We start from the raw sequence: 72,089 nt of genomic DNA, 5'->3' as shown, positions 1-72,089 counted from the left end.
AGATTTAATGGTCTAGTTTATACTAAGGTAATTTACTACGAAGATTTTAATAGGAAAAAGGGATTAGGGGGATTTGATATTCACCTAGATAAATTCTTAATATGTTAGTGTAGATTATTGCAACCCTAACCAATGGAGATTAAGTATTTGATCCCTAACTATTCATGACATCTCTAACCAAATAATAATTAGCATGAAAGGAAGTTTAACTCATTCTCATGGTGAATAAACTAACCTCTAGATTGAAACTCTTGAATAAGCAATAATTCTAACTAACACATCAAGTCTTCATCAAAGCTTCATCAAACCCCTCTAATGGAGGTTTAGCTAAGATTCATTAGACTATCATTAATAGAAGAAGAATAAGACATAATGAAGACAATAACAATAACTTGGTTTTATTAATGGAGGCTATGTTTTAGAAACAATAATTAGGTTATACTAAAGAGAGAGAGAGAGAGAGAGAGAGAAAGCTAATTAAGAGAGTTCTAATTAATGGGAAGGAGTCTAAGAAATAAAAAACTAAGTATATTTAGAGTTATGCCTTAGTCCTCTTTATATAGGAGAGGGTTAGGTTTACAATTTTGTGCATGGACTTTGGAGCTATATTTTGGGCCATTAAATCAAGCCCAAAACCTAATTACTTAAGTCCAAAAAGGGTTTCTCTGTTGGAAATTACTACAACATCTTTTTCATTTATTTTTACTCCTCTGATTGGAACAAGGCCTAGACCATTAGAAATCTCTTTTCGAGACAGTCGTTTTGACATATAATAGGCTCAATTCCGAGGTCTGAATCCAAAGATACGGCCTGCGAAAGTTCTGTTAACTTTTCTGCTCTATTTTTGCCCACGTTGACTTTGACTTTTCAGCTTTTATTGGGCTTTAAAAAAACTTTTTCTCCTTGAAACTTGGGCTTTAACCATAGAACTTCTTAGCAACCAACATTTGTTCCTTTCTCTTGCAAAAGTGACATATTTATTCACATATTTGACTCCAATACCTGAAATACACAAACGTACATAAACAGTACTAACTCTTATTTATTATAAGCATAATTGGTCTAAATGTAATATTATTAAGGGGTTAAAACTACAGCTTTGGACTCTTATCACCGCTCAATCACACCTTTCTTAGAATCAGCAATCTGGGCGACCTCTTTTAGCTTCTGATAACCACTAATAAGCGAGGAGACACACAACAATAGTAGCAGTCAAGATTCAGAAGTCCAATAAGCAAAGAAACCAAGGGTTAATTAAGCTCTCTTACCAAACATTGTGCCAGGTTCATCAGCCTTCAAGTTCTCAGCTAAGTCCTTAGCATCAAGATCACTCCGATCCCCATCAAGTGCGATGCTTTCCAACAAGCGACTCGCCAACTTGGCTGACTTGCAACTACAGATAGCACGCAACATCCTCAAGAATCTCCCTCTTCTCAGATCGCATAAGCCTCGCAAACCTCTCCATTTCTCCCCGACAACTTCTGTTCGCAATCACCACGTCTGCAGATACAAATAAACAAATACATATCAAGATCAACAAGAAAAAGATAAACAAATCATCCCAAACACAGAGAACAGTACAAACGTACCATCAAAATTACAATTCCTACGCCTCGAACTACTTCCAGGCACACAGTACTTCCCCCTCAACAACAATGGTCTTTGCTCCCAAGACTCATTACTTACTCCATCCAAAACAGACGACTTACTAGTCATAGTTTGCAGACTAAAGTTGTTCGACCTAGATCGCTTCACAGCAAAGTGTTCTAACACATCATTCAACCTAATATCGTACTCCCCCAACTCGTTTAACATATCGAAAACCCTAAAAATTCTCCAGCTGTTCCCAACGAACTAGCATGGAGCCTTCCCACAAAAGTTTAAGACATCACAAGTCAACTTCGAGAATGGCAAGCACATTCCCGCTCTCAATTGCCCTACACAAACAACAACCCCTCTATTTATAGGAACAAAACTACTGTTAAACACATTATCTACATCCTCCAGATCGTGTATTTCCAGTTCGGGTATGTTTATGCTAAACCTCTCCCTCAAATCTCCAAAACTTCTCAGTGCACTCCTATTTATAGACCTACATGAAAAGCTATTAGAGGAAGAACTGTCATCCATGTCATCACTACTTGAAATAGCAACGAAGGACCTAGAAACCTCTACCCCTTCAGACCCTAGCGACCTCTCTAGATCGTCAGAGCAGGTATCCTCGGAATCAGACATCTTTTCTAAAAACACAAGCTTTACAAGACCAACAATGACCTATCTATCAACAAATGCTATCTAAATAACGATAGAGAAAGAAAATGACGGAGAACTAACATGTTACTCTTTTAAACCGTGCTAAAGAGGAATGGTGCGAATGGTAGGGAGATATGCTCAATGTGAACCCTTCAGTTCCCCAAAGCGTATTCAATATGACACCCTTTCGATTCCTAATACAAGTAATCATGACACCAAACCCTATAACGACACGGCTTCTACAACCCCGGGTTATTTGCACCCACCCAGGGAACTGAAGCGGTTACTATTCCTTTTTTCAAAAATCCTTTCGCATGTGCTCCTCACGTAGTGCTACCTTAAAACTCTCACCAGATTGCTCTAAATGCCCTACAATAACCTGCTAAGCGGGGGCTGTGTGAGGGACTAATACCCAAATCCTATTAATATTATACACGTGTCCACCACAAGCGAAACTACCAACCGACCTGTACCAAGTACTCTTTTAGGTCGCTTCATTATAACACGTCCAGTCCAGATCGCTTCTCAGCATATCGAACAAAGCGGTCGATCTCTTCAAAGAGACTGTCCTACCAGTTCGACCATTAGGTGACCTCCAGAAGGTCCACGCTTGTTCATGCAATAACGGCTAGTAACGGATGCCACAGCTGTCATCATTAAGACCGTAACTCTAGGTGCGCACTCCATTACTCACCACAACTAGCCATCATGACTCATTAAATGGCCTGAAGTCCTGAACTTGACCTGACGCGGGAGAAGAGGAAGCATGGGCATCTTGCCTATATAAAGAGAAGAGTAAGTACATCTGACCTGATTCAAATCCCCCCAGAAAGAGCTTGATACGTAAGCAGTTCGTCCACACGAACTCGGTCTAATCCAATCTTCCAACCCTTTCTCACCCAAAATTGTCTACGTTTGTAAGGTTAAACGAATCTTAACTTTTACAATATATATCTAAGAGCTTGGTTGTATATATATATATACAACCAAGCTCTTAGACGGACGTCCGTTTACGGACTTTACTTAAAAATCGAAATTTCAAAATATAATCTCGCGAAGGGTTTTGAAGCCGGATCCTCAAAACTCTCTCACTCGCTCCCTCTCTCCAATTCTCTCTCCAAACATATAAAGTGACCTGTCCCCCCCCCCCTCTCTGTACTCTCTCCCTCTCATGGGGTTCCTCTTTTCTCTATTTCTTATCTTAAAATTCCGATTAAAAACAAGGTTGCAAATTTGCGTGTGAAGAATGGTGGAGAGATTGAAGAGAAACAAAAAGAAAGTCATGTGGAGAAGGAGAAGAACTGAAGATTGTTTCAGAATTTATCTCATGTGTTTTGGTTGCTGCCAATGATTATTGCAAATTCATATAATTTATCCCCAAAGAATGCACCTTCTGCAAATGAAGTAACCTCAAAAACTGTTTCTTACAACCATTTTGTATTTAGGATTTAGGACCACTTCATGTTGTGAAGAACGAATATCAAGCTGCAGTTTTGGTGTTATTCAATAATATTACTTGTCCTAATCTTTCTGTGGTCACAGCTAAGGAGTGTGGTATCTTCATGTTAGAGACTTCGAATAACTGCTATTTGCAGATTTGCATGACTTGTATAAATACATCTAGTTATGTGTCCCTGTGTATCGATTAGGAGGAACGATATTTAGTGATTAATCAGCTGTCATTGTGTTAGATTAGTGATGTTATCTTTAGTCAACGTGTTAGCTACTTAGCTTGCAGAAACTTGATACGGACATCTTGTCTGGTTTGGTTATGTTACTCACCGAGTCCGGTTCCTCTATAACCGGATACAGACTGTGTTATTTAACCGTTGAATCATCTCGGAATACACATATTTATCTCGAAATACAGATTTTGACCTCAAAATTTATATGTTGTGTATCTTGGCACAGTTTTAATGGTGAAATAACACAGTTACATAGATTAATCTCTATACCCGGTTATAGAGGAACCGGACTCTTCTTCCTACCAGACATTTGGCTGAGCAAGTTATAGATTGTCACCAATTCGCCAAGGAGTCCATTCCAAAACATTTACAAGTGAAATTTTCGTCGAAGTAGTCAGTAGTCTTTCTTTTTATTAACCAAAGCATCTCTGCATGATCTGATTCCTAATCTCAGTTGAATTTGAGTGCATTTTTACGAAGAAAAAAGAGCCAAGGACAGATTCTATCCCCCTCTCCAGTAGGTGCATGCAACTTGTGTTTATCACAACGTGCTAAAATGAGGAGAACAAAATGGTCGACGTCTACCCCAACACAAATCGACACTATATTCAATATCATAAGGACCCAGTACACATTGGTCCATCACGTGTGCCACTTGAGGTGAGGTAATTAACATATTTGACAATGTGTTCACACTTCAAACCCAAGAAGAGTTGGAGCTGATTGTGTTGGATATGAACACCCTAAAATCCAACAATAGGTTTAGTGGGATCACCCCACTTGTTCTACAAGTAGCATTTGATGATTGATACCTTTGAGTCATCATTCATGAAATAAATTGTTTAACAAATTTGGTTTTTATTCACGAAACAAAATTGATATATAAATACTTTTCGTGGTTTGGATTAGTATGGTTATAAATAGTAGGAATTGGGATGTGACTTTATTGATGATGATAATGTTGTACTCAATTCTTTCGGTCTAAAAAAAAAAAAAAAAAAATCTTCCTGTCTTAATCTTGATGTTACGTAAACCAAGTAATTAATCATTTGAATAACCATAAGATTACATATATACTTCTCAAAACATGTCTGAAATCTTGTCGCGTCACATAAACTGTGAAATAACAATTACGATTGAAACAAAATTAGCCCACAATTGTTGATTATTTTTCTAAGTGATTGGACAAGACAATTAGAAGCTTCTAAATAGAGATATCAATATTCATCGAACTGAAAAAAGTACTAGAATCAGATGTCTTTGTAGGCTTGTAGGTAAAATTCGAAATCATTCAACGACCCAAAATGTCACGCATATAAAACATTAGCCACTAAATTCTGTTCTAGATTAAAATTACCCTGACATCGCAGAGAAGCAATATATCTTGCCTTGCAGGTTCTCGTTGCATTTTATCTCTAAGCTAAGGGGAAAAGGAAATATACTTGGAAGTGTCTAATAGTAAAGTTGGTAAAAATTTTTGGGTGATGATACCAAGTGTTTGGAGCTCGAACCCCAACATCAAAGAGTACGTTAAGCTTGCCAATCAAAAATAAAAATAAAAATGAAGTATACTTTCCCTATGACTACTACCCTTGCGGCCTTGCTGACAATAAGAGCATCTTTAGCAGTGATATCAACCTAGCATCAAACACCAAATTCTCTTTCAACTTCAGGAGAACTACATGTTGATGAAAACACCAAAAAAACACCAAACCAAACACCAAATCGACCAATATTTGGTTCCAGGTTTAGTCAGATCAATCAAATCACGCGGTTTCGCAAAGCGGTTTTGGCAACGCGTGGGCTTGGGCTGCTAAATGGGTTTTCTATGGGCGGTTTTGGCAAAATCGCTGCGTGGGCTTGATTTTTGATGGGCGGTTTTGCCAAAAACCGTGCATTTTTTCGAAAATTAGAAGCGTGGTGCATAGAACTTGAAAAATTATGAGTTGTGGCATAGAAGTTAAGAAATTAACATTTGTGCAATTGAAGAAATTAAGAATTGTAATTCAAAATCGAAAAATTAAAGAAATTAAAACCTATGATTATGATTATGCAATCCAAAATCTATGATTATGATATAATCATATAATATCCAAAATAATCCAAAATCTATCATATTACATCAAATTTATTTAGCTCTCTTCTTTAGCCCCTTACCACTCGATCTCTCTCTCTCTCTATTTGGACGTTCAAGTCGCTCCTCTAAGTTCCTAATCGAGATCGATGATCTTCTCTGCAATGCAGACGGAGGTTAACTACTTGACTGAAGTTCTCATATATCCCGATGTTTCTTGCGTGTACACTTTGCTGATATTCTTATATGCTTTCCGAAGTCTCGTCATGCGACGGCTGGGATTGCGATATGTCCGAGAATATGCCTCCTCTCTTTCTTGGCTATAATGATACAGGCAGATCCTCATCCCATCAAACATAAGAACACGGTTCTCATATCTTTCCGAACCTCGGCCCGAAAATCCAAGAAAATACGATTAGAGTACATATTATATATATAATGAAGAAGATAAATAAAACAATTAAACTCACCATGCTATCTTCGATCAATATCGCGGCTCTAACTCAAAGAAACGAGCATGAGGCACCTCAGGAATGGAAATATAAGTAGGCTCCCCATCAGGTCCACACACGGCAAACATCTGAAGATTACTGGCAGACACAGGAGCTGGCTGATATGCATTCAGAGGTTGTGGGTTGTAAACAGGCCGTGGCGGATGAGGAATACGTAGCTCACGTCTCATCCCTTCCAGGCCCACAAACTCGAAGTTGCTAGCCCGATCAACAGGAGGCAACAACGGACCCATGGAGACACGGTTCCACCATCTATAATACCGATCGTGAGCCCGCTTCAACAACAAAAAGAAGACGATCGTCGGCAAGGACCACCACTAGCATGAACTTCATGAACTTGAATTCTACCCCACGACTTTGCATCACTAACATCCGGCATGGGAGCACATGGAACTCCATAACGCCCGGTCATCGCCTCCAACACATCCGCCGCCCGCGGTACCAAAACGATACCATCCGCGTCGCAAAAAAACAACTCTGTGACATGACAACACACAAGCATGATGTATTTGGATCGTCAAAGCGCAGACAAAGCGCCAAGGTCTCCACTCAATAGATGACAATGATCTAATATCAATCGAGCACGAGCCATACAGATATTATTCCTAATATGCCCTCTGTTACGAGTCAAGTGAAGCCCTAACCAACTAGCAAATCTAGGGCTTAGTATCGCAATCATGTCTATGTTAGGACAAAGACATCGAAAGTACTCATAAAACCAAATCTCTAAAAGTCCCGTGAATCCTGCAATCTGAGGACTTCTACTTCCGAATGTCTTTGAAGCTTTATCCAACGCCGATATCAATGTGGCATATCTTGAACTACCTGTGTCATAATCTCTCATAGTATGCAAATCGGATACATAAGCATAATATCGATTAAATCAGTAGAATGACCATTGGGAAACAAAACATGCCCAATAAAAATATCAAAAGCCCTAACATCCGACGGCACCCTCACTACCCGGTAGAACAGTCAAAGCTAACTCCGCTCGTGTATCAGGATGCAAGAGGGGTTCCATATATGCAATCTTAATATGAGATAGCTTAATCCTAGAAGAATCATAAGCATCGGCACCCAAACGAGGAAAACTCACAAGCATACTATCCATATTCTCATAATTTGTATGAAAAGGTATCGGTTGGCCTATACCGATACTCAACCCAGAAATCATAGTGAAGTCTAGTGGTGTGAATCCTAACTCCGCACAAGGAAAATGAAATGTATGAGTTCTACTCCACCATCTTTCTACTAAAGCTATGACCACTGCCCAATCAGCCTTCTCATAATCCGTATCAATCAAAATATCCAAAGGTGTATACAAAATACTATCTCTAATATGTACAAACTCATCCAAACTCCTAATAACCTTCCACCACTCTCTAACACCAAGTAAAGCCGATCTAACTCGGTAGTCAACAACATGCTGATATTATAAAAAAAAAATAATGTGTATAAGATAAATAATTAATTGGTCCAACTCAACTAATTAATATTCAAAATATTTAATCAAAACTAATTAATTACCTGAGTAGTAGCCACTGCACTCGACACGTGTTTTGTATCACGTGTAGAAGACACAACTTCCATATCAAGTGCTTCTCTAGGTGCAAATTATCAATCAAAGTCGTTCATCTGATACTCCAATACATAGGGATGTCTATCAGCTGGCGCGACATCCTCGGGTTCTTCTTCCCCACTGTCTTCTCCCCCACCGTATTCTACTTCCTCATCGCCAATGTCGTCTGTGTACTGCCAATCATCACCGTCGAAAGGTTCAAAAGGATCCATATCAAATTTTAAGAGTTTAGGCCAACTCGGTGACATACAAATAAATTAAAGCCTAGTTTTTTGTGGAGATGATCTCCCTACCATGAAAATCATTATCACAAAAAATCATAATATTTGGATATGTCTAACCATGTTAAAATTAGTGTTCATTTGTGTTCATTTTTGAACTTTTCATCTAACGGTCTAAAAGTTTTGTGAGCATATTCTAATGCTAGACTTTTTTGAATAAGCTAAATTTTTATGAGCATGTTCTCCATAGTGGGGAGATCATATCTACAAAAAATCAGCCCTTAATTCAACTTTTAAGTCTATGATTTTGCTTGGATTAATTTACAATGTGGCTATAATGTGTATATATATATACACACACTAGAAAATAGGCCCGTGCATATGCACCGGCTCTTTTGAAAACATGTTCAACAATCATAACTATATGCATATAGAAATTTTCTAACAAATCGTGATTCCCGTTTTAGTCGCTAACTTATTGTAATTTCATAACAAATTATTTTAATTAAGTTTTAAAAACCCGTTTTAATTTTCTAATAAATTGTTTTAATTAAGTTTTATAAACCCATTTTTTAACCCTGTTTTAATAGTTGACTTAATTTAGAAATATGATTTCTGTTTTAATAGGAGAATGATTTTTGTTTTAATTAGATATGCTATATTTTTCATTTTCAATACAGAAGGAATTCTCGTTTTAATAGGAAAAAGATTCTCGTTTTAATTAGAAGTGTTAGAATTTCTTTTTTCTAATAGAAGAGAAATTTCTGTTTTAATAGGAAATTGATTCCCGTTTTAATTAGAAGTGTCTAATAAATAGGAAATGAATTTCCCGTTTTAATAGGAGATGATGATGTGGAATTTTAATAGAGCTCGAAAAATACCCTTTGTGGGAGCTTTAATATTAAGACTAGTTTGTAGGCCCGTGTATATGCACCGGCTCTTTTGAAAATATTTAGATTTTTTTTAGAAAATTGGGACTACCGTTTTAGTCGCTAACCCATTTTAATTTTCTAACAAATTGTTTTAATTAAGTTTTAAAACCCTGTTTTTTTCAATTGGGGACAGATATCATGTTTTAATAGGAGAATAATTCTCATTTTAATTAGATATGCTAGATTTTTCCTTTTCAATAGGAGAGGAATTCCCATTTTAATAAGAGAATGATTCCCGCTTTAATTAGAAGTGTTAGAATTTGTTTTATTATGAGAGGAATTCCCGTTGTAAAAAAGAATTCCGTTTTCAAATAAGAGAGAAATTTCCATTTTAATAGAAGAGAAATTCCGATTTTAATAGGAGATGACGTAGAATTTTAATAGAGCTCGAAAAATACCCCTTGTGGAAGCTTTAATATATATATATATATATATATAGATTTTCCAATATATCGATATGTGTCATGATATGTGTGATATATATCAATTGACTTCTTTTTATTGTTGACCGACCGATATATATATCGGTGATATTTCCAATATATATCGATTTTTTGAGTGTTTCACCAAAAAGCTTTATATCTCTGACATATATTGATATAGACCGATATATGTCAGTTTTTGGGGGGTCCGATATATCGATCAATATGGAAAAATTGGCCCTTGGTTTATTATGAATTTATGTTTACTAGCTATTGTGCACGCTTGATTAGCGTCATATTTACGTGGAAAAAAAATAAAGAGTAAAAAAAAAAATACTCTCAATGAGAGGTAGGGATAAATTTGGTTTTATTTTTTTTTTCCCAACCAATCAAAAATCATGTTAGTTTAGTTTGTTAATGGTAGATATATTTTTTATTTTGAGAAAAATGAGAGAGAAAGAAAAACGTGTATAATTTTACGAGAGTGACTCTCAAGGACAAAACGGCAAAAAAAGTAACTCTTAACACCATATTTTTTTTAATCACTCACAAGGACGGGGTAGATGAAAGATCAAGTATACCCTTTACGCGAAATAAAAAACGGCTCAGGCATATAGTTAAGTATACTCCTAACGCGAAATAATAAACGGCTTGGCCCAACCGAAATGACTTGGTGTATATAATATGAACAATCATTGTTCATACTTCAACATAATGTATGACGTATAGAGTATGAACAACAACCAAAACGACCTGGTGTATATAGTATAAACAATCATTGTTCATACCTCAACATAATGTATGATATCTATAGTATGAACAATGATTATTTATATTTTAATATAATATATGATCATAACACTTATTGGAGTATGAACAATGATGTATGATCAGTAAGAATATTTATTGGTGTTTCAACACTGTTCATACTTCAAACATGAGCTATGAACATTGATTATTCATACATATTTAAGGTATACCTCACCATGAGTTATGAACAATCAGTGCTCATATTTTAACATGAGTTATGCACAATCATTGTTCATACCTCAAGATAATATATGATTACTAAGAACACCTATTTGATGTATGGACAATAATTATTCATACAATAACATAATATATGAGGTATGTTCACCTATTTGGATACAAATAATTACCAAAATTTTCTGATTTTTAAACATAACGTCAGAGGGGTGAAACTAGTATTTAAAATATATATATTTTACATTTATAATAACATGGAGGGATAAAATTGCTATTTAAAAAAATAAAAATGTATGACCAATTTATTTTGTCACTGAGGATTATTAAAATTAAAATTGTGGGTTGGTGAGTTAATTAATGTTGGAATTTGTTACGGTGAGTTACTAAAAAAAACAAATGTGTTCTCTGGAGTTGTTTACTTGTTTTGACTCGAAATTGGTCCTCCGGGTTTATTACGTGCAGTAACAAATCAGCTACATTCAACAGATAATAAATACGCACGTCACCCTTTAGGAGAGCATCGTCAACGTGTGGTTGTTGTAGGTCTTGTAGGAGTTGTAGCATAGCTAAATGTGTAGGGAGTTTTTGTTGGCAACTTTTAAGTATCAAAAGTGGGATGTAATTACATTTCTGCCATGCCACGAGCAAAACAAAGTCACTATTATTAGCCTTGGGTTTGATTGTAAATTCGATTAAAATTAGGGGCATTACATTACTATTTGTGTTGACTCTTAGTCTCTGACTTATAGTTACCCAAGATTTACAGAAAAAAACCAATTACAGGTGGGCCAACAGAGAGAAAAGAAACATTTTCTAATTCTTTTTTCAACTTTTCGTGGGGAGGGGAAAAAGCAATAATTTTTTTTGTGCGAACGTATTTGTGACAGCGTCTCGGCTCGCTCGGTCACGCCGAATTACAAATAGAGCAAATAAGCCTCATAATAATTATGAATCAAATCAATCTTTTATCCATTTCTCATCACAGTTGAAATCAAAACAAATTTTTTAATGAAATTATTCAATTGCGCATTTGAATATACCTATTTATTCAATTTCATAAAAAATAATTGAAATTTTGAATTTTAACAACATTGAAAAGGCACATTGATTTAGTTGAACGTAAAATAAAACCAAACTAATCAAAATTAAACATTTTTTTATATAAAAAAAATAAAAAATATTAAGTAGTGTATATTCAATTTTTAAGTAGTGCCCATTTGATTTTATGGTCCATTTGGTTTTGTTTTGGATGTGGACTGCCCTTAATAAAACTAGCTTCCGAACCTGTCTTATGAACGAGTGCAGTTATAAAAGTATTAGCATGCAGCTATGCATAACTATGAGATATAAATATTATATTGACCACTCATCTAAATTTCTTGCAATGTGAAAATTCCACTTTCAAAAAAAAAAAAAACCCCCACTCTAATAAAACTCTTTGACTCTTTTTTTTGTTGTTTAATTAATAATATAAGTTTGATTGAAGTTTTGGGAGAATGCCCAATGAGGCACAGATCACACTGACGCTAATTGAATAGCAAAACATTACGATAAACATCATTTTAAATGCAAAATTATATTTGTCAAGACACTCCCAATATATATGATACAATTATGTTTTGAGGATTAGTTCGATGCATTTGCATCCAGTTTATGAATTCCCATTAATTATTCATTGAGGTAAGTTCGATGTATTTATATCATGTTAGGTTGCCAATTTCCGGTTAATTATTCTTTGGGGATAGTTCGATCAATTTGCATTTAGTTTATGATTTTCCGCTAAATATTGTTTAGGGTTAGTTCGTTGTATTTGCATCAACTTTTCGATTCCTCATTAGTTATATTCTTTGAGGTTAGAATAAACCTTTAATCATTAAGAACAATTCTTTTAGAATAAATATTCAATAACAACCATCTAAGGATGAACAATGAAGGCTTAGTTACAAAAAAAAAAAAAAAAAAAAAAAAAATAAATAAAATGAAGGCTTAGTTGACTTTATATAATAACTAATGTTTCTAATTCTATTTAGAAACCAAAATAGAAACCTTACTAATTAACCTAGATCTATAACAAATAAGAAACTCTACTAATTCAATATATAAGACTATTATTAATATGTATAATTAGATGTTTCTATGCCCATGCATCATACTCCCCCGCTTGAAAGAACTCGTCCTCGAGTTTGGTTGCATGTAGACTTGTCAATATTCAGCAAAATTCTTGTACTTTATCATCATAGTTCCATGCAGTTGTGTCTAGTTTCCAATTTTCTGTTAATTATACTTTGATGTTAGTTCAATGCACTTATTGCATCAAGTTTCTGATTTCCTGTTAATTATTCTTTGAGGTTAGTCTGATGCATTTGCATCCAGTTTCCGATTTTATGTTAATTATTTTTTGAGGTTAGCTAGTACGATGCATTAACACCCAGTTTCTGATATCCCGTTAATTATTCTTTGAGGTTAGTTCCATGCATTTGCGTCCAATTTTCAATTTCTCGTTAATTATGCTTTGAAGTTAGTTTGATGCATTTGCTACCAATTTCTGATTTCCCGTTAATTATTTTTTTACCTTAGATCGATACATTCACATCCAGTTTTCAATTTCCCGTTAGTTTTTTTTCTTTGAAGTTAGTTCAATGCATTTGCATCTAATTTTCCGATTTCTCATTAATTATCTTTTGAAGTTAGTTAAATGCAGTTACAACTAGTTTTCAATTTATCATTAATCATTCTTTTAGGTTACTTTCATGTATTTGCATTCAGTTTATGATTTTCAGTTAGTTATTCTTTGAGGTTAAATTGATGCATTCACATTCTGTTTACGATTTTCCGTTAGTTATTTTTTTATGTCAGTTTAATGCATTTGCATCCAATTTCTGATTTCCCATTAATTATCTTTTAAAGTTAGATAAATGCAATTTCATCCAGTTTTCAATTTGTCGTTAATCATATTTTTAGGTTAGTTCCATGCATTTGTATTCAGTTTTTGATTTCCCGTTAATTATTATTTGAGGTTAGTTCAATGCAGTTGTATCCATTTTCTGATTTCCCATTAATTACTTTTAGAGGTTAGTTGAATGCATTAGCAAGGTAGTATAACTGGGATGGAAGCATATATGGGTGGACTCGGATTCCATTGCTGCAATGAAGTCATTTAATAACAACCAAATGCATAGGTGAGTGCAAGCGTCATGGAAAAAAGTCAAGCATCTAGCCGATTGGATTCTAATCACCATCACATGGCGAGAGGTAAACTTTGGAACAGACATTTTCTCCAAAATTGTTGTCACCTTGGCAAAGGGGGAAACAAATGGTGAGTTGGTACTACTACTCCTAATTTTCTACACAGGATAGAAGAAAGTAATATGACATACATACTATAGATTTGTAAATTAGCTATCTGTCGAAATGAAGACATGATACCTATATTAACTTTTAACTCTTTTTTGAAACTTGTAACATTTTCTCAATCAATATAATTATTTTTACAAAAAAAAAAAATTTACCGTTAATTACTTTTTTAGGTTTGTTCAATGCATTTGGATATAGTTGCCGATTTTCCATTAGTTACTTTTAGAGGTTAGCTGGATGCAATCGCATCCGGTTTTGATTTCCCATTAGTAATTCAAGGTGGTGTGCAATACCAAATTATATTAATCCTTATGTTGTTTCCTTGCAAACATGGCTTAAAAAAAATATCATACAAGTACATGATTCACTATGTTGGATTTCCAATTTTCGATTTTCAGTTAATTATTCTTTAAGGTTAATTCATTACATTTCCATCCAGTCTGTTTCGGATTTCCAGTTAATTAGTCTTTGAGGTTAGTTCAATGTATTTGCAACATGTCGCCAATTCCCCGTTAGTTATTCTTTAAGATAGTTCGATTCATCTGCATCTAGTTTATAATTCCCCATTAAATATTCTTTGAGGTTAGTTCAATGCATTTGCATATAGTTTCATATTTCCTATTAATTATTCATTTAGGTTAGTTCCATGCAATTGTGTATAACTAGTTTATGATTTTTCGTTAATTATGCTTTGAAGTTAGTTTGATGTATTTGCATATAATTTTCGATTTTTCTTTAATTATTCTTTGAAATTTAATTGATGCATCCACATCCAGTTTCTAATTTTCCGTTAATTATTATTTGAAGTTAGTTCAATGCAGTTACACCTAGTTTTTTTTATTTCTCGTTAATTATTCTTTTAGGTTTGTTCAATACAGTTGCACCCATTTTTTAATTTCATGTTAATTATTTTTTCAGGTTAGTTAAATGCATTTGCATCCAATTTGTGATTTCCCATTAGTTATTCAAAATTTCAAGGTGGTGTGTAATACCAACTGATAAGTGCTTAAAAAGTGTAATTTAACCCTCGATTATGCCTCTTGTTTAGCCATCTTAGTGGACTAATAGTGTTTGTAAGTTATGTTTTATGATTCTATAGGTGAAAAAGAAAGTTTTGTGGAATATTAGAGAAAAAGGGGTAAAACGGAGCAATTCGGAGCATTAAAGATCACATGGGAAGCCTGTGGACAATCATGGAGAAGGCCAAGGAATTGAAGCTATTAAAGATGCGACTTGGACCTATTTTAAAGCCTATTTGGAAGCCCAATGCCAAAGGATTCATTGCTTGGACCAAAGCCCGCAAAAGAGGATAGAAGGATAGAGCAAAAAAGAGAAAATAGACTTCCGTGTCTGGGACGCATGGATTGTGCATTTAGACTCATTGCTCACATCTGAGACGCATGAAACGACACTGTAGCCACTTCCTTTCAGTTTTGGAGATGAAGTTGGACTATGAAAGAAATTGATTTGTATTAGGAAACAAATGGCGGTTTGGAATGCTTCTAGAACTTATTGTAACCCCTATAAATAGAGGACCTAAGTGCCCCATGTAATTTGCCAATTCACTTATACTCTTGTCTCCAGAACTTGAGGCAGAGAGAGATTAATAATAAAAGATTCGGTTTTAACTAGTCGAGTCTTAATAAATTAGTCTTTCTAGTTTTATGTTATTCGACTCTTCTTCTTCTCATTCTTCGTGTTCTTCCTTCTTTATGGAAGGCTAATCTTTTCCTTCAAGGGTGGAGATGAAGCCGGTGCTTAAGGTTTAATGATTCTTCTGGTTCATGGTGTTCTTTAATCAGGTTAGTTCTTTATGTTTTTAGTTATTAGTTCCATTGCCCACACCAGGGGATTGAAGTATAGAATAGGGTTTATGTTTTGCAATATTAATATCATGCTAGTGTTCTTTACTTTTCTTCTAGTAGTATAGTTCTTTAGAGTTAGGGAAATATGCTTTGTGTTGCCTTAGAAGGGGTACCTCAGGGAATGGCTGCCTAGGAGAAGTATTCTTTGTGTTTGCCTTAAATGGTGATTCATTGAATAGCCGCTTTATTAGGAAGTACTCCTTGATGTTGCTCTCGGTAATACATTGAATGGCTGCCCGAGCTTACATAAAAGGAAAGAAGATATTAATAGCATAAACATAGGAACAACCTTAAGAAGAGTTAATTGTTAACGATGTTTCATCCAAGAGGGCATCGACACTCGCTCGATTGCCTAATTGTAGTCTACTTGTAAGAACAACCATGAAGCAGAAGGTCATAGGTCAAAAGTATTGGTGGATTCTAATCTCTTGAATTCCCTCTCTTATAAATTCTCAATAGTTTAGTTTAGTTTAGCATAAGAATCTAAAATCTCTACAATCATAGTTTTAAATCCCTCAAACCCCCTTTCTAGTCATGTCTTTCACATAACATACACTTAAAAGTGGAACGATACCCTACTCATCCTTTACTTATTGAGGGATAATTAGGTTTTGATACGCTTCTATTTTGTTCAACGACCATCATCTATCTACATCATCCATATACCATCTACACACACAAAAGGAGCGCATATCAAATGGCGCCGCTGTCGGTTTAAGTTGTTTATGTTTAACATTTTCTTTCAAGATTAGAACTTTGGATCTTGAGGTAATTTTAGCCGCATCATCTATCCTTTTGAGAAAGAGAGAAGCTTGAAGGACATCTCGAAGACAATATCTATCATCCAGGTTAGTCGAATCGTCATTCTTTTTATTTCATTCTTAGTATAGTTGTATCGTAGTTTAGTATTATTGATTTCTAGTATAATTGCATTTAGGACCTTTTCAACAATTGAAGTTGTAAGCCAACACAGTGAAATATCAAACTCTAGTGTTTCTTGTCTGAATCTTGACAAACAGACTATCGTCTGTGGGCGTGGTACTTAAGCAATCCAAATAATTCACCATAACTCTAGAAGAGACAGCTTTAGACAACGGGCGAGATACTAGCTGCAAAGCCCAACCCAGTTGAAGGAAAATAGTTTTACATTTTAGTATAATTTAGAATAGTTGCATATTATTCAAGCATTGTAGAATAGTTTTTCGTCATTTTCGCATAGCATTTTCTATTGTATTCCCCGTCGTCTATATCATCGTCCAGTAAGAACACAACAGTGGACAAGGTTCAACAACCGACTCACAAGAATACTAGACGAAATTGATACAATGGTCGCACGCAATGATGGAGGTGTTTTGGACACCAATAATTCTGAAGCTATCACACCCATACAAGCACAACAGAGGAAGAAACTGAGTGATTTCTATTCGCCAATCATTGGAGACCCACCCAGCAGTATTATTTTTCCAGAGACAGAAGCTAACCAGTTTGAACTTAGAGCATCAGTAATTTCTATGCTTCCAAAGTTCAATGGTTCGATAATGTTCAAACTTTATGTTCACATGAACAAATTTCTATCGATCCTCGAGAACTTTCAAGAACTAGAATATCGGGGATGAGAGTATCAAGTTAATTCTTTTTCCACTCTCACCGAAGGTAAAGCATCCGAATGGTTAAGTTAACCGCGACAAACCGATCAATTCAATCAATAACGGGAGAAGTTGAGAACAAAGTTTATGAACAAGTTCTACCCACTGAGAAAAGAGCGGATGTCATGCAAAGAAGCCATCAACAATTTCAAAGGGAAGGTGGTGAAGAATATCATCAAAGCTGGGAGAAATTCAATAATCTGCTAGTCTCATGTCCACATCATGGTTATGATAAGAGCACATTGGCTCATTTTTTCTTTCGAGGACTTTCTACTATAAACAAGCAGATGATACAGTCAATGCATCAAGGTAAGTTTACATCATTGGATGGAGAGGAAGCCTACAAATTTCTTGAGAATTTAGCTGAAGACACTTAACAATAGAGTACTAGCAACGAGGATGTAGCTAGAGTGGAGGGGGTGTCGAAGTAATTTGGCAACCAAATTCAAGAAGAACCAAATCAACCGATGCTATCAATTATGGCAAGCCTATTAACAAGACTTGAAACTCTGAACAAGAAGTTTGATCAGTTCTCCATGAATCCTCCAAAAGCGAACAATTTTCAAGCTAAACCTCAGCCATCCAAGCCTTGTTATGCCATTTGTGAGCTATGTTCTAATAAAGGCCACACCACTGAAGAGTGTTCGTACTATATGGATACTAATACAGAGGCATGTAGTATCAACTCTTTAGGAAGAAATAACCAGTTCAATCAAGGACAGAATTATTGGAAGCCACAAAAAACAAATCAGAGGAATTTTCCTCTAGGATTCCAAAATCAGTCAAATCCGTTCTAGAATAACCAGTATTAGTTCCAAGACCGCCAACAACCGTACAGAAGTTAGCAGCCATATCAGAACTAGCAATACCAAGCCAACACAAACAGAGAGTTAGTACTAGATCTTATGAGTGGATACATTTCCCCTACGCCTCAGTCGAGCAAAGCAATTATACCACATCTGGAAGAAGCTATCACCACCATTGTCAATGAGCTGAAACAGACAAATCAAAGAACCCAGAAGTTGGAGAATAACTTTAGTGTCATTCAAGGCCAGATAGGGCAAATTGCAGCTGCATTGATGGAAAGATCGAAAGGAGCATTACCAAGACAACCGGAGCCAAATCCGAAAGGAAAAGGTGTCCTGCAGGTGGATAACCTGGAGATTACTCAGTCGAATGACCAAGTTAATGATGTCACCACTCTGAGGTCAGGCAAGAAAGTTGATAACAAGATTTTCTATGAACCAGGAAAAGATTCTGCGGAGCCTAAGGTAACTTATGTCCCCACCATCCTACCCAGTTCTAACATTCCAGATATATCTAGTGTTGTGCCACCTGCTGAAGAAACTGTTGCAAAAGAAGTTGAAGAAACTACCGTGGAAGTAAGTAAGAAGAAGCCATCACGAAAGTAACTCCACCACTATCCACTACCAAGCCAACCCGTTTAAAGAGAAAGAAGAAGCGATATTGAAGAATCCACCAAAGACCGTTTCCTTTGAAACTAGTGACTACCAGAAAAGATGACCAGTACAAGGAGATTTGTGATGTATTTGAATTTCTTGATTAATATCCCATTTCGACCGCCATCAAGCAAGTTCCCTCGTATGCCAAGTTCTTGAAAGATCTCGTGAAGAAGAAGACCAACATTCGAAAGAAGCTTTTTATCGCAAAAGATGTTCATATTATCTACGAATCTATCGGTTGTGAAACTGAAAGATCTTGGAAGTCCAACTGTTATATGCAGAATCGGAGATTCTTTGGAGGAGCAAGCCTTATTAGATTTGGGTGCCAGTGTGAATCTTCTACCATATTTCGTCTACAAGAAGTTAGCTAGGCTTGAAGGATCTTAAACCGACTGATGTTACTTTACAGTTGGCAGATAGATCAGTGAAGATACCTAGAGGAATCATTGAAGATGTCATAGTAAAGATCGAAGATTTCTATTATCCGGTTGATTTCATAGTACTCGACATAGAACCTACATCTGGTAGGCAGATACCAATCATTCTAGGCAGACCATTCTTGGCCACTGCAAATGCACTCATCAACTGTCGAAACGGTAATATGACGTTATCGTTTGGTAATATGAAAGTCGAGACCAATGCTTTCCATATGTTACAGCAACCACAGGAGGTATGCATGATTAAAGCATTAGCACAGGATTATCTGACTTATTCATATCCTACTGACGAGTTGTTGAAAGCTCTAACAGACTCAGATTGTGAGGAACTTAGTGTCGAGGCAATCAATGCGATTTTGGATTCATCACCTGTCATGGATGACAACAAGTTCAAAGAAAAGTTTGAATCGCCTTTGCCTGATGGATCATCTAAAAAGCTTAAGAAGGAGCCGCCTAAGCTAGAATTAAAACCTTTGTAGTCTACACTCAAGTATGTTTTCTTGGGAACCTACCCAGTAGTCATTGCATCAGATTTGACTGAGGAGCAGGAATCCAGGTTAGTAGCACTTTTAAAGGAATACAAGTCAACTATAGGTTGGACAATTGATGATATCAAGGGGATCAACCCTATAATAGTTCAACATAGGATTCATTTGGAAGAGGATTCCAAGACTTCTAAGCCACCACAGAGGAGGCTTAATCCGAAAATGAAGGAAGCAGTTAAAGAAGAAGTCGTCAAACTCCTTGATGCCGGCATTATCTACCCTATTTCTGATAGTCAATGGGTTAGTCCAGTTCAAGTTGTGCCGAAGAAGTCCGGAACCACAGTGATCGAGAACGAGAACAATGAGTTGATTCCAACCATGATTCAGACTGGGTGGAGAGTTTGCATCAATTACAGGAAGCTAAATAGCGCATCGAGGAAAGATCATTTTCCATTGCCATTCATCGATCAGATGTTAGAAAGATTAGCTGGACAAGCTTACTACTGCTTTCTTGATGGTTACTCAGGATATTTTCAAATCCATATTCACCTTGAGGACCAAGAGAAGCCCACATTCACATGTCCGTTCGGAACATTCGCCTACCGTCGTATGCCTTTTGGTCTATGCAATGCACCGACCACTTTTCAGCGATGCATGATGAGTATTTTTAATGACATGGTGGAGAAATACATGGAAGTTTTTATGGACAATTTTTCAGTTTTTGGATCATCTTTTGAGGATTGCCTACACCATCTCTCCGTAGTCCGTAAACGTTGTTGCGATACCAACTTAGTTCTGAATTGGGAAAAGTGTTACTTTATGGTAAAGGAAGGGATAGTGCTAGGTCACCAAGTTTCAAAGGAAGAAATTCTAGTAGATCGAGCAAAGATTGATATTATAAAGGATCTACCTAAACCGAGAACTGTCAAAGATATCCGTGCCTTCCTCGGTCACGCGGATTCTATCGTCGATTTATCAAGGATTTCAGTAGAATTGCAAGACCGCTGTCACATCTGTTAGGGAAAGATATTGTCTTTGATTTTGATACCTTATGTGTCGAAGCTTTTATGAAGTTAAAGGAAGCACTCACTTTAGCACCAATCATTCGTGCGCCCGATTGGAGCCAACCATTTGAGATCATGTGTGATGCATCTGATTATGCTATAGGAGCCGTTCTAGGACAAAGAAACAAGAAAGTGCCGTATGGAATCTATTATGCTAGCAAGACCCTAGATGGAGCTCAGATTAATTATTCTACCACTGAGAAGGAACTCTTAGCCATCATCTATTCTCTCGACAAATTCCGACAACATCTGATAGGTTCAAAGGTGATTGTCTATACTGACCATGCTGTCTTGCGTCATTTACTCGCTAAGCAGGATGCCAACCTTAAGTTGATCCGTTGGATACTACTTTTACAAGAATTTGATTTTGCGATACGTGATAAGAAAGGAACAGAGAATGTCGTTGTTAATCACCTTTCTAGATTGCTAGTGGAGAATGCGGAAGACAGCTTACAAATCTGTGAGACTTTTCCTGATGAACAATTATTCAGTATATCAGAAGTACCATGGTATGGCCACATCGCAAATTATCTTGTGACCGACAAGGTACCATTGCATTGGAGCAAGCAAGAAAAAGATTTATTCTACTCAAAGGCCAGATATTATTTTTGGGATGATCCATACTTATTCAAGAAGTGTTCGGATCAGATTATTCAAAGATGCATCCCAGAATCGGAACAGGAATCCATTCTATCATTCTGTCATAATCAGCCTTGTGGAGGACACTTTGGCCCGCAATGTACTGCAGACAAGGTATTACAAGCTAGATTCTATTGGCCTACTCTTTTTAAAGATGCAAATATTTATTGCAAAGCATGTTCGAGATGCCAATTTTTAGGTAAGACCTCGAAAAGGTTAGAGTGGCCTCAACAACCGATCCTTATCTCAGAAATCTTTAATATATGGGATATAGATTTCATGGGACCATTTCCGCCTTCTTTTGGTTACACCTACATTCTATTAGCTGTGGACTATGTTTCAAAGTGGATTGAAGCAGTTCCTACAAAGACCGTCGATCATAAAGTCGTCGTGGACTTTCTGAAGAAGAACATTCTACCAAGATTTGGAACACTAAGAGCCATCATCAGTGATAACGGTTCTCACTTCTATAATCGTGTATTTGGGAATCTTATGGCAAAGTATGGAGTAATTCACAAGCTAGCTTTACCATATCATCCTCAGACTAATGGTCAAGAAGAAATTTCAAATAGGGAAATCAAGAGTATTCTGGAGAAGACAGTTAATCCTTCTAGGAAAGAATGGTCTCTTAGACTCCAAGATGCACTATGGGCATACAGAACAGCGTTTAAAACACCCATAGGGATGTCAACGTATCGCTTGGTATATGGAAAGATGTGCCATCTACTTGTTGAGTTAGAACATAAAGCCTATTGGGCAGTGAAAGAGATGAATTTCAGCCTAGATCAAGCAGGAGAAAGGAGGAAACTTCAGATCAGTGAATTAAAGGAATTGAGAAGTGATGCTTATGATAAGTCAAGGATTTACAAGGATAAGACTAAAGCATTACATGACAGAAGAATTCTGAAGAGAGAATTTGAACCTGGACAGAAGGTTCTGGTCTACAACTCTCGTATAGAAATTTTCCCTAGAAAGTTGAGATCTAGATGGACGGGACCGTTTATAGTAAGACATGTCACACCTTTTTGAGCTATTGGAGTAAAGAGAAAGACTTGTTTCAAAGTCAACGCTCATCGACTGAAGCCTTTTCTGGAGTTACCTACTGGAGACGTGGAGGCCATTTTTCTCAAGGATCCGGTTTATCAGACCACTATTGAAGCGGAAAATTGGGGTAAGTTACCTACACACCTTAAAGATTACATTTTATGTCTTGCTGAACCTGTTACTCTGTCTAGTTTAAGTTTTTTGCGTGAGGAAGCCAAGCGTCGTAAGCTTGACTCCTTAGGATCTCATTAGTATAAGTGCCACCGATAGTCGAGCCCTCAGATTATCATAACTTTATCCTTTATTGAGAGGAGTTACAAGTGCCGGAGTCAAAGTCTCATAACTCTAGTAATAAACCGAGTATAAAATGTCTACAGAAAGTAAGCATGTTGTTGAGAGATCAGAAGAATTTCTACAAAGTGAAACCTAGTGGGTGAGAATACTAGTCTTGAGGATCTGACTATAAAGGACTCAAAAGTCTTAAGAATCTGACTTTAAAAGACTCACATTACGTCTTGGGGATCTGACGTAAAAAGACCTAAAAATTTGATTTGAACTAATTGTATTTGATTTTCTCTATTTTGTGAGCTTAACCTTAATATGATAGAGAAAGATCAAAATACTTATATTTGGCATCAATGGTAAGATCCTACCTTTTTCTCATCCATTTCATTTACTTCTTTATACATTGAGGTCAATGCATGCATAAGTAGGGGAAGGGTGTACTTGAGAAATTAATTTCGAAAATTAGTTTTCAAAAACAAAAATATTTTTGTTTCTATATCAGCAGCATGAGAAAAATAAATTTTAATGATGAGTCTGGGATATATATTATATACTGCTTAGTGTTGAGTCTGATAGATAGTTGATTTTATTACCGCTTAGACTATTTATTATGCTCGGACATAGTTCTTGTTGATAGAATTCTTTATCAAGGCACCACCATAGTCTTTGGTGGGTTTGTGTACTTTTTTTGAAGAGAGATTTAACCCCTAGTAAACTAAAAGTAGATTTTTTTAGACTTACCCCGTGAGACTTGAGCTTTATACCCATTCTTTGGAGAGTTCTTACAAAAAATCCGAGTCTTAGTGACTCAACATCTTTCAGTTGTAATATAGTCTCATTATTTGTAATATAGTCTCATTATTTGTTGATTTGATTAATCACGAAGTGACATCAACTGGGGAGATAGCCATTAGGTCTTGTAGTCTATTCGAAACAAAGTATCATACTGATAAGTCAAGTAGTGAACACATTCAGCCTTTATCCCACCTAGTAGGACCATCATGTTAAACCCTTTTGAGCCTTACAATAAGCCATTTTTTTTCATAAAACCCTTTACCCTTTTCCCAACTCCAGACAAGGAGTATAGCCAAAAACCTTTATCAGCCATACCCATATGTTTCTGAGTATACGAGGGGCACAAGGAGGAAGAAAGAGCAAAAAAGGAAGATTACAATGAAATATCGGAGAGATACAATGAAGACCATCATTCTATTCTAAAGAAGCTAGCGGAAAACAAACATATCTAGTACTAATCAAGGATATACCACTGAGCTTTAATGGCTATCTCCATTTAGGTTCAATTGTCAGTTATTGCTACAGGCTTGGTACCTAGATGATGGGACTCTGATCGGAGATACAGAACAGGTGGTGAAAGTTTTGGGTATGATTCAAGAAGAAGGACCTTCTTACAGGCTGGTTCTTAATGTGGCTAAAACTAAGATATTTTGGCCATCACTGGATCCACGTCGCTCCACTCCCGGTCTCTTTCCTTCAACTTTGTCACATCCTCAGCAGGGGGTCAAGTTGCTTGGAGGTGTGGTCAGCACTGATTCATCTTTTGTCATGGGCCTTGCTCGCAAGCGTGTTAAAAAGGTTATGACTTTGATGGACCATTTAACTACATTGGATGATCCACAGTGTGAGTTAGTGCTCTTACGTGCTTGTGCAGGGCTCTCTAAGTTGGTATTTACAATTCGTACTTGTCCACCATCCCTGTTTAAAGAGGTAACTAAGACTTTTGATCGGCATCTCCGCAATGTTCTCCAGGGTATTGTGGTTTCTGATGGTCCTGACTTCGGTGATTTGCAGTGGTGTTTATCGACACTCCCGTTATGTCTTGGTGGGTTAGGTGTTTATTGTGGCACTGATGTCTCTACTTTTGCTTTTGTGGCCTCCCGCTGTCAGACTTCTGAGCTTCAAAACCACATTCTTAGGAGTTGTGGCCCAGTACCTTTGGATGAGATTCTTGATGTTGCTAGCAGTGTTGAGTCTCTGTCTACCCAATTTTGACCTCAGTTCTATGGCTGTGAATGCTACCGTCCCCTTAAAACTACAAAAAGTTTTGGCGGAAGCATTCTATGGTAAGATTGTTGCTGGTCTTGAGAGGGAGTTTGTGTTATCTTCTCGTCAGAAAGTAGTCATTGGATGCTTGCAGTCAGAACATGCAAAGGATTTCCTACTTGCTATTCCGATGGAGGGACTTGGACAGCGTATGTCGCCGGTAGAGTATCGTTCTATTCTCCGGTACCGTCTCATGATTCCTTTGTACTGTGATGGTGGTCTATTCCCTATTTGCAAAAAGAGTAGATTAGATGTTTTTGGGGATCATGCAGCACATTGTAGATATTTTCCAGGTTTCAAATACCAACATGATCATGTCAGAGATATTTTATGTGATGGATTTTGGAGGGCTGGGATACAAGTGAAGAAGGAGGCTCCTGTGAATTTTTTCACTGATCCGAATGAGGGGAGATCGACACTTCGGCCTGCAGATGTATTGATCTACAGTTGGTCTGAGGGGAGGCATGTGTGTGTTGATATAACTGGAGCCTCTCCATTGGTAGGGCTTGGGAATGGAGTCTTTGAGGTGGGAGAAGCAGCTAATAGAGCAGCAGTAGGGAAAATTGAGAAACACGAGGAGGCTTGTAGAGCTAACCAGCATTGTTTCATTCCTTTCAGTTTTGACACTTTTGGTTTCTTGGCACAACAGTCTGTTGAGCTCCTTAAGAGATTGTAGAAAGTTATGGACTGCAATGTAATGACAGTTGGTTCAAACGAGTTTGTTTTTAGGAGGATAGGATTTGCCATTCAGAAAAGACTTGCGGCGTAGCTTGTTGCACGCTTGTCCCAATTATTTGTAAAACTCGTTATCATTATTAATAAAATTTCCACTTCAAAAAAAAAAAAAAAAAAAAAAAAAAAAAAGAATGGATGGAAAAGCTAAGACAAAGAAAGAATTTTCTCTGCAATACAGAATTTGAAGAAATCTTCCAAAGAAAGAAGTAAAACCCTTAATGTTTTCAGAAACAACCTTATAATCCTTTTTACCTTTCCTTCATAAACCAATACCCAAGCCAAGTTACACACATAAGCCTTGATTGAGAATTTTGTCAATATTTACTATCTCCCATCATAATCTATGAGTCTTTGCAGCAATGTAGTTAGCAATGGAGACTGTCTGTTGGAGTAAGCACTAAGTGGGTAAGGAATTTCTCTCTCTGAAAAATACTATCATTCTTGAACATGTTATTGATTAATTTTGTGGGTATATCACCTGAAAACCCTCACGAGACTATAACTCGTCCTTTTTAGGGAACTTAAATGTTTAAAGCCTTATTGTATATGGTAAATGCAGTCGCGATGCCTGCGAAAGTGAGTTAGGATTTTATTTTTGTTATTAGGATGTGATTTTGATCACTTATCTATTTTTTTTATCTTATTTGCTAAGAGACTAGCAAAAAGCTAGTTGGGAGTTGTGATAAGTGCTCAAAAAGTATAATTTAACCCTCGATTATGCCTCTTGTTTAGTCATCTTAGTAAACTAATAGTGTTTGTAAGTTATGTCTTATGATTCTACAGGTGAAAAAGAGAGTTTTGTAGAATATTAGAGAAAAAGGGGTAAAACGGAGCAATTCGGAGCATTAAAGATCACATGGGAAGCCCGTAGACAATCATGAAGAAGGCCAAGGAATTGAAGCTATTAAAGATGCGACTTAAACCTATTTTAAAGCCTATTTGGAAGCCCAAGGCCAAAGGATTCGTTGCTTGGACCAAAGCCCGCAAAAGAGGATAGAAAGATAGAACAAAAAAGGGAAAATAGACTTCCGCGTCTGGGACGCATAGATTGTGCATCCAGACGCATTGCTCGCATCTGAAACGCATGGATCGTGCGTCCAGACGCATGAAACGACACTATAGCCACTTCCTTCTCAGTTTTAGAGACAAAGTTAGACTCTGAAAGAAGTTGATTTGTATTAGGAAACAAATGGCGGTTTGGAATGCTTCTAGAACTCATTGTAACCCCTATAAATAGAGGACCTAAGTGCCTCATGTAATTTGCCAATTCACTTATACTCTTGTCTCCAGAACTTGAGGCAGAGAGAGATTAATAATAAAATATTCGGTTTTAACTAGTCGAGTCTTAATAAATTAGTCTTTCTAGTCTTATGTTCTTCGATTTTTCTTCTTCTCATTCTTCGTGTTCTTCCTTCTTTATGGAAGGCTAATCTTCTCCTTCAAGGGTGGAGATGAAGCCGGTGCTTAAGGTTTAATGATTCTTCTGGTTCATGGTGTTCTTCAATCAGGTTAGTTCTCTATGTTTTTAGTTATTAGTTCTATTGCCCAGACCAGGGGATGAAAGTATATAATAGGGTTTATGTTTTGCAATATTAATATCATGCTAGTGTTCTTTACTTTTCTTCTAGTAGTATAGTTATTTACAGTTAGGGAAGTATTCTTTGTGTTTGCCTTAAGTGGTGATTCATTGAATGGCCGCCCTATTAGGAAGTACTCCTTGATGTTGCTCTCGGTAATACATTGAATGCATGCCCGAGCTTACATAAAAGGAAAGAAGATATTAATAACATAAACATAGGAACAACATTAAGTAGAGTTAATTGTTAACGATGTTTTGCCTAAGAGGGCATCGACACTCGCTCGATTGTCTAATTGTAATCTACTTGTAAGAACAACCATGAAGCAAAAGGTCATAGGTCAAAAGTATTGGTGGATTCTAATCTCTTGAATTCCCTCTCTTATAAATTCTCAATAGTTTAGTTTAGTTTAGTTTAGTTTAGCATTATAATCTAAAATCTCTACAATCATAATTTTTAATCCCTCAAACCCCCTTTCCATTCCTATCCTTCACATAATATACACTTAAAAGTGGAACGATAGCCTACTCATCCTTTACTTATTGAGGGATAATTAGGTTTTGATATGCTTCTATTTTGTTCAACGACCATCATCTATCTATATCATCCATATACCATCTACACACACAAAATAGGCAAGGTCACCAACTTCTATTAATTCTTCTGTAGTTTCATTCCTTGCAAACTTGACATAAAAAAAATATATTATATATACATGATTCACTAGTGTGATCATCAAAGATTATCCAATTTCTAATTTTTCGTTAATTATTCTTTTAGGTTAGCACAAAGTATTTGCATCTAGTTTTTGATCTTCCGTTAATTATTCTTTGTTGAATTGTTAGTTCCATGTAGTTGTGTCTAGTTTCCAATATCCTATCAATTATTTTTTGAGGTTACAACATAGTTGTATCCAGTTTCCGATTTCACGTTAATTATCCTTTGAGATTAGTTCAATGCATTTGCATCTTGTTGCCGATTTTTCGTTAATTATTCTTTGAAGTTAGTTTGATGCATTTGCTACCAGTTTCTAATTTCTTTAATTATTTTTTTAGGTTAGATCAATGCATTCACATCCAGTTTTCGATTTCTCATTAGTTTTTTTTCTTTGAAGTTAGTTCAATGCATTTCCACCCAGTTTTTTTATTTCTTGTTAATTATTCTATAAGGATATTTTAATACAATTGCATCTAGTTTCTAATTTCCCGTTAATTATTTTGTGAGATTAGTTCAATACATTTGCATCTAGTTTCTAATTTCCTATTAATTATTTTTTGAGGTTAATTCCAAGTAGTTGGGTCCAGTTTTTTATTTGGCGTTAATTATGCTTTTAGTTTAGTTCGATGTGTTTGCTTTTAGTTTTCGATTTACTGTTAATTATTCTTAGAGATTAGATCGATGCATTCACATCCAGTTTCTAATTTTCCATTAATTATTCTTTCAAGTTAGTTCAATGCAGTTGCATCACCTACTTAGCTTGCTCATGTCACTGATAGAGTCATCTTCCAAGAAACCCTTCCCTTTCTTACTGATCCAAAATAAAACCTCACCTTACACGCAAATCTAAACATTCTTAGAGCATTATGTGATGGTTCTCTTTTTGGTCTAATATTTTAATAGGTTATAGACTATCACTACATAGTAGCATGTGATTAGTATCGATAGTCTATACACTATAAAGAGATTTGGGCCTTCTATAAATTTGAGAATAACGATGTTTTGTATTTTACCTAATATGTTTTGCAAGGTCTACACATCTTAGAAGTTATCATTTTCTCCTAACAATCATTAGTTATTTTCATTATTATTGTGTATAGTTGTCATCATATAAAAACACGTGATTGACATTTTTCCTTGATATTGAGGATATAAAACACGATATTGCTGCTGAAAATATAAGTATCAAGGACAGTGAAATCACCATGTCACAAACATGATCATCTACCTTGTTGAACTCGGCCTTAATATTTGTAAGTATCATCCGTTCTACACTACAGTACACATGTCCATACACCAGGTCGTTCTCCATCAGCTCGTACCACTCTATCAGAACGTACCAACAACCCAAACCCAGGTCGTCCTCAGCATCAGTTACAACCATATATAGAAGCAAATCATCTAGCGCAATCCTGGAGCTCAGTCAACTCAACAATCAAGGAGTCATTTACTTTGTAACATCAGAGTAATGACGAATCATTAAGATAGCACACAAGGTAGATCTACACTTCATAACGGCCTGGAGCAAATAAGGAAAGTCAGCTCAAACATCTATAAGTAGAGAGAGATGAACTACGTAAGGCTTGATTCAAGTTTACACCAAGAAACTTGATACGTAGGCAACTCTTATCTAAAGAAGAGTGCAACCATTCCCTATCACACAAATCATCAGGTCGTTGTCCAGAAAACACCAAACCTCTACATTGGCGCCATCTGCAGGTTCGTTTCATTAAGAAAAGAAACACTACTCTTTTCTCAATCCCACGAAGCTGGTCAGAAAAACCACCATGGATCTCTCACTTCAGATGTTAGCAGATTAGATGAAGACGCTTTAGGAGGCCTTCATCACATTACAACTAGAAAACCAGACGATGCGCGAGCAGGCCACCTCGAACGCCAACAACGGCACTCCAGACGCAGTGGAGAACAACGTCGTCACAGGCCTCACCACAACCACCAATCAAAGGTTAGAAGACTTCGCACAAAGGTTGGAGAAGTCAAATGATAAGGCTAGCGCACTTCAAATCACTCAGAAGATACACTAGACATACAAGGCATCACTATTCACAATTGAAATCGTGGACAAGCAACCTCCTTTAGAGTTCATCCAACCAACGTTCCCGCTGTACGATGATAGCTCGTGTCCAGGCCAGCACGTAGCTCGTTTTAGCCAGACTCTCACACTCTATAGTGCTCTAGAGTACGACTACCTGAAGTGCAAGCTCTTTCCAGCCAGCCTAAAGGATGGAGCTTTAGAATGGTTCTACACGCTCACTCCTGACTCAATCAGCAACTTCGACAAGCTAGCTGAGACATTCACCGCAGAGTTCGTCCACAATAGGAAGAAACAAGCCGACCTGGACTCCTTGTTTCAACTAAAACAAGCACATGGCGAGACAATCTGCGAGTTCCTAGGACGTTTCAAGAAGGAGCTCCTCTCAATGGAGCCAGGCTTAAAGGATAGCTTTGTAACGTCTACATTCACCAACGCTCTCCTAGATGACTTCGACCTAGTAGGATCTCTGATGCGTAACAAACCAGAACGCCTAGACGATCTGTATCACAGAATTGACAAGTACATCAAGTACGAAGAGTGGCGGGCCCAACATAAGGGAAAAGAAGTCTTCAAAGTAAACGACAAGCGAGAACCCAAAGAAAACAAGCACTACTCGGGCAACAACAACAACAAGGGCTCAAACTCCCACAAGCCCTCTTATACAAAAAGGGAAATCTCTAACTTCTCCAGGACGCCGAGCCAGATCCTGAAGAAGATCTATATAGCACCATACTTCAAACCCAACATCAACAAAGTGATCACCATACCAGAACATCTATACTGCTATTTTCACAAACTCCACCACCATGACACCAATAAATGTTGGAGCCTCAAGTACTACCTCCAAGACTTAGTCGAGGAGGGCAAATTGAAAGAGTTCCTACCAGAACGTGACCTCAGGCATAAGCTGGATGCCAAACGCCATAGAAGCAGGAGCCGCAGCAACGAACGTCCTACCAACGACAGAAGCAAGAGCAGCACGGACCGACAATCTGAATCTCCAGGTCGGTTGAGACACAACAGGAGACAACACTCCTCCGACAACGTCGAAGAAAAGGTAATCAGCATGATTATTGATACCTCCAACGACGAAACCTCAAGTCGGGAAAAGCGCAGAAGGGTAGGAGAGCTTCATGAGATCTACCATCTCTCCCACAAAGCTGAGGTCATCACTCCTACCAAGCTCTCAATCAACGACCTCCATAACATTCATGGAGGACGATCTAGATAAGGTGTGCCTACCCCATAATGATGCCCTAGTAGTGCACGACAAAATCAATGGGTGGACAGTCAAAAGAGTCCTCATCAATCCAGGCAGCTCGTGCGACATACTTTTCTATCAAACATACAAAGACATGCACCTGCCAAACTCGGTGATGATAGAATCAAATGCACTACTCTATGGGTTCAACGGAGATCGCATAGATGCCATTGAAGTCGTCATCCTACTAGTCTCTATTGGCGAAAAGGAGGACATGGTCAAAACTTCAACACGCTTCAGTGTGATTGATGTTAAGTCGTCCTACACTACCATTCTAGGACGCCGATGGATTCACAAGATCTAAGCAATTCCATCAACACTACACCAGGTCCTGCGATTCCTCCGACCCCGAGGCATTATGGCGCTTAGAAGCAACCAACTAGAAGCTCACTGATGCAAACACGTCAGCACAACAACCACACCAAAGCCTCAGGTCGTCGAAAGCAAGGACGTCCTAAAGAAGCAAGATCCTCAAGCTTCCAGCCCTCCACCAGCAACAGCAAACAAGCTCAAAGAGAAACAAGTACAAATAGAACCTGAAGAAAAAGTCAATTTGGGCACAAATGATGACCCAAAGTTTGTCTATGTCGGGGTTGATTTAGACCCCAAGCTCAAGGAGCAACTTGTCAAATTTTTATCTCTCAATAAAGATGTTTTTGCTTGGTCGTATATCTATATGCCTAGAATCGACCCATGGGTCGCTTGCCACAAATTAAATGTCAATCCAAATGTAAAGCCTATCAAACAACGACCTTACAAACTGGCTCTCAAATTTCAGAAATCCATCAATGAAGAGATAAAAAAGTTCAAAAATGTGGGATTCATCATAGAAGTCGAGTACCCGACCTGACTAGCTAACATCGTAGCCGTTCCCATGAAGAATGGCCAGGTACGACTCTGCATAGACTTCACCAATATCAACAAGCACTGCCCTAAGGACAGCTTCCCCGTGCCAAGAATTGACGTTCTGGTCGATCAAACTTGCGGTCACGAACTCCTTTCGTTTATGGACGCATACAGTGGATATAATCAAATACCACTGGCTAGGTCGGGGTCGGGCTGTCGGATATGGCTATATCCGAATCCGAATCCGAACCTGATTATATCCGAAATTTAATATCCGAATCCGACCCGAACCCGATTATATCCGACTAACCAGATCGGATAACACTAAAAATTCAAAAAAAGCCCAAAAAATATATCCGAACCCGAATCCGAATCCGACAGACCCGAACCCGACCCGAATAAGTAAACGGATAGAAAAATTGACCCGACCAGGTTTGGGTTAGGGTCAAACCCGACCCGATTCCCTGCCCTACCACTGGCAGAGGAAGACCAGGAAAAGACGTCCTTCATCACCGAACAAGGAACGTTCTGCTACAACGTCCTACCATTCGGCTTGAAGAACGCAAGCGCGACCTACCAAAGACTGGTCACAAAAATGTTCAAAGACTTGTTGGGCAACACTATGGAAGTCTACATAGACGATATGGTAGTCAAAAGCGAAAAAGCTAGATATCACATTTCTCACCTACAAGAAGCCTTTGAAAGACTGCGCCAAAACAAAATGAAGCTCAACCCAGCAAAATGCGTATTCAGGGTAGCTTCAGGGAAATTCCTAGGATACCCGTCTCATAAAGGCGCATCGAAGCAAACCCAAAACAAATACGAGCTCTCATCGAGATGCCAGAACCAACCTCCAAGTAACAAATCTACAAGTTATTTGGCATGGTCTCGGCCCTCAACATATTCATTTCATGTGTATTTAACAAGTGCAGACCGTTCCTGCAAATACTGAAGAAGGGCGCAACATTCACATGGACAGACGAATGCCAAAAAGCTTTCAACGACCTGAAAGCTTACCTATCAACTCCTCACATCTTGTCCAAACCAACAGAAGGAGAGACACTGATGCTTTACCTTGCGACTACCAACTTTGCTATATGCTCGGTTCTCTTTCGCGAGCATGAAGGAATCGAAAAGCCAGTCTACTTCACCAGCAAGACATTGGTCGACTCAGAAAAACATTACTCCCCAATGGAAAGAACAATGTTAGCTTTGTTATACTCAGCTCGGAAGTTCCGACCTTACTTCCAGGCTCACAGCATCAAGGTAATCACAGATGTACCCATCAAACAGGTCTTGAGTTCTAGCAACAAAATAGCCTACATGGCCAAATAGGCTGAAGAACTCGGAGAACATCACATCGACTTCGTTCCCATAACGTCTCGTAAAGGTCAGGTCATTGCTGATTTATTGGCAGATTTCCCCGTCGAAGATGTCAACTAGGAACCCGAGCCAATTACTTCATTTCATCAACCATCCACCCCAGACACATGGCACCTCTATGTAGATGGAGCATGCAACAACAGCGGTAGTGGACAGGGGGATGTATTAACTTCACCAGAAAGAACACAGCTACAAAAGTCAATCAAGATCGACTTTGCAACATCCAACAATGAAGCGGAGTATGAAGCATTAATCACAGGCCTCTGCATTGTACAGCAACTACAAGTCCAGAAAATCAAAGCTCACAGTGACTCACAGCTAATCGTCAAGCAGCCCACCAAAGAGTATATAACAAACGGAGCAAACCTGGCCAAATATTCCCAGGTCGTCAATGACATCATCAGCTCGTTCAAAACATTCTCAGTATAACACAATCCTCGAGATGACAACAGACATGCAGACAACCTAGCTTTCCTAGCCTCGAAGACCCAAGAGACATGTCCAACCACAATCTACATTAACATCCTGGAGAGGCATGCATACCAGCAAGAAAGTATCAACAGCCTCACAGACTTTCAGCCCTCATCTGAAGAAGAGATCACTCAATCTTAGATGGGCCGATTTCTGCAATTTATCCTACATAGGGAGCTCCCAGCAGAAGCAAAGAACGCTCATGCCATAAAATTCCGAGCTCCCAGATACACCGTAATCAATGGACGATTGTTCCGCAAATCTGCAGGTGGACCTCACTTAAGGTGCATAACTCCACGTGAAAGCCAACTCATCTTTGACGAGATTCATAAAGGCGAATGTGGCAACCATGCAGGAGTAAGATCTCTGGCTCACAAAGCAATCGCTCAAGGGTATTATTGGCCAGGCATGCATATCGAGGCAAAGACATACGTTCTCAAATGCCACCAATGTCAAACATTTTGACACAACCATCTAAGTCCAGCACGAGAGTTGATCAACATAGCTAGCCCATGGCCCTTTCATATGTGGGGGCTAGACATCATGGGACTATTTATCCCACAAAAGAAAATAGGACTCAAATACGTCCTAGCAGCCACATATTACTTCACCAAATAGGTAGAAGCAATCATACTGGTCCAAGTCAAAGAGGTCCACGTCATCAACTTTATATGGACCAATATCATCACAAGATTTGGTCTCCCCCCACACCCTTGTCATGGACAATGGAACTCAATTTGCTGGCTCACAAGTCAAGGCATTTCTACAAAAATGACGCATCATTCAAGCATTTTCTACATCTAGATATGCACAAAGCAATGGTCAAGCAGAGGCTACCAACAAAGTAATCAAGGAAAATCTCCAAAAAAAGTTGGAGAGCAAGAAAGGCCAATGGTCGGAGCAACTCGAGAACATTCTATGGGCATACAGAACAATAGCCAGAGCCAGTACCAATGAATCTCCTTTTACACTTTACTTTGGAACAGAGGCAGTCATACCATCAGAACTCACAATCACAACCACACGTTCTGACATCGTCGAAACAGGAGATAATGACACCATCTTGGCAAAAGAAGTCGATCTCCTAGAAGAGCGAAGGGAAATAGTTGCAATATCCCTAGCTCGGTACCACCAAACAATCCAACGATCTTACAACAAGAAGGTCATCCTAAGATCTTTCCAAGCTGGTGACCTAGTCCTCAAAAAGGCTCTAGCTCTAGCCAAGCTCGACCCAACATGGGAAGGCCCCTACATCGTTGACAAAGTCATTGGAAATGGAGTATACTGGATCAAAACACAGCTCGGTGATACGCTTCTCCGACCTTGGAATACAACTCTCCTCAAGCGATTTTATCAATAAATTTTTTTCCAGATGTATCAGTTAATATGAATAAAATTTCATCAATATTTCGATTACAAATGTCATCTTTTGCATTAGATGAGTACCAGGCATCTCGCACTACCCAACCCGACCTAGGACATCACGATGTCAGGTCATACATCAAAGAAGGAGTCAAGAACGACTCAACTACAGTTACCACATAGTGGTAAATTTTCAATCAATCCAACCCAAGGTCCCCCCTAAATCAACTTAACACCAACGCATGGCCAAGGTTAAGCATGATTCAACTCTAAATTTTACGCAATTATCAGTCAAATTCAAATATATGGGACCCCCAAAAGGACCCACAGTCAACTTAAGGCCTTTGAACAGGGTTAAGCTTGGCTCAACTGTAACTACCAATCAAAGGCTAGTTATCAGACAATCGGAGTTCCCCCAAAAGGAACAACCCAATCAAACGCATAAAAGGCGACCTAGGTAACATATACGATCATCTAACCAGGTCGTGCAGGACATTAGACGATCTACCATAGTACAACAAGTCATCAGGACTACCACTACGCAGTATAGGTCGTCATACAATGAAGCAAACAACGATAAAAACAATCACATCCACAAAAAAATCAAAGAAAACATCAAGGCAGACCAAGTAATTTAAATACTTTACTACTTACAAAATTTGGTTGGATACTAGAGGCCCCCAGATTATCCTGAGAAAACAACATCAGCACCCCCATCATTAAAAAATCAAAGTTATCATTATCAGTTATTAGTATCAACCAAAGCAAGTGAGAAAACATAGTTCATCATCATTCAAACACATTAATAGCAAAGAGAGAAAAGGCACAGTCAGAGGACACAGGGAAGATTCTCCACATTCAAAGGCTCCAGTGGGCCACCCTCTTCACCAACAAGGCCCCCAGCTAAATCACCACTCACATTTACAACTTCTGTGGAGACCTCTTCAATTGGCTAAACGGCTAAAGCAGTATCAAGGTCAGATGGTAAATCAGGTCATCTACTAGCATCTACAATAGTACTTTCCACAGTTACTGTGGCAGCCCCACTTTCAACCGACCTTTTTAGGGTTTTATACTTACGTTCTAGCTCCAGAAACTCATCTACCAGAACGTATGTATCACCACTTTCTACCAAGTCGACCAGGTCGTTATATTCTTTATGAGCCCCTTCAGCAATGACCTGCGCATTCTTGCACTCACCAATCCAGTTCTGTACCTCCACCTTTGAAGCATCAAGAGATGGTTGCAACAAGGCCACCTTCCCAGCAAGATCACCGACCTGTGACCTTAGCCCAGACATTTCAGCTCTTTCCACCTCATGAACAGTGAGCAACTTGTCATAAGCCTCCTTGGCAACATCCAACTCCTTCTTGTATAGGTCGGAGATAAAGGCCATCTCTTTCAGCTTCCTATACATAGTTAGGACTTGACAACAAATAAAGAAAATCACAAAGCAGTAAAATGAAAAACAAGACAATGCCCAGAACGGAGAGGCACTTACAAAGCACAGGGAGCGATCCATATCTTTAATGCTCATCCCCAAGTCCTTCCAAGTCTCCAACTGGTGCTTATCTCCATCTAAGGCAACGCTCTCCAGCAACCCTCCAGCAACTAAATAGTTCTTAAAATTACAATCCCCATTCTTCACAAACTAACTCAACCCACTCACTGGGTCCTCACAGGTGACAAGCCTATCCAGAACATCATCAACACTCTTGCCACAAGGGGCTGTACTCCCCGACCCCTTCAACTTCTGGGCAGCTGGCTCATTCTCACTAGCCTTATTCTTACCCATGGTATCGGCAACCCCCACATCAACAACAAGCTCCTTCAGATCCATCCTCTTCAATAGAGCCCGACCTGCAGAAGAACGACCTCCACCAGTACTAGATCATTCCTCAGACTCAGCTCGGGACTTCTTCGACCCCCCCTCCATCTCAACCACTTCAGAGCGCCTTTTCAAATTAGGCCTCCAGAACTGAGTGGGAGCATCACCACCACCAACAGCACTCCCACCACCATGACCATAACGTTCACCATCACCTACTTTGGAGTGTTTGGATGGAGAATGTTCAACGTCACCCACCTCAGAGCGTTTGGATGCAAAACGTTCAACATCACCCACTTTAGAATGTTTGGATACAGAACGACTTTTTGCAGCTCCTCCGAACGTCCTCACTGAAACAGAACAGCTATCAGCAGCTCCTCCAGCCGGTCTCACAGTCTCACTCTAGAAACAGGTCATACTTTCTGGCTATCCCTCTCCATCTCACCGTCCGAGCTAGAATCAGAGATGTCAAAAACGAGCTTACAGGCCCTCTTCTTTTGCTCCACCTTCTTGATTTTCTCCCCTCCACGCTTCTTAAAGTAGTGAGAAACCTCCCCCAAGATAGCTCATTTTTCCTCCCAACTCAAACAAGCAAACTTCTCTATAACGTCAAGCTCAGGACGACCTCGAATGGAAATCTCTGTACAAAAGGAAACAAAAACATCAGAACGTACAACATATCAAGTACAATGCTTGCATACAACCTACAAAATAACTACCTACCAACCCACTTTACGGAGCGGGTATTCAACTCACACCCAGGGGGGTGTAATTACCCATAACCAACAAAGGCCTACGCCCCCAATCCTCCTTACTCACCCCTATAATTAAAGACGACTTCCCCCTAACGACCTGCAAACTAAAATTCAGTGCAACTGATCTCTTTACAGAGAAATGCTCTAACACATCTCCTAAGCGGATATTATAACCCCGCTCATTCAACAAATCCAACGCATAAAAAACCCTCCTACTATTCCCTACGAACTGACATGGGGCTTTTCCACAATAGTTCAAAATCTCAACAGTAAGACGAGAAAACAGCAACCTCATCCCAGCCTTCAACTGTCATAACAAACCACCACTCCTCCATCCGGAGGAACATAGTCATCGTTATACAACCTCCCTTCTCCACCTAAGTCGTATATGGCCAGGTCGGCATTCACCCAACCGAACTCCTCTTTCAGGATCAGCATAAAGCGACCTAGGCCCCACCTCTTTAGCCCTCGTCTCCACTGAAAAAGACGATGAAGCCCCATCTCCACTACGAACCCTACCTTCAACATCATCTCCACTCAAAGTTCTCTCTCTCCACTGATCAACCTCAACTTCCCCACTCAAACTATCACTGGTAGCAGACATTACGAGTTCAAAAAATAAACAAAAGATCAAATTTTGCAAGATCAAAAGACGCACCTGGTACCAAAGATTGGAAAAGTTTTTTCTTTCTTTCTTTCTTTCGCTCTGCTTTTTTTCTAGATTGAAGAAATGAGGAAGTGAAACACCTTAACACGTCAAAACCCCTCAGTTGCCAAAACCTCAAGAGAATACAAAATGTTTCGTGTTCCCACATAACACAATCATCACTCGCCCACAAATCACTGTGATTTCGGGCCCACAAATCCAGCCCAACGGTTCCCGCATATTTTTCAAAAGCCAATTAAACCTACTAGCTGTCCGACACGTGTTTTAAAAAGAAAACTTTATTTTACCCTTCCTTTTTACTTCACAACTGCCCAAAGAACGGATCAAATAAAAGGGGATGTGTAAGTACCCTCTGTTCTGCACTACAGTACACGTGTCCATACACCAGGTCGTTCTCCATCAGCTCATACCACTCTATCAGAATGTACCAACGACCCAAACCCAGGTCGTCCCAAGCATCAGTTACAACCATATATGGAAGCAAATCATCTAGCACAATCTTGGAGCTCAGTCAACTCAACAATTAAGGAGTCATTTACTTTGTAACATTAGAGTAATGATGAATCATCAAGATAGCACACAAAGTGGATCTACACTTTATAACGACCTGGAGCAAATAAGGAAAGTCAGCTCAAACATCTATAAGTAAAGAGAGATGAACTATGTAAGGCTTGATTCAAGTTTACCCCAAGAAACTTGGTACGTAGGCAACTCTTATCCCAAGAAGAGTGCAGCCATTTCCTATCACACAAATCATCAAGTTGTCCAGAAAACACCAAACCTCTATAATATTTAAATAGTGAACATTGTCCGGGCTGAATGTTAGAACTTAAAAGTTGGGTACTCGAAACTCGTTTATAATTGATCTAACTTTGTTAACAACAATTTTTAGTGCAAAAAAAAAATGAAATCTTGTAAATCTTTGATATAGGGGTTTTGTTTCTTTGGGGTTATTTTCTTCGTGAGTTTTCTAGGATTTATCTTGCTAAAATTTATAATTTACAAGAAAAATTAGGAAAGAATGTTTTTGTGGGACTCTTCGTTAAACCCCATTACGTGGATTATGGAAACTCCTAATTTGGATTTTTTTTTTCGTAATTAGTATTTGAATTTACAATAAATTGGAGACTCTGTGAAGCCTTGAAAAATAGAGCCAAGAGTGTCTAACTATAATATATACTAGCTTTCGAACCCGTCCTATGAACGGGTGTCGTTATATTAAATTATTTTAAAAAATATTAACAACTATGCAGAGCTATGAGATAGGAAAATTATATTAATCACTCATTTAAATTTCTTGCGCCACTCTCTATAAAAAAAAACACCAAACCTTGATAAAACTCATCGACTTATTTTTGTTGTTAGGTTAATAATAGAAGTTTGATTAAAATTTTGTGAGAATGCCCAATGTGGCGAAGATGATATTGAAGCTACTTGAATAGCAAGACATTCCCAATTATAATAAAAGAATTATAATAAACACTACTTAAAATGTAAAACTATACTTGTCGAGACATTATATTCTCCTTATATATAATATAACTATGTTTCAGGGTTAGGTCAATGCATTTGCATCAAGTTTTCGATTTTACGTTAATTATTATTTGAGATTAGTTCAATGTAGTTACATCTAGTTTCCGATTTCCCATTAATTATTCTTTGAGGTTAATTCAATGTAGTTGTATCAAGTTTCTGATTTTTCTTTAATTATTCATTAAGGTTAATTCAATGCAGTTGCATATAGTTTTCAATGTTTCGTTAATTACTCTTTGAGATTAGCTCATTGCATTTGCATCCATGTTCCAATTTCCCCTTAATTACTCTTTGACGTTAGTTCAATACATGTGCATCCAGTTTCTGATTTCTCATTAATTATTTTTCAAAGTTAGTTCATATCTAGCTTCCAATTTCCGGTTATTTATGCTTTGAGGGTAGTTCGATGCAGTTATATCTGGTTTCCGATTTCTAGTTAACTATTCTTTGAGGTTATTTCAATGCATTTAAATCCGGTTTCTGATTTTCTATTAAATATTCATCAAGGATATTGCATCCAATTTTTTATTTCAATGCAGTTGCATCCAGTTTTCAATTTTTCGTTAATTATTGTTTGAGGTTAGTTCAATGTAGTTGCATCTAATTTCTGATTTTCCGTTAATTGTTCTTTGAGGTTAATTCAATGCATTTGCAGCAAGTTTTCAATTTTTCGTTAATTATTTTTTAAGGTTTGTTCAATACAATTGTATCAAATTTATGATTTCTCATTAATTATTCATTGAGGTTTGTTCAATGCAATTGCATCCATTTTTCGATGTTTTATTAATTAGTCTTTAGATTAGTTTATTGCATTTGCAACCAGTTTTCGATTTCTCATTAATAACTCTTTGAGGTTAGTTCAATACATCTACATCTAGTTTATGATTTTTGATTATTTATGTTTTGAGGTTAGTTTAATGCAATTTCATCCGGTTTCTGATTTCTTGTTAACTATTCTTTGAGGTTATTTCAATGCATTTGCACCTAGTTTCTGATTTCCCACTAATTATTCTATGAGGTTAGTTCAATAAAGTTGCATTCGGTTTTTGATTTTCTGTTAATTATTTTTTGAGGTTAGTTCAATGCATTTGCATCAAGTTTCTGATTTTCCGTTAATTATTATTTGAGGTTTGTTTGATACATTTTTGCATACTGTTTCCGATTTCCCGTTAAATATTTTTCAAGGATTTGCATCCAATTTCTAATTTTCCGTTAGTTATTCTCTGATGTTAGTTTAATGCAATTGCAGCAGTTTATGATTTCTAGTTAATTACTTTTTGAGTTTAGTTTATCGTATATGCATAAAGTTTCCGATTTCCTGTTAATTACTCTTTGAGCTCAGTTAAATGTATTTGAATTCAATTTTTTATTTCCTTTTAATTATCCAATATGGTTTGTAATACCAACTTTCTACTAATCCATATGTAGTGTCCTTAATTGCAAACATGACATAAAAATAAATTATGCTTGATTTACTATATGGGATCATCAAAGATTATCCAGTTCCCGATTTCCTGTTAATTATTCTTTAAATTATACCTGACTCACTATGTGGGATCTTCAAAGATTATCTATGAACGGGTCCTATCATATTAATTATTCTGAAAAATATATGCAACTATATATACAGAACTATTATATACAAATATTGTATTAATCATTCATCCAAATTTCTTATAACATGAAAACACCCCACGTACTCTCTATTAAAAAAAATAACTCACCATTGATAAAACCCTTCAACTTTATTTTTCTATTTAATAATAGAAGTTTGATTGAAGTTATGTGAGATTGTCTAATAAGAAGAAGTTCATATTGAAGCTACTTAAGTAGCAAGGTGTTCCCAATCATAAGAAAAAAGATAAGATAAACACCGTTTTAAATACAAAGCTATACTTATCGAGACATTCCCACAACATATAACACAACTATATTTTGAGATTAGTTTAATGTATTTGTATCAAGTTTCTGATTTTCTGTTATTTATTTTTTGAGGTTAGTTCAATACAGTTGCATCCAGTTTTCGATTTCTTGTTTATTATTCTTTATAGTTAGTTTAATGCATTTGCATCCAATTTTCAATTTCCTGTTAATTGTTCTTCAAGATCAGTTCAATGCATTTACATCCAGCTTTCGATTTCCCGTTAATCATTTTTGAGATTAGTTTAATACATTTGCATCCAGTTTCCGATTTCTCATTTATTATTCGATTAGGTTGTATTTGCATCTAGTTTTCGATTTCCCATTAATTATTGTTTGAGGTTTGTTCAATGAATTTCATCCAATTTTTTATTTTCTGTTAATTATTTATTGAGGTTAGTTCAATGCTTTGCATCCAATTTATTTTTTGGAATTAGTTCAGTGTAGTTGTATCCAGTTTCCGATTTCCTGTTAATTACTTTTTAAGATTAGTTTCACACATTTGCATCTTGTTTCCAATTTATAGTTAATTTTTTTTAGGTTAGTTCAATACAGTTGCATTTAGTTTCCGATTTCCTTTTAATTTAATCTCTGAGGGTTAGTTCAGTGCATTTGCATCCAGTTTCCGATTTCTCGACAATTATTATTTTTATGTTAGTTTGATGTATTTGCATCTAAGTTTTGATTTTCTGTTAATTATTCTTTGAGGTTAGTTTAATGCAATTGTATCCATATTCCGATTGTTCATTAATTACTTTTTAAGATTAGTTTAATGCTTGCATGTGCATCCAATTTTCAATTTTCTGTTAAATATTATTTGAGATTAGTTCAATGCATTTGCATCTAGTTTCACTACTAAAAAAAAGACATATTATGACACCTGATTTTTATCTATCTTGACGGTTTTCAATAAAACAGTCAAGATAGGTGTCTTAGTGATATATTTATGATGGCTGTCGCAATATTATGTCGCATATAACATAGGTGTCAAGAAAATATAATGATTTTATGACGGCTGTCTCAACATTATGATGTCTATAACATAAGCGTCAAGAAATTATGATAATTTTATGACGGGTGTGGCTAATTCTGGACATGCGTCAATAATAATTATGACAGGCTTGACAAAAGTGTCAACACATTTTCTCTAAACCGTCAAGGGCACTGGGTTAATGGGTTTACGTTTTGTACGATTAAAGTTTTATTTCAGAGAAGCGTCAAGACTCGAGGAAAGAAAAGGTAACGAAATATATATCGAGTTGAAATTGTTAAGTTCTGAGAAATTCCTCTCTCTCTTTTTAAACCCATATTAGGTCGTATCGCTTTGTCTGTTATGTACTAAACTTGAAAATTGGGAAAGGGCGTGCTAAGTCCATCAGACACAATCGTACTCCTCCATCTTCGCAGGTATGTTCATTCACTCTCTACTTAGCTTCCAAGCTCTGGGCCATGGAGAAAAATGTCTCCTTTTCTCCCAAATTTCTTATATGTTCGCATCTTCGTATTTTCGTTCCGGTAAAGAGGTCTTAGAACTAGCGCCTTGGTTCGATCATGGTATGCATCTCTCTCTTAATTTCCTTAAACCGATTTCTGCTTCAATTCATTTTTTGAGGTTATTGGGGTGGCATCTTGTGTTTTGATTTGTGTTATCATTATTTGATTTCTTTGATCAGATGATTAGTTTTATGACCGTCTCATCTGAATCAAATAAAGAAACGAGAATACAGCCTCCTCTTTTACCGTTTGATAGTTTAGTAGATGAAGGGTTCTGGCATAGATTGTCATCACTCAAACTTGATACTTTAGGTATCGACCAGTCCCCCGTCAACTTCACTGGTAATTTCATTCTCTCTTTTATAAATTGTGATTATCTTAAATGATATCGAAACTTTGTTTGATTGGTTTTGTCATGTTAGGGCTCTTTGGAAACGGTTATTTTTCTGTCCCCTATGAGAGTAATCATCGCCCGGTTGGTTTTGAATGCTTCGGTCTATATGAATGGAGTAGAGTTGATGCGTACTTCTCCTTGCAGGATCTCTACAAGTTGAAGATATAAATTTGTCAAGAAGGGAATGCTTTGATTGGAACTAGCTTTAAATCATGGTGAGAAACATCCATCTCCTATATTCCAAATGCTGAAATGCATAGCTAATTTTAACGTTGCCACATATCTACCAGCACAACCTCAAAACAGAGATCTGTGCTTGCATGTTGCAGATATAAATAGAAATTTTCTGCTGCTAGTCTGAGTAACCAGTGTCGAGATAATGAATCTTAGAGGCATCAATGACAGAATGACCTTATACTTGGATCTCCAACTCTAACGTTTTGGTAGCATGGGTTATTTCATGTTATTTTAAACAGTCTGGACACCGGTTTTATAACGATTATCACAAGACTGAATGTAATGTCAGTAACCAAGTATCAAATGGGTTATTTCATAGTTTAAGTTGTGTTGGAAAGTTTTTACAGCCGGGGAGTGGAAGAGTTTGGGAGAGACTAGAGCTCGAGTGGGAAAAGTTCGCACTAAGATAAACTAACCAGTAGGGTTTTACCCTATACACGAGGGTTTTTAACCTATACATGTCAAAATCATCCCCACAAATCTAAGTCTCCCAAGGTTTTGCATGTCATGTTTTTCTTCTTACTATATTTAGTTCCATATATCAGATCGATGGAGACAAATTAGTCCAAGATCTTTGACTCTAGACAATGCAATCTATAGGGAGATGAGCATTACCTTGCTTCTTGAATTTATTCTAGAATGTTTGTTTTTTGTTATGAGGGTTGTTTTTTGTTTTAGTATGTGCACTTGCTTTTTGAACAGGTTTCTATGCACTTTGCTCACACAATTCAAATCATTTGACACTACTACTTGAATCTTTGCCACTTGAGTTGGGTGAATAATCAGTAGAAGCACCAATAGTTCGCGGCAACAGAAATCAATGTCCTGTCCCGGGTGTCCTTTACAGTACAAATACATTGGAGAGTTTTCATGCCCTTCATAAACGAGTTTGTTGAGGCGTAAGAAAAAATAAGGTATTTCCAAGTTTCCTTGTAATCTAAAATAATGGTGATTGTTTGGTGAGCATATTAGTTTTTGCTTCAAAAAAGGGGGCATCTTATTAATTAAGGTTACTTGTTGTGCTTGTTGTAACTTTTTTTCTTTTGCGGTTTTTAGCAATATCTCTATGAGCAATGTTCTTTCACTATGGTAATTATGAATATAAAGTTGCATCTGCTGCCTTTCTTCATTGCGATTTTGTTTATATGTTTGAGAAACTACACTTACCAGAGACCTATATTTGAGAACAAGTCTTAATGTACTAGGTTTCCTAACAGTTAGATCCCTGGTTATTTAGGGTACAACATGGTTGCCAATAACTTGGGATTTTTTTTTTTGCATGATAGACTCATTTTATTTATTTATTTTCAAATTTGATTTTTTGCAGGTGAAGTTTGGACAAGGTTCGATGATTGAAATTAAAACAATGTAAACCGTTCTTGTTGAGACATATTTTGTGGATATTTTTGGATAAATGTATGTAAATTTTTGAAATGATTGAATGTAATGGATTATCTTTTGTGAATGGATCACAAACTGAATAGGATGTTAGATTTGTGACCATGTTAAGTTTCAATGGAGTTTGATTGTATATATTCTAAATGATTTATGCAATTTTCATGGTATAAAATAAATTTTTTTTTTTCAGAAAATGTATTTCTCTATGACGGTTTTGCTAAAACCATCACAAATTGAACAAGTTTCTTGACAGTTTTTACTGAAAATTATGACAGTTGTATTAAAATTAATGACAGTTATCATGCAACAATCAATATTTGTTTGCCTATTATGATGGTTTTTAGTACTATTTTTGACATAAAATCTTTAAAGTATATAACGGTTTTGCAAAAAATGTCATAAATTTAATGACGGCTTTTGTAAACTTTTATGACGGGCTCTATAATGACAGTTCTTTCTTCAACGAAAAAATGTCATTAAACCTATTTTATGACGGCTTTTAGCTGTCATTATAAGTCTTTTTTTTAGTAGTGTTTTCTGTTTTCCGTTAATTGTTCTTTGATGTTAGTTTCATACAGTATTATATATATTTTATAATATTTGTCATTATTGATTTGCTGTTATTTTTTTTTCATTTTCTATTATATATTTTGTGATGTTATTTTTTGTATAATTTAATTTTTCACATGTAATTTGTTTTGGCTTGGTATATAATTTATTTAAGCCCAACGTCCACTTTAACTAAATAAATAGTTATATAATTTATTTAAGTCAATGTCTATTTTAATTGAATCTCGTTATTCCGTTAAAATTGGAAATTATAAAATTCAGAAATTTAATTGGAATATATCGTAATTATTGTGGTCGGAATTGTAGTTTTTGAAATCCTTAACTATGACTAAATGTCTAAATCCCACAGTGGATGACACATCAAATTGATCCAACTTTATTTGTTAGGCCCATATATGTAGTGCATGCAATACAATTTTATTTGTTTTGGGTGTACACCTGTACTGTTACTTATTGTATGATTAGTTTACTTCTTTTTTTCCCAGTCACACGTGTGGTTAACAAATGCATAAAGTAAATGTTCAAGCAATTTAATTTATTTTTTCCTTTGTTTTTTCATAGTTTCATTGTCATTTTCTAGAAAGAAACTTTGTTATGTTGAACTTCACTTGAGATTAGTGTGGAAACTATTCTTTGTCTCATAAAGGTTTTAGGAAAATCATTTTTGGTTGAAACTATTGTTTTTAGCAATTTAGTTTTTTGTATTTGTTTTTCCCTGTAATTAGTTATATTGTTTAGAAAAAATTGGAGACTTTATGAAACTCTAAATGGGATTGGTTCTTTATTTATATCCTACTTTTTCGTAATTAGTATTAGAGTTTACAAAAAATTGGAGACTCTGTGAAGCCTTGAAAAATAGAGCCAAGAGGGTATAACTATAATATATATCTAAGGATATCTAAAGATAAATGATGCATTTATGAAAATCCTAATTATAAGGCTTCGTTTTCGCTAATCCTAATAATAAAAGCTACATATCATCGAAGAGATCAATGAAACCAAATGCATAAGATTTATTTTAGAGAATATTGTAAGGATGAATTGTGTTGAATTGAGCAAGTAATGCACTATAAAATAATAGTTATACGCAGGGCCGTCCCTGAGTTTTCAATGGCCCTGTGCAGACAGCGAAATGTGGCCCTCTTCCAATACTCTTCCATAAACATAAAGGATCATCAAAATATTTCCCTTCTCGCATTTTTGGCTGCAAAATCATCAATAAAGCTTTCAAAGTTAATTTTCTTTAAAAATTCATTTTCAATAGATATTAACGCTAGCCCATTTAGTCTTTCTTGTGACATAGTCGATCTAAGATATGATTTCAATAATTTTAATTTTGAAAAACTTCTTTTTCTGGAACCACGACGATGGGGAACAAATCAACAAAATTCTATAAGCTATGCATGCATTAGGAAAACAATCGTGTCGTTTCAAGAAATCAAGTATATCAATAGCTTTATTTTTATCTTTTGGTAACACCTCTTTTAAAACTCTTAGTTCTCCATATAAGTCTTTCCCATCAAGATCAGAAGAGTTTTCATGTTTTAGAACAATTTCAAGACGATCACAACATGCTTCCAACTGATTATCATCTAGTGAATTTAACTTCTCTGATCTAAACAAAAAACCAAAAATATCCTCATATGCTTTTAGTTGCTCAAACCTTTTATCTAATGAACTAATAGCTTGATCTACAATAAAATAGAAATATTGATTTCTAAATGAGTCTTCCGCTGATTGCATTGACTCCTCATTGGCATTCTCATCAAAATGTCTCTTTCTACGAATTTGACGTTTCACTTGAAACACAGGATCAATTTCCATTTCAAGAGCAATATCTTTAGCAGTTATCATGGCTTGTGTGAGACCAGTTTCTCTATACTTTTTAAAATATGTAATCAACCATTTTATTTTATCAATAGCCATATCTATTTGCATGTCTTCAAATTGTAAGGTTTTGCTAATTGTATTAACGGTAGACAATATCTCATACCAAATAATCATGCCTAACAAGAACTCAAAATTTCCAATTCCATGTCTAGCTAAAGAATCAGCTTCACTCTTTATTTTAGAATCATTATCAGTTTCAGCTAGCTGAAGTAAAGCTTCTCTTATTTCAGGAGCTTGATATCTAATTGCTTTAACACTATCAACACGACTTTCCCAACGGGTAGCCGATGCTGACTTAAGAGTAAACTCTTTCAGATTCTCTTCCAAAATCTGCCACCGCTTTGTAGATTGTGAAAACAACGTATAAATTCGTTGTACAACCCCAAAAAAATATTTTGCTTTACCACAACAATTAGCCATATCACAAAGTGTTAAATTAAGACTATGACAACCACAAGGAGTATAAAATGCTCTAGGGTTAATATCTAGTAGTTTTTTTTTGTACACCTTGGTGTTTCCCTTTCATATTAGACCCATTATCATATCCTTGACCTCGTACATCATTAATATTAAGATTAAGAATTTTAAGCATATTTTGCAATTCTAGAAAAAGTCCCTGCCCAGATGTATCATTCACTACCATAAATTCTACAAAGTACTCATCTACTCTTACTGGACAAGTCGAAACATCCACACATCTCAATATCAAAGTCATTTGTTCTTGGTGACTAAAATCTGGAGTGCAATCAAGTATCACAGAAAAATATTTTGCTTCTTTAACTTTTTGAATAATTGCATTTTTAATTTCAAAAGCTAACATACTTATCAATTCATTTTGTATTTTATGACCAAGATAATGATAATGAATTTCATTATTATATATGCGTCGAACATGTTCTTGCATTATTAGATCCCATTCTGCAATCATTTCAATTATGCCTAAAAAAATTCCATTGTTTTTTTCATATAATTTCTCATTTGTTCCTCGTAATGCCAAGTTATATTTACCAAGATATTTCACACCAGATATTATTCTATGTAATACTGCCTTCCAATGTTCTTTCTCTTTGTTAATTTGGTGTTGAACATATTTATCAATAGTTTCATCTTTTTCCAATCTCTTACATAAGTCATTCCAAGTGATCATGTTAATGATGTGGTTTGTACTTGTTTCATGTTGATGAAGTCTAGTACTAAGATGCCCCCAATCATTATACCCTTCATTTACCAACAAACCTTTTTGAAAACCTTTTTTAAAGAACTTGCAACAAAAACAAAACACTTAATTTATCCATTGCCTTGGAATATACTAACCATTTTCTATCCTCTGTAAATCCATTCGGTAAATATCGAGTATAAAATGTTGAAGAGAAACGTCTATAACAACTATCTTTAGGTCCTTTAATTTTCCGATTAATAGGTCCCTTATAGGACCCCTTTTTACTAATAAATCTCTAGACAATGTGTCAAGATTGTCCCAAGTTCTTGGGTCATAAATGTCTAAGGGAATGGATTGACTTGGTTGTTCGTTGCCAAAATTACTGACTTGTTCACTTTCAGTATGGCCCATAACACCAGCATCCTCATTGTTATCATTTTCAATAGGGTCAGGATCACTAACATTTTCGTTTCCATTGTTATCTAGATCATCAACATTTTCATTTTCATCTGAATTTGTTCCTAAACCTTGTGGTTCTTTAAGAATAAATTTATCAAGGGCTCCTTTTTGAGATTGAGTTAGTTCTAAAAGTCTTTGTCTCTTTTTACGTTTTTCATGTCCAGATTGACACTTTCTAGGAAGCATTTTAAAAAAAAAATGAAATTAACAAGAAATTGAGTTAGAACAATAGAACCTGATATGTTTAATGCTTAAATGAAGACGAAAGATAGTGGTATGCGTCTGCCTTGATGAAGTCACTGCACACTTCACAATTCACATGACAATTTGTAATGCCTGCAATTAAAATATATATACAACACCAAATTAGACTAGATTACTTTGGAATTAAATTGAGTTATTAAAATAATATTTAAGAAAGGGAAAATTGATTTTAATCTCTAACTTACTTGAAGAAGAATCAAAAGTTAGGTGAATAATCAAAGTGAAAACTAATACAAATCCACAATTGTAAATAAAGAATTTTTGAAAATGAGAGGATACTAGATGATCAGAAGGTGAAATGGTGAATGAGGGGGTTTTTTTTTTTTTTTTACTCTTTCTTTTGTATTTGAGTAATTGACTAATTTAGGCAAATAATTAATAAGGTATCTAGTCGTTGAGAAGAGATATGTTTTTCTTTTTTTCGATACTGATCATTTATTATATATCTTATTTCCTATTTTTAGGAAAATAATTAATGAGGAAAGAGAATATGAGGGGATATTTCCGTTGTTTATTGTGATTTGTGAAATTTCCAATTTTTTGGGCTTTTGATTGGTTTGGGCTTGTGATTTGCCAAATAGGCCTTTTCTACAAATACTAATTTTTGGGGCCTTGTATATTGGGGGCCCTGTGCGGTTGCCCACATTACACCTGCTCAGGGCCGGCCCTGGTTATACGACTCAGATGCACATAAAATTTACTCGTGCGTAAATCTTATAATTTTAGAACCAAAACAAATTAACAACATTTTACGGTCGTTGAAAGTTAAGTTATTTGACAAAGGCTATGTGTAAGATAGGGGTGTAATACAGGGTGGGCCGGGTCAACTGCAGGTCAAATAATGATGGGGCAGGGCGGGGCGGGTCTAGGGGATACAAATTCAATGGTCCCCGACGGGGCGGGGCGGGACGGGTTGAAGTGTCATGTCTTAGTATCATCACCCGGCCTGTTGGGTCATTTTACGGGGAGGGTTTTGGGCGGGTCATCCGGGTTGGGTGGAAATTATCATTTTAACCCAATTTCACCAAAAAAAAACTTTCTAATTCTGCAAGTAATATATTTCCAATTCACAACATAGAAAAAAAATAGAATCAATCAATAAAAAATAAACAAAAATAAAAAAACTTGAACTTGAACCCAAAACCACATCTGTAAATTTGAATTTTTTTTCTCGTGATTTACCATTTGTAAATTGATTATTTTTCATAGCATGATAAAATGAAGATGAGAGCGAGGATCTATGGTACAAAACAATAAAATATAAACTAAAAAAATTCGAAATTAATATAAGAATGAATGATTCATCTTCTCTAAAATTCGAAAGTTGAATTTGAACTTTTGATATTTGCCCAATGTTCAAACTTGAATATTTGAAATTGATATTGAACTCATAAGTTTGTGTTTATATCTCCCAAATTCTTACAAAAGTTAACATAAAATATAAACAACATACAAAAATATTAGAGTTAAAGTCTTGAAATTGTGCGGGTCAATGGGGTTGGGTCAACGGCTTTTGATATAGTGCGGGTCGGGCAGCTTGACGGGTCGGGTTTGAGCATAAAACCTACACCCATAGCCTCACCGCGTAAAAACGGTAGCAAGGTGGGACGGGTCTGTTTTCGGGTCGGTATGGGTTTGGGTGATGGGTGAAGACTGGATACCCTACCAGATAATGGGTCAATAGTTTTTTTTTATACTCCTAATATAAGATATATATTGAAGCACGTGTTAAAAAAAATTACATGTTGTGTGACTTTTTAGCTAAACACTATAATGGTTAACGTGGAGGCATACGGACCATTAAGTTAGGCCAAATGGAGTAGTCTAGTACCATATTAAGTTTGGAGTATTCTATTCAAAATCAATTGGCGTGAAATGCCAGCTCAGCTCGAACTTAATATATTTGGGCAAAGCTTTTAAATTCCCAATATTGCCATTCTTTGTTATTTTCTTTGTTCTCGTGAATTTCGCAATGAGTGAGGAAGACAAGTGTATTTTAAATGATGTCACAATCTTATCTTTGTTTAAGCATCTCTTTAGCAAACGTGCTGAAAATCAAAAGTCCACGATATGATGTCGGCATCAACAACACGCGTTACGCTTGTTTTTATATGCGCTTTGGTTTTTGCTGGTACTTTTTTGCATAGGGAAACAACAAATCAGCCCAAAAACTGAGATACCTGTACTTTGTGTAAGTACTTGTCCCATGGCAAGACAACAATTAAAACATGTGCTTGCAAGGGAGATAAAAGACATAAGCACTTAAGCAGTATCGAAAAAAATTGAGAAATCTTTTTTGTACATTCTTGTTTGTTTCAAAATGTGAAAGAAAGATTGCAAAATCTAGCATAAGTAAAAAGGGTAAAAAGAAAATGTGAAAGAAAAGATCTACAAAATATGTACCATCCATCATTTGAGTTACGGAAATATGTAACTCACTTCACTAACAAAAGGCAAACACAATTTAAGTTGCTGTGAAGTTTCTTTTCCAACTCACCAGCAGGGACGACACTAACACCTATTGAAGTATCTAACCTTCCAATTCTCATAAACATGCATGAAAAGAGACATGGATGAAATGTGTGTTGTTCAATAAATATGAATACACACTTTAGCTTTCAGAATACAGTCAGAAAACAGTAAAACCTTTCGCACAGTCAAAATTTGGATAGACTCAAAATTTATCTCACTTCAGTATTCATCTTCAATTTTTGAATCCAAATGATCAAATTCATCACATCAAATTTATTAATTGTTAGGCTCCTCACATATGATCCAAACACGCGAATAATATGGAATACTGAGTCTAAACACACCCCTTCGATCACATAGGCCCTTTGGGCCAAATTAAGAAATAGTCTTGCTTTGATACAATGCGACTTCGTATCAAAATGGCATTCAACGTAGATTATCGATTCTTGTGAATTAATAACACTAAGATGGAAACAAATCAATAAGACTAAGATCGATCTAATTTAATTTACATGGAAAAGAATCATATGATCAAGTCATCGCTAACTGATAAATCAAATATTAGCTCTTATTGCACCCTACTATGACAATTGCTTGAAGTCATGAAACTTTCTAGAAAAAACTGGCTGGTTTTTTTAGTAGGAAAATTATATTTTTCAGTAATTGTCTTCGCTTTAAAAATTACATATTTGCCCTAGCTGCAAAAGTGATCTGCATGAGAGACACTTAGCGAGAGGGTAAAACACTATAAATAGAGGCAATGGGCTAGCTTCTCTTTTTGAGCTGGAGCTGAGGTACCTTTGAGAGAAGTAGCTGCATTAGGAGAAAGCACTAAGAGCTAGCTAGTAGAATGACAGAAGAAGGTGAGGAGTAGAATGAATTATTCCTTGATTTTCAAAGTCCTTTTTTTCTGTTTGTTTTACAGCTTATTAATTATGAGTTATGATCGCTTCCAATTTTGTATGCATGGGATCTTAACACCATGCCAATTATATCGATCTGATCCATACGGCCATACCAGAGGGAAAATAGATTTGCATGATTTTTTTAACTCCGGTTTTGAATCAGTTCCTTGGCATTACCAAAGAGCATGGGGGTACTACATGCATATACTTGGATGTTCACGAATCATGATTCATGAACCAGATAGCTAAATGCAGTCGACCATATATCTACAACGACACAACGTGATAGAACGAAGTTGTGATAAAGTTTTCAAGTAATAACTATTTTTTAAACAACAAGAAATGAAATCTTCTTAAGTTTATATATTTTGCATGTTTTCGAACATCTGTCATAAAATAGGGAACTTTGAACTTAATTATATGGTTTACAGATCAACTTTTCATGGCTATCGATTTGGCAAAGATATGTTTTCCTACGAAATTGTCATGAAATAACAAAGGGGATGTAACCTAAACAAAGTGAAAAATGAGAAGGGTAAAATCGTAAAATAAAAAAAAAAAAAGATAGACTACACATGTTCTTCTTGCTTGCTCCACCATCCGGAGCCTATTCTTTCCCCTCGTTTTGCTGCATCACCATTCTTTCGATCAACTTGAACCCAAGTAATTTTCTTTGGGATTTCGACTTGAGTTAATCATACGATGCTGGTAAAGTTTTTTTTTTTTAAATATGCATTGGTCATTTAAGTCTTTGCTTTGAATTTGAATTACCTAAGCTGGGTTTAAATTCGTGAGGCTTTGTTGAAATGACAGTTTTTGGTGAATTAGGTGTGAAATTCTCATCTTCATCTTTGAGTGCTACTTAATTTGTTTTGAAACTTAACTTGAATTGGGGTGAAGAACTTGTTTACCATTTTACTTTACTTTAGATAAGGTTACACTTCACAATCGAATTGAGATCAGATTACACTTCACAATCGAATGAGCAAATCTTCTAAAGTTCTAATGGGTTTTGATAACCGACTCGAACCAAACCGATAAAAAATAGTTTGGATTTTGATAATTTGGTTTGTCTTCCACCGATTAATGAAGATTGAGCATTCTGTATTTGCTTTTAATGTAAAAAAAAGAAAAACGGGTTAGATAGGTCAGCAAGCCACTTTCTTTGTTTTTTTAAGAGGTATATATACGGCGTGACCCCGTTTGAGGAGTCGCTAGCTAGCATTCCTTAATAATTAAAGCTATCGAACATTGCAAGTCCTTAGACTGTTATCAAAATGTCGAAATATGATAAAATTTCAATTTATTTTGCGTAGTTGAGTGTCCTTCAACCCCAAAAGGGTGAGGAACTTCAGAGTTCAAGACATTTTGGTCCTACATGCATAAGCTGTATATCCGAATTCTTAAGAGGAACTGATATAAACGTTTGGTAGGGAAATAATGGGGAAGGTGTCTATGTATCCATCATTAAACAAAAATGTTAATGGTTTTGATTTTTTTAGCTACACCACTTCTTTGTTTGAGGTGGAATTTTTACATCACATGCCCAAAATACTCATGCCATATATGCATCTAATTAATGCTATCTGGGCATCTGGCCCTACTCATCATGCTAGCTGATTGCCGAACCCCCACACTTTCACTTTTTTTTGGCACACCTCTTCCTTTCACAAGTGTTAATGGAGAATTGGAGAGTGAGAGAAACAACTGGGAAAGTAATCAATAAAAGGCATGTTGATGTAAGAGTTGGAGAAACATATATCTTTTTCTTTGTAAGGGTTCAATTCAAAGAGTACCCTCACTGAAAAAATGAGATGCACGAGTTGTTAAGAACGAGTGATTAAGAAAAATGCCCTCGCGCATTGTTTTTCTTGAATGTTAGTTGTACTGAAGTGTAAGTTCACAGTTAGCGTGATATTTTGTAACCATTGGCATGATAAATAGTATGCCATGGATAAACTTTATTTTACTAACATTGTAGCTATTGGAGCACTGCACGTACTATATTCCAGAAGTGCGAATTCGTGGACATAAATTACGAACCTATTGTATGTAAGGCAGGGTACATACAAAAAGTGTTCGTCCACAAATTCACCATTCATCGTTCATCGCCTTAAAATTTACAGTTCTATATATATGTGCAGATTTTTATATTTCATATACTTGTCTATTTAAAAGGCTAAGAAAAGTTCCTCACGGCGCCGAAAATAAACTCTATTATTATCATCAATTCCACTCAATTATGTCATGTCATCAGTGAAGTAGTAGCAGTTGCACTGCCATGTCGGCATGTAAGCCTCACACAATACCATAACAGACATTAAAACAAAGACACTTACTCTCTCTTCTCTCCCCACAAAACTAAACAGACAAACAACACGTTCTCTTTCATGTCAATCGCTTTTAAGTAAACAGAGAAGATTCGAATACTACCTATATATAATCCAAACCACCGAAATTGAATCACAGCCCTCTCTCTCCACATCTCTATATAAAGTTCAAACTGATAACTATTAAGTGTGTACGTTGTTCCATAATATCATCCTTAAAACTCAAAAACCACTTTTAAGTCTGTACGAAGTTTGTTCCAGGAATGAAGCTACTTGATACCAAGAACTGCTGCATACAAGAATGGCCTGAGCCAATTGTCAGAGTTCAATCATTGGCCGAAAGCGGTGTGCCGGTTATTCCAGAAAGATATGTAAAGCCGCCCTCAGAGAGACCGGTGCTGGATTGCATAGCCGATGAAGTGAACATTCCAATTATTGATCTAAGTGGCCTATACGGCGAGGATGAAGTTAGGAAAGAAACTCTAAACCAAATATCTGTGGCATGTAAAGAGTGGGGTTTTTTCCAAATTGTTAATCATGGTGTGAAGCCTGAATTGATGCATGAAGCACGTGAAGTATGGCGACAATTTTTCTATTTACCATTTGATCAGAAGCAAGTTTATGCGAACTCGCCAAAGACTTATGAAGGGTATGGTAGCCGATTAGGCACTCAGAAGGGTGCCATTCTTGATTGGAATGACTACTTCTATCTACACTACCTTCCTCAGTCACTCAAAGATCATAACAAATGGCCTACTGTTCCTGTTTCATTCAGGTAATAATTCAGCAACAAACTTCTTTTGACGAAGAACAAGCTTGGGATTTAGCTTAACTTGTTCTCTGTGTTAATTGAACTATGCTGATTGACATAACGCAGGGACGTAATGGAAGAGTATAACGTTGAGCTGGTGAAGTTAAGTGGAAGATTGATGAAGATTTTATCCACAAACCTTGGACTAGGAGAAGAGTATCTTCAAAATGCATTTGGAGGGGAGAACATAGGTGTATGCATGAGGGTAAATTTCTATCCAAAATGTCCACAACCTGACCTTACGCTTGGTCTGTCCTCACACTCTGACCCTGGTGGTATGACACTTCTACTCCCTGACCATTCTGTTTCTGGTCTCCAAGTCCGAAAAGGCGATAAATGGGTCACAGTACAACCTGCCCCAGACGCTTTCATTGTGAACATCGGAGATCAAATTCAGGTATCGTCTCACCTCTCTGTGTTCTTTATTTTCACTACAACATTCATTCATTCAAATAAGTTAACTTTAATGCCCTATATTGCATTAGCACATGTAATGTTCTTTCTTGGATCATCTACAAGACTTAAGACTGCAACCAACGAGTCAGCCTTACTTTAGTATTGTTGTTTAGCATTGGTTCTTTATCATCAAATGCAGGTTTAACTCCATTTCATAGAGTTAAGGGACAGTTTTCGAAAATAACTGCTTGTTCTTTTATACACGTACTCTTTGTTTGATAGTTAACACCAACTACCATGAACTATGTATAACAATACATAAACATCATTAAATTAAGAATACTTGTCAGATCACTCTATTTGTTAATGGCCCACACATTTAATTTGCTAGGTAGATAATTACTTGAACCTACCTTTTTCTTGCTATGTTTAGTAAGTTTTACAATTTTTAGGAGCTTTAAACGTGAATTGCTTTCTTTTTCAACTTCATCTTCTCTTTTTCCTCATTTGCTCCTGTCAGATTTTGATGGAGAACCAAACAATATACATTTCCATTCAATTGCTTCACGTACTAAGCGTCAAACAATCCCCTGATGTGTAAATGTGAGATCGTGATGGCTCCCTGTAATGAGGGGCGTTCTCACATTTATACATAGGATGCATAGTCTTCTGACCATTATGATTTTCGCATATATAATTGAATTATCATTGTGATTATGTCTCGCGGTAAGACATGCAGCGTCAGGCCGATGCAGAACAGTACGTATGAGTACCTTGTTCAGTTGTTCGGACAATAATTGGCGTTGTATACAGAATATATAGTATACAGTATATATATACAATAAAGCGTATTACAAAATAAATTAATATAGAAAATTAGAAAGAAGGATTAATTAGAAAAGATAATGGGCTGGTGTGACATTTTAATCCTTACCCACAAGTTAGTTTTATTTGTTTGTTATGTATGAATCTCTTTACATATACTTGGTTTGCATTTAAGGAAACTGTTTTTGCCTTTCAAAAATTTAAAAATGACGCAATTTATGCACCAAATAAATGTTATGTATTCAAGTTAGGGGAGAGATCCATATACAACACTTTTTATACAACAATTTATATAATGGTCTATATCTTACTCTACAAATTCATTTAAGACTTATATTTTGTGGATCTTATATTCTCACAATAGAGAACATTCCTACAAAAATATAGGCTCGTTCGGAAATTTCTAACTATGCCAGAAGAGGATTGCAAAATTTCAAATCCTAAATGGTTAAAAAAATATCACATTTTAAAATCTACTTTTAAAAAGAATAAATTTTTAAAATGAACTAAAATTTTATAGGTATAATCGATATAATGATAAAATCATCCCCACAAAATATTAGCTTTTAGAATAACTTAAAAAATAATGGTGTATAAACTCTTGTATAAAAAGTATTGTATAATGGATCCATCCCCTTCAAGTTATTCCATTCACATGAGCATATCCAGTCAGCCTTTATCAAACTAGACAATAGAATTGGTAATCAGCCTCTCTAGTGGGTCAGAACAAAATGTTTTTATCAGTTTCATACTGACGCTACAACCACCCATTAAGATGTTGGATATATGAAATCAAATCGTCCATCTATTTTCTATCAAAGTGATGGCTTCCGAACTTAACTTTTAGGATAAATTGCATTTGTGGTCCATGTTCACTCATTCTTGTAAGTAAATGGTATGTTATTGTAGTTCTTATAGCATTACCCTATCTTTTGAATAGGATAGATAATTTTATTTTGATAGGCAAAAAGACAAATAGTAATTATTGATTGGTCAAACTCAAATTTACGTGGAAATTTTTATGCCAGACAAAGTAGAACCTGCATTTAAAAAAAAAAAAAAAAACTTACTTGAACTTGTACATATGTATAAAAAAAAAGAGCTCGTGGTATGTCAACGAATTGTTCCATACATATATAAGACTTTATAAAAACATCGTCCACGTGCTGCTATAAACCTTTCTAATGTGACAGCTGGTAACAATTTATTTGACAATTCAAGCCTCCAATATTGTTTCTATAGCCAAGTTTCTATTCTAGGAATTGTTAAAATTGAAACTCTTTTTGTGAGAATTATAGAAATAGTTTGGATGAGACAAGCTTAGCCATCTCCTTTTTAGGAATAAGATAAAAAAAAAAAAAAAAAAAAAAATTATATACATTAAAAAAAACATTTTAGAAAATATTTTAAAAAAGGAAAAACATTGGGACGGTACTACTTTACCCATCCAGAAAGATAATTTATTATAAAAATCATTTTCAAAAAAAATAATAATTGACCGATAGCACAAGTTTAACCGTCCGTCCGATGTATATAAATGAAAATTAACAAAAATGGGCGTTGAAACATAACATAAATTTTGCACTTTTTCATTTCTTAAAAAGCTGATGTCACAATATATGCGTTGATGATGCTCAACGTTGAGGGACTTGAGAATTACGGGATTTAAAAATTCTCTTGATTCGCTTATCTGAGCCTTTCTCATACACATCTGATTGACATGATTATGTTACATTTATTTGGCCCTTATATATTTTCAATTGATTAATATGTAACTATTCTCATAAATAAGTTATTAAGGAAAACTTAAGCATAATTACAACACTTTAAACGAAAAAAAATGTAGTTATAACTGATTGCACATGCATTTTGCATATGCTTGACAATAATACTGGAATACCTAATTAGTTGCACTTGATGAGTATACGTAGACACAGAATTTAGAGGCGTTCGAGGATAGATATTTTTTTATCTTTTGTTTTTTATCAGACTGGAGGATAGATCTAACACATCGATCAGTTCAATTGTAACCAAGTATGATCTAATGAAGTACGAAATGAGTAGAAAATATTATCTAGATGCAGCTATGAAGCTAAGATTTTGTATGAATTTCTTTTATGAGTTGCTCATTAGATATAAGTATATAACTAAATTTTTATTCCTCATAATTAACCGTTGATATATTGGTTCTTGTAGGTGCTGAGCAATGCCATTTACAAGAGCATTGAACATAGGGCCATTGTTAATCCAGTTAAAGAGCGCATCTCGATTGCATTTTTCTATAACCCTAAAAGCGATCTACTCTTGGAGCCAGCCAGAGAGCTTGTGACACTAGATCAACCAGCTCAGTATTTACCAATGACATTCGACGAATATAGGGTTTACATTCGAACTAGGGGTCCCCAAGGAAAATCGCAAATGGAGTCATTAAAATCTCCGCGCTAAAAGCAGTATATCTATTTATGTTCTGATTTCCTAGTAAACCTTACTTTGTCCACGACCATCCAATCCCTCTATAACTTACCAGTTATATATCTAGTGTAAATCTTGTAATTATCATTGGATCTTGTGGAATTAATAAAAGGTGCATATGCCACTGATAAATATAGTGTGCATTTCCATGTTAGCCCCGAGCCCCTAAGAGGATTGAAAGTGCCGGCCTTGGAGCAGCATTTCCGCAGATGGAAAATAATTATAAAAGTGAAATGCATTTCGACATGTGCAATTTGGCTCCAATGCCTATGTGAAACGAATATCAGAGTCAATGTCTAAATCAATATTTTTCTTTAATTCCCTATACTGATGAACAAGTTGTAAATTAAGAATTATCTTTATATCCATACAAAATCCTAAGTAATCGTCTTTGACCTGGAAGTGTGATCTCATGAAATGTCACAAAACACATGTTGATAAAGGAATTCATCATCAATGAGCTCATATCAACAATATACTGTTTAAAAACTTAGTTTCTCTAATTTACTATATTTATGTAGGTATATAACCTCACATGTTAGCTACATTGGTTTTTCTGTTGTTTGTAGTTAAATTAACACAAGATTTTTTTAATTTTTTGTTTATTCATGTCTTAGTGTACTTCAAGAATTCAAGCTACATTCACCCGACCATTGTGCTTAGAAGGGAAGTGCATAAACAATTTAAAAGGGAAACAAATCTGGCCCACTGTGCTTTAGAACTGTTAGAAGTGAAGTGCATAAACAATTGAAAAGGTAAACAAATCTGCGAGAGTGTGAATAATGATAAGTGTGATAAATAATTGACAAAAGTATCATGGGTTAGTGATGGGCAGGCTTTGAAAAGGACTAGCCTCAGCCTGCCTGGTTTTGATTTTGGTTGGATCACTCGAAATAGTTCAGCACCAAGCCTAGACCAATATAAATCTTGAAGTTAGACTGGGCCAGAAGTGGGTTGGCTCAATTCTTTGTTCATTGAGTAGTGGGCCGTAAAACATTTGGGATTTTCAGCATACACATTAAACTAGCGCTTGAATTTAACACACTTGGTTGCTAGTATGAGTCGAGTACTCGTATAATCTGCCAGAGTGCCAGTCATAATACATTTATTCCCAGTACAGCACGACAAATTTTGATACATATGAGGACACCACGTATACTATGATCTCCAAATGACCCAACAAATATCGATTCAATGTCGAATAATAGGCACGTAGATAATCAAAGGGGCAGATACTCATTGAAACCATACAGTGGCTATAACTAGCTCCCTAATGCTTTATTTGATAATTATAAACAGAAGCTGGACACCGAAGACGATTCACCAGATGCAATTGACCATGGAAAAACAGTTTCACATGTAGAACTTGAAATTGGTGAATCTTTCGTAAGTAGGACGCTTTCGAAGACCTTCTGTTGGTTATGTTCCATGTTACCTGGTGGAAGTTCAAACCTTGAAGAGAAAATCGTGTAATTTTCAGCTCTTAATCTCTTATGAGGCTGTACATGTCTAATTTCTCTTTCTGTGGTATTTGGCAAGTTATGTTGTTGTGGTGCTCTTGGTAAGAAGCTGCATGATTTCGTATTTTGAGCTATACTTCCAAAATGAACTTTTTCATTATCAAAAGTTTTTTCGATCAGTTCTTTAGCAATGTCAACTTCTGAATCTGATTCATATTCCTTTGCATTTGACTCTGATTCCGCACAAAGAGAAGGCAATGAGGAAGAAGGCCTGTGAAGTTTATTACCATTTCCACCATGGTTACGATGTTCTTCTGCAATGCTGTCTAAGTATCTTCCTTGAGCTTCAAGTCTTAGCTTCAAGTGCCTCTGAACCTACAAGCCCCCATAACCAACTTCTTCAATAAAATTAAACTAAATTTCTACAAATATTTTGCTACTTAGACCGTCTAGATTAAGCTAAGCTCAACCATCTGCAGAATGGTTTTTCTAGTACATTAATGCTGAAACAAGTTTAAAAGGAAACGTCTCCTGAAACTCACTTCGGTTTGGTTACTCATTCTTCTCTGTACTTCCATCTGCATTTGTAAAGCTTCATTAATCTGAGCAGCGCTGAGTACAGTAGAAAGAATCTATAAGAACTAGGAATGAACCTCAAATTCAGTAAATATTAGATTGGACCAGAGTAACTTGGCTTTGGAGTCACTTTCTAACGTATAACTACTGAAACATCCAAGGTAACTACGAACTACGTGGTGGCCAATCAACTTTTCTGAGAATAGCTTTTCTTTTAGTTTATAAAGTTCAACAGAATCTAATACTTTGTAGGAACTCTTAACAGAATTAGGCAACTAGCAAATAAGACCAATTAAACACCAAACAATTCCTAAAAGAATTGACAAAGAAAATTCTGCATATAAGAAAAGATGGAACTTACGCTGTCGTACTGAAATTGGGAAGTAGTTCTGAAACTTTTCTCCTCTCAAATCTCCCTTCTACAACAAATAAACAATGACTTACATATTTGCTTTAAAGATTTAAATTTGTAATTTTCACTAAATGTAGAATATAAACTTCCACACTTACTGTCAGAAGTCTCTGGAATAAACTTCGAGATCCTGTATTTCTGAGGAATAGCAAAGCACAGCCAGATTTGTCATGTGTTAATTATCAAATCGTATTAGAATTAACCCATACAAAGCTAACATCTACAGAACCATAAAATACAAAACATGTAGTAATCAAAGACCAGACATCTCATCCTGATCCCTGTAAGGTATTAATGAACTGATTATTGGTCCTACAACAGCAAAAGTGCAAAACCTAGCTTGAAAGATGGCCTACATGAGAATCACATCTTCTTTGTACGTGTGTGCGGAGAGAGGGGTTTTGATGGATTCCCTCTCAATCTGGGGCTACCTTACATACGTAGTGAAATAATATATATTACAATTAGTAGATGGTATGCAGCAGAATTCTCTATGTAGCAATACCTGCAAGTGGCTTTTGACATGATAAATATTCAGTCCAGGGAAGTTCATAGTCTTCAGTATACCTTTTGGTGTTGCCCCTGCAGGTAGAACAAAATCATTAAGAGAAATGTCAGTATGTATCCAAGGAAAACTGTAATATTTGATGATTACGTGTACTAGTTGTCTAGTTGGATCCATGATGATGGCATGAAAAACCATCCTTTTAAGATGGGATGTTAAATCCATGCAAAATGAGCTTCACATATACTTTTCATATTGTACTTACTATCTGCACCACCAAGTAGGTTAACTGCTTCTTCAAACCGATCACGTAGTTCCTGTGTCCATCGTAAGCGTTGCTTCCCCGAACTATCAGAACGATTTGAACCCATATCTGATTCAGCGTCTATATTTCCATATGACTTTACAAAACTAGTGGCTCTTAGCAGAAACTGTTATAAGAGTTTGAAAAAACTGTAGGTGGCGAAGTGCACTAAGGCATATAAAGTAATGAAGAGATGCTATGAAATGGCTCTAGCTGTCGTAACAAACCGAGTAAAACAGAGAACTATAGAGTCCAAAGAACTTCAAACTCTTCGACTTTTTTCTTAGTTTGTATCATCTGTGAAAAAATCTAAGAACGAGCTGTACGGGTGGCATATGTATCCCGTTTTCTTATCAAATAAAAATAATAACAGCAATAAAAAGAAACAGACTATTAAAGTTGGTCCATGAATCACAATCTCCGGTAGAAATCGTTTGGATGGCGATGACTTTGGCCAAGTCTTTGTGTTTTTTGCGTTGCTATTTTATACTGTTTGGAGGCAATAATATATATATATATAATTCAAAAAAGAAGAAAATATATATAATGATACAGCCACGAAATCATATATACAACATTGAGTCCGTTACATGAACTCCACCTTATATGAACTCCACCACCAAAAATGGATTTATAAGATGAATTGAGAGCTGATTTTTGGTGAAGATTGTCTTCTCATAATAAAGATTATTCCTACAAAAAAATCAGCCCAAACTAAACTGTTTAACCTTGTCAAAAATTGTTTTGAAATTTGAAAAATCTAGACCATTGGATAATTTTATAATATTGTAAACAAATTTTGATACATCTACACATTTTCAAATGTGCTGGTTTTTTCCAATGATGATCTATATTGTAAGGAGAACATCTCTACCAAAAATCAACTTCCAATTTATTGTTTTTCATAGTGTAGTTTCTTTGTAGTTCGTATAAGTGGAGTTCATATAACGGGCAAGATACAACACATATACAAGTCCTTGTACCTTTGGATGGCAATATATCCAGAATTCAAAAAAGGATAATATATATATAATGATACAGCCAGCGAAGTCACTGATGCAAATTCGTAATCAGCTCCCTTTTTAGCTAAATTGTTAATCTGCAAACTTTTATGTTGCACATTTTCAAACTTAGAAGACTACACAAAGGTACAAGGGTGCTGATGGGAGGATTGCAGAAACCTAGAGAACAGAGAAAAAATTTCATAGGTTTAGTTATGAAACTGCGAAAAAATATAAAAAAAATACTGCCATTTTGCTACACGCAGAAGGAATTTTTGCCAGACATGCGAGGGCTCTTAAATCAACCAGCCCAGAGTACTGGTTCAGTCTGTGAACTCATGCATAACTTTGAAAGTGTGGAGTGGCACGTAGCTTCAAACCAATGTGTTGCCATGACCAGAGAGACACGGTCACAGCGTTTAGTCCTGACACAGAGCAACCCCCCATAGCAAAGCACAGCACAGGCAAAATTCTGACAAGAAAATTAATCTAGCGAACTTAGTAAGAAACAAACACAATGAGCACAGCCCTCGACACTTTAAACCAACGGTTATGGCGTCTAGTCTAGAGAAGCGCCCCCCAAACCAACCCAACATCCCCCACCCCGCATCCCCACCCCCCCACCCAACAAACCACACAACACAGACAAAAATGTAATAAAAACAAAATTAATCTAGCTAACTTGGTAAAAAACAAACATCAATTGTTTCTGTTTCAACTGGCAATTTGGAGTGACTATATTCAAATAAAAGTTCAGAAGACACTTTGCAAGGGGAGAAGGCACACATCAACCACCTTAAGAGCATCAGTCAAATGGCAAAATTTACCACCAACAACTTTACTATACTGCTTATTCTAGAACGATTTCAACAACCAAAACAACGGAAATCCCCATAATTAGTGGCTACTGTCTGCCTTTTCTCATGCTGCAAGAAGGGCATTTGTACTGCTTTATGCTTTCAGCCTTGGCAGGCGTTATCTTCACGCACTTACCATGATACCACCGCTCGCATATATCACACCCTATCCAAAACTCATTAGCATTGTAAACACCTGAACAACTCCCACATATGGTCTCACTGTGTTCATCATCGTCGTCGTCCTCTTCATAAGCATCATTAGCTATCTTTGGATTGCTCTTTAACTGTCCATCGACCGACCTCTGTCTCAACAATAAAAATGATGTTTAGTGGGTCAAATAGAGGTAAAATAGAGATCCGGTTCGAGGCTAATTACCCACCTTGGAGCCATGTTTAGGTTTGCTTCCACTATCCATACCAAGCTTGTCTTTAACTGGAGCCTTTCCCGTCACAACTTCAAAGACTGTTGGTAGATCGTTGATCAGGCTAAACAAGCGTTTCCTGTTAATCACCAGCAACAAATAACAAATTCTGGGTTAAAGGAAGTTCTTAATGAAAATGCAAAGATCAAAGAATGTGATCACAAACCTATTATAATTACAATAGATTGACCCCTCACAGGATACAACTCCATAACTTAAAAAGCCAAGGCACTATGAAGGAAGCTTACAAAAAAAATACAAAAACTACAAGAGAGCTCGAGCGATATACAACAAATGTAATCAAATGAAGCAAAACTAACAGCAAATAGATTGTGAAACTCTACTATATGTGTCATCTCTATCATAATCCACTCCAGGCTAAAGGCGAACAATAAGAGGGGATCCTATCGAACTTCAGCTAAACCAGAGTACCAAGACTGGTTTGATGTGTAAGATAATTCATTGGCCCCTCAGTATGTCTAAATAGTTCTCTCGTGTTTGGTCACCCTTCTAAATTCATGGGAGCGTCTCCAATGCTACCAACCAAAATGGCTGGCCATGTATGCTGCACCAACTCTTCCAAGAGAATAGCACACCCTTATCATACACTCCGTACCCAAGCTGAACTTCGACACAAACCTGTGTGACAGTGTCAATGAAAGACAATTGGAAAAATAGGACTTTTGAAGTAACTAAGGGTGGGGAATTGGTTATAGAGGGGTCTCCAACTGTCACATACTCACAGCACATGCAGACCATATGGTAACATGATAAGGCAAGTTAAAACGCAACGGTAAGTCACTTAACGTGCCATGACTGCCACCAAGGATATCCACATATGAGAAATTGAGTCCTATGGTAAATCACTTTACGTGCAATGACTGATGATTCATAAATATGCAACAGATGTTAAAGGAGCCAGTCAGCCAGTAAAGAGCCACAAACAAGGACAAGGAAGATCACATATCATACAGTTAGTTCTTAGTAACCAAAAGCCTCACTTCACCCTGCACTCAAGTTGTGCACTCGCACTTCGACAGGATAAACGTGCCAAAAAAGTGCTTTAAGGTCAACGCGAGAATGAATATATGTCCAAGTTTGAAAGCATGCCAGAAATTCTCATACAATGTCATAGAGGTGTTGCAATTAAAACTCAAATTCTTACTTTAAAACAAGAGAAACCGAAATTGACCTACGGCCTTTAGATCATTAACAATAATATCACAAGGAATATAATGATAAACACGTTACTTTTTAATGGCATAACTAAATTGCACGACCCAATATCACATCTTATAGTAGTATATTAGTGGTAACTGGTAAGTAAGTTAGATACCAATTACACATACAAAAATCAAAATCACAATTAAATAAATATAAAATATAAAGAACCTCACACATATAAACTAGGTTTGCTACATCAGCTGCACATAAGCAGACAAGGATTTCTCCATTTTATAAACGCTAATCCCTGGAAATAATCTCCGCTTTTTCCAACCTCTTGAAAGAATTTTGTGAAGAATTGCTACACATGTCCATATCTCATAGTAATACTTCTAAGATGTTCTATTTCTATCTAACACATGCTAACCAAACAAAAACACACTTCTAAAGATTAAGCTATAGAATTTGAAGAATACTAATTCCATTAAGATACTTTGTTTCTATCTAACACAAGCTGGCCCTTCAAGGATTAAAACAAGAACAAGTAAGTGAAGTAACCTATTTTGTTTCTTCAACATAAGGATCATCATCGATACCCAAGGCGATCAGAACTTTAGAAATGGGGTGCCATTAATTAATGCAATAAACACCAAGGACAATGTGGTTTTAAATGCTCTATCTCACATGCAACTAAAATTAAACCCCCTAACTAGTTGTAATAACCTTTTCTCTCCATTTCCTGAAGAATATATTATACAAAGTACAAGAGCTAAATCCAACATTAAAGCAAAAGAAAATCAGAATAACTAATTCTCTGAACCCAACATTATGTCAGAATATATATATATATATATATATATATATATATATATATAGAGAGAGAGAGAGAGAGAGAGAGAGAGAGAGAGAGAGAGAGAGAGTCTTGGGAGAGAAACATAGACACATTGTAAGCACGATCCACTGGCATAAGAATCAATGAAATGAGACTAGTTTTATTTTCCGCACTTAATTTATCTTATAACTCGCAAAAACGTCTAAGTATCACAATGGTCCCAATCAGAAATATCGGCGATACAGAGTAGATATTCAGGTAACCGATATCAATTTTCTTCAATGTTACTCCAGTAAATATATTGACGATTTATACCACCTTTTAAACTTTTGTCATTGACCTAAATATATAGCGCAATAGATATAAAAGATGTAGGGGGTTTAATATGTGGATAATACCAATATTTTGGGCCTTGCACATCACAAACTGTAATAGTGAGGCCTATCCCCAAGTTTAACTGGTTCAAAATGGGGAGAAAACTAAAAGTTGACTCGTAATATTTCCTAACATTGCATAAGAGAATGATTTTTAACCTAAAATTTCGAGTTTCATTGGTAATTACATGTGGAGTATAGTCCCATTAAGTTATAAATTAGATAAAGGTAGATATATCCATAACAAAAATATGAATGAAATAGTACCTCTCATTTCCATTAAAAGAAGCACCCAGAAAGAATGCAACAGAAATCAACCAAGAATCACTATGAACAGCAACAAGAGAAAGCCAATCCTTACGATTCATCCCATCTCTAGCAAAATTAATCCCCAAAGCCGGTTCAGGAAGTTCCGCCGGAACTTCCTCTGCTGGTAATGTTACTTCCCAACTCTCATTCGCATATCCATACAAACACAAATTATCCTTATCTAATAAACACAACACTTAATTAACATTCTAATAAATCAACCACTCAAAATATATTCAAACAAAAAAAACCTACCAGGGTCACAAAGACCATAGAATTGATCAACATCTGCAACAACACAAGACCATGTCATAAAAACAAACAGAAATTAAATTGAATTAGTGTAATAATAATATAATATATACCATGAGTTAAAGCACGGACAATTCCAGTTCTACGAGCACTATAGTCTTTGAAAATTTCTTCAACTGTTTTTCTTTGACCTATTGAAGCCATTTTCCCGGCATATAATAATAATAATAATAAACAAAATATCACTCACTATTTTTTTTTTTTTATTTAAACTAAAAATTGTTATTAGTTTTTAGGAAGAAGCAAAAAAAAAAATTTTGAAGAGAGAGAAAAAAGAAAGAAAGACAGGTGGTAGATTTGGATTTTAACCTATACTAGTTATTATATATATAAGTGTAAAAACCACACCAGCTATGGGCCTTAATGCAGGCCTTATAGAGGGTCGGGGCCGAGGGCTTTTTTTACACCTCTAGTCTAGACGTCAGTCTACTCAATACTCATGATAAATTTTGTTTTTAAGATTCATCTGATTTGATGTGTGTCTTCCATTTGTTCAGGCATTAAGGCCTTTTAATTTAGAACTAGTCGTGCAGCCTGCTATTCTTAAACCCATTATGTGTAGGTCTGTTAATTTTCAGGCTTTTAATTTTGGTTGATGTGATTAAACCCATTTGTATAATATCTCTATTAGTAAAATACACCATAATTAACCTGGCCTTTTAAATTAGACCAGCTTTTTTTCTACCACCTAATACCCCTAATTAAATACAAAAAAATATTATTCAATGTCTTTAAAAAAGACTATTTCGTCATTTAATTTTGTATTTCTATTTATACCCTTCAATTACAACACACAGACAAAGGTGTTTTATGTAAATTCAGGGCAAAAACCAAATCCAGCCTCTATTGACATGTAATGCGTTTTTGCCACTTAACTACCATTAATACCCACTTAACTACCATTAATCTTGAGTTCTTTCAATATTAACATTTATACCGAATTTCAATGGGCTAGGGGCATGACGGTATTTCTCCCTTTTCCCCTTCCGTCTCCTCTCAATCCCCCTCCTACTCTGCATCTCTCAAAAAAAAAAAAAAAAAAAAAATCTCATTATTCTCTTTCTCTTCATATTGAGTTCTCTCATTACAACAAATTCGGTCCACCATTCAATCAAAGAGCCATTCAATGGAGGTAAAAACTTCGAGAAAACTATGTGCTATTTGTTTGCATTTCGGTCTATCAAATTCTTAGTCACATCACGCTATATCGGGGAAACATGAAAGTCTTGCTTCTCTATTTACCTACTTTGCAATTTTGTTTGGTTAGATGAAGGTGCGCTAAAATAGCTTATATGTATAGAGTTATATATTCATGGTAATAAGTTTGTGGACATTTGATTAATGAGCGAGGTTGGAAGCTATGGCCGTTTGCTCACCCGATTACCTATGGTGTAATCCCATTAGAACAAAGGCTTCTATGGGTTGATCGTGTGGAGCTCATCCGGGTAGAGCGGTGGCGAAATTGAAGGAAGGATTAGGGGTTGTTTTGGAAGAATTTTATCCCTTGGCGGGGAAAATTAGGGAAAGATGAGGAGGGAGTATTGAGGGTGGAATATGAGGATGAGAATGCGGGGTGGAGGTCGCAGAGGGCGGTTCTTGCGACGATGTCGATATATTTGAACCCGGCAAAGGAGGATGCTTCAAGCATATTGCAAGAGATCATTCCCTGCACCAATGTCATGAACTTAGAGGGACTTCGCCGGCCATTGTTGGCGCGGCAAAGTCGATTCCTATAATTTATAGCTAAAGTAAGAGATCTCGAAGTAATTCATAATAGCATAATCACATCGAAGCCGGCCTAGATGCGGGCCTGTGCTATAGGCTTAGCCCCTAGGCTTGCTCTAGCAGCGTTTTTCATTGCATAAGAAAATATAAGTTCTCTTAAGAAAATCCACCCAATAATGAAAGCCACCCTATGAATCCTTGTGAATTATCGTTACCATATATAGTATGTGTTCTCAAAAAAATTTATTATTTGGTAGATACATTTATATATTCTCCTAATAGCATGTTTTTGTATGCAGGGGTCAATGCATAAGAAGTCCGGTAATATTATCTTCAGCGATCATTGTTATCTTTGATTGGTTCATCTTTCTGCAGATGACTTAATTGTTGATCCCGTAACTTGGAGTGGATGAGGGAAGCGAATTGTCCTATAGTAAGCAAAATACTTTTACATGTCATTTTTGGTTTGTTGCACCAATTTCAATATTTTTCATGAGTATTTATCTCTAATTTTTTTGCTCCTTCGTGCTAATCTAAGTTCTGTTGGATGTGAAATGCTTAGTGCTTAACAGCTTAAGTAATTATTATTTTGTGTATCTTCTTAATTATTTTTCTATGAAAATAATGGATCCCACAAAATCACAAACAGAACTCAACGTTGCAACTAAATGGCAAGTTGGTTCCCCAAAATTGCTCCAAAAAAAAAAGAAGTTTGTACCCCAAATCCAGTTTCTGTGTAAAGTTCGTTTCGATTGTGCATATTTTTTATTTTCAGTAATAATCTAATCAATTTCTGAAGAGACATAAAATGAACTTATCAACTCCCTGAGGAAGGTCTTGCAAATACTTTACCACAAATCAAACCATACTAGGGGCCTCGGTGTTGGCATGTATTGGTATATGTCCATAGATCATATTTGAGATAATAATAATGTGACGGATATATCGTTGTGGACTTTTGACATTTTAGAGTTCTTAGGCTGGCCTTTAGATTCCCTTGGAACTCTAACATGAGTCATAATCTTGGATGCATATTCAACTTGGCTGCTTTGGCGTTCGAACTTTTATGTCAAGATTCTAGATAGCCACAGTTTCTTCTGTTGCTTGCACATCTAAGACATCGTGCTTCATTGCGGTAGCAAATATTACACATGCATTGCAACAACTTTCTTTGGGAGAAAGGTTTGTATAATTTAAATCTCTTACTTGAAGGATACATTTATGTACATGATTACCATTCCCTACCTGTACATATCTTACCTATATATTTCTTTTGATAATTATTTCGGACATGGAAGATGAACTTGTCTATATACTGTATATAATATAATAATATATCTGTTTTATCACTAAAGTTCAAATTCATAGAATCTCATTATGGTGGAGCTACCTAAGTTTGCAAATTCAAGACTCCTTTACAAATGTTGTACCTCATACAAGTGAATCCCAATTACGGTAAAACACATGAAAAATTAGACCTGTAAAGCTCGAACAAGCGGTGTCCGATAACAAAAGTTCTTTGACTCCCTCCACCGAATTCCTTTGACCATTTGTTGGTATTCCACTGTCCATGTAGCTTTTCCCCAAGGTGGAGGAATAACGATCTATTTAGAAAGAGCTTCCTTTATATTTGAAGGT

At 36.2% G+C, this 72,089-nt stretch overlaps 5 protein-coding genes across 5 annotated transcripts; 1 reads left to right on the top strand and 4 right to left on the bottom strand.

Annotated features, from left to right (window-relative positions):
- Nucleotides 1–47,520: 47,520 nt before the first annotated feature.
- On the bottom strand, nucleotides 47,521–48,522 carry LOC147483264 (uncharacterized). Its single transcript, XM_086579519.1, has one exon. The coding sequence runs from the start codon at nucleotides 48,520–48,522 to the stop codon at nucleotides 47,521–47,523; it is 1,002 nt and encodes a 333-aa protein (XP_086435645.1).
- Nucleotides 48,523–49,411: 889 nt separating this feature from the next.
- LOC147483263 (uncharacterized) lies at nucleotides 49,412–49,906 on the bottom strand. The gene has a single exon (XM_086579518.1). The coding sequence runs from the start codon at nucleotides 49,904–49,906 to the stop codon at nucleotides 49,412–49,414; it is 495 nt and encodes a 164-aa protein (XP_086435644.1).
- Nucleotides 49,907–53,181: 3,275 nt separating this feature from the next.
- Nucleotides 53,182–60,349, top strand: LOC147483262 (jasmonate-induced oxygenase 2-like). The gene is made up of 4 exons (XM_086576647.1): nucleotides 53,182–53,319; nucleotides 55,953–56,466; nucleotides 56,569–56,899; nucleotides 59,920–60,349. The coding sequence occupies exons 1-4, from the start codon at nucleotides 53,307–53,309 to the stop codon at nucleotides 60,166–60,168; spliced, it is 1,107 nt and encodes a 368-aa protein (XP_086432773.1). The 5' UTR covers nucleotides 53,182–53,306; the 3' UTR covers nucleotides 60,169–60,349.
- A 913-nt stretch (nucleotides 60,350–61,262) lies between these two features.
- LOC147483261 (myb family transcription factor PHL13-like) lies at nucleotides 61,263–63,593 on the bottom strand. The gene is made up of 6 exons (XM_086576648.1): nucleotides 63,414–63,593; nucleotides 63,149–63,225; nucleotides 62,742–62,781; nucleotides 62,593–62,650; nucleotides 62,198–62,267; nucleotides 61,263–62,030 (listed from the first exon to the last, which is right to left on the bottom strand). Exons 1-6 carry the CDS (start codon nucleotides 63,517–63,519, stop codon nucleotides 61,485–61,487), a joined length of 897 nt encoding a protein of 298 aa, XP_086432774.1. The 5' UTR covers nucleotides 63,520–63,593; the 3' UTR covers nucleotides 61,263–61,484.
- Nucleotides 63,594–65,107: 1,514 nt separating this feature from the next.
- On the bottom strand, nucleotides 65,108–69,026 carry LOC147483260 (PHD finger protein ALFIN-LIKE 2-like). Its single transcript, XM_086577879.1, has 5 exons — nucleotides 68,780–69,026; nucleotides 68,670–68,702; nucleotides 68,373–68,595; nucleotides 65,694–65,814; nucleotides 65,108–65,615 (listed from the first exon to the last, which is right to left on the bottom strand). The coding sequence occupies exons 1-5, from the start codon at nucleotides 68,868–68,870 to the stop codon at nucleotides 65,358–65,360; spliced, it is 726 nt and encodes a 241-aa protein (XP_086434005.1). The 5' UTR covers nucleotides 68,871–69,026; the 3' UTR covers nucleotides 65,108–65,357.
- Between the last annotated feature and the right edge of the window lie 3,063 nt (nucleotides 69,027–72,089).

This window comes from Coptis chinensis, chromosome 8, assembly GCF_015680905.1.
Source record: "Coptis chinensis isolate HL-2020 chromosome 8, ASM1568090v1, whole genome shotgun sequence".
Classification (NCBI taxonomy): domain Eukaryota; kingdom Viridiplantae; phylum Streptophyta; class Magnoliopsida; order Ranunculales; family Ranunculaceae; genus Coptis; species Coptis chinensis.
Note: the sequence above shows the minus strand (reverse complement) of the source record. Positions and strands in the feature narration are given on the sequence as shown.

Bases quoted from the DNA above. Each gene is read 5' to 3' on its own strand.
- LOC147483263 (XM_086579518.1), bottom strand. From the start codon at position 49,906: ATGCTTCCTAGAAAGTGTCAATCTGGACATGAAAAACGTAAAAAGAGA.
- LOC147483261 (XM_086576648.1), bottom strand. From the start codon at position 63,519: ATGGGTTCAAATCGTTCTGATAGTTCGGGGAAGCAACGCTTACGATGG. The intron at 62,651-62,741 runs GTAAGTGTGGAA...TATTTGTTGTAG, and splicing joins TATTCCAGAGACTTCTGACA to AAGGGAGATTTGAGAGGAGA. The intron at 62,268-62,592 runs GTAAGTTCCATC...TACTGTACTCAG, and splicing joins CCCAATTTCAGTACGACAGC to CGCTGCTCAGATTAATGAAG.
- LOC147483260 (XM_086577879.1), bottom strand. From the start codon at position 68,870: ATGGCTTCAATAGGTCAAAGAAAAACAGTTGAAGAAATTTTCAAAGAC. The intron at 68,703-68,779 runs GTATATATTATA...GTGTTGTTGCAG, and splicing joins TGTCCGTGCTTTAACTCATG to ATGTTGATCAATTCTATGGT. The intron at 65,815-68,372 runs GTACTATTTCAT...GGTGATTAACAG, and splicing joins TCTTTTAATGGAAATGAGAG to GAAACGCTTGTTTAGCCTGA.
- LOC147483262 (XM_086576647.1), top strand. The intron at 56,467-56,568 runs GTAATAATTCAG...GACATAACGCAG, and splicing joins ACTGTTCCTGTTTCATTCAG to GGACGTAATGGAAGAGTATA. The intron at 56,900-59,919 runs GTATCGTCTCAC...TGGTTCTTGTAG, and splicing joins ACATCGGAGATCAAATTCAG to GTGCTGAGCAATGCCATTTA.
- LOC147483264 (XM_086579519.1), bottom strand. From the start codon at position 48,522: ATGGCTAATTGTTGTGGTAAAGCAAAATATTTTTTTGGGGTTGTACAA.